The sequence below is a fragment of the Microcaecilia unicolor genome, chromosome 2 (assembly GCF_901765095.1).
Source record: "Microcaecilia unicolor chromosome 2, aMicUni1.1, whole genome shotgun sequence".
Classification (NCBI taxonomy): Eukaryota; Metazoa; Chordata; class Amphibia; order Gymnophiona; family Siphonopidae; genus Microcaecilia; species Microcaecilia unicolor.
In genome coordinates, this window is record NC_044032.1 from 529457749 (window position 1) to 529529837 (window position 72089).

Here is a 72089-nt window from a genome sequence, read left to right on the forward strand (position 1 = left end):
AACAAGAAGGCTTAGCAACAAAGAATGATAGACAGGACACTGTTTTTTTTTTTTTTTTTAAATGATAGAGTCATAATTGTTCAAAAAATGTTCTGGAATAACATTTAAATAGAGATGTGAAAATTTACATTATGATTTTATAATAAGAAAGTAGCTGTTTATATTTCTATGTACTGTGTCTCTCTTCTCTACATACATTATTAATACTGATTTGCATTACACTCAAAATATATGCAGTATTATACCAACCAGTATAGATATCTCAATACAGGGAAGTAATGAATTATATGAATTATCAACACAAGCACTGCAGTCATGGTTGGGGCTGTTTTTTATGCTGGCCAACAGGATGATTTTTTTTTTTAAGTTGGCCATGGTGTTAAAAAAAAATCAGTGTATTCAGTGCTACTATTGGGGCAATTCTATGAAGTAGTTGTTAACATTTACATGTGCATTGCACAAAAAACATGTAGAATACTTGCCCATATACTGTATATGCTAGAATGCCACCTAAGTGCTATTCTGAAAGCATTAGCTTAACTTCCATAGGGGCTCTTTTACTAAGCTGCGGTCAAGCTATCATGAGATAAATTGACACTACCTCTGGGGTAGTGTGGGCACCCTGCGGTAGTTTCAAAGTTAGTGCACGTTGTTTTTCGTGATATAAAATAATTTGCTATTTTCTACTTAAGCATCGCCATGCTGGGACAGACCAAGGGTCCATCGAGCCCAGCACCCTGTCACCGACAGCGGCCAAAAGAACAAGCAATTTGTCCCGCCCATCCTAGAAATACTGTATTCCCTTGTCCATTCAATAACATTCTATGGCTTTTTCCTCCAGGAAGCCGTCCAACCCTTTTTTGAAGTCCGTTAAGTTAACCACCTTAACCACCTTTTCCGGCAGCGAATTCTAGAGTTTAACTATGTGTTGAGTGAAGAAACATTTCTTCCAATTCGTTTTAAATTTACCACACTGCAGCTTCATCGCATGCCCCCTTGTCCTAGTATTTTTGGAAAGCATAAACAGATGCTCCACATCTACCCGTTCCATTCCACTCATTATCTTTTAGACCTCTATCATATCTCCCCTCAGCCGCCTTTTCTCCAAGCTGAAGAGCCCTATCCTGATAGGGAAGACGTCCCATCTCCTGTGTCATCTTTGTCGCCCTTCTCTGCACCTTTTCCAATTCCACTATGTCTTTTTTGAGGTGCGGCGACCAGAATTGAACACAATACTCAAGGTGCGGTTCCACCATGGAGCGATACTATGGGGGAGGGGAGGGGAGAGTTTCTGGCAGTAATTGGCAGTGAGGCCACATTACTGCACGCTGTCTGATTACTGCAGGAGTAGTGTGTGAGCCCTTACTGCTAAGTAAATAGGTGGGGTTAAGGGTTCAGGCTGTAAATAGCCACATGCTACTTTTAATATTAGCACATGGCCATTTTCCACCCCATTTAAAAAAAAGGCCTTTTTACTTGCCGTAGTTAAAAAAAGGATTTACTCAGTTCCCTACTTCTTTACTAAGTCATCTCATAGTAACATAACATAGTAAGTAATGGCAGGTAAAGACCTGAACGGCCCATCCAGTCTGCCCAAAAGTCACACTCATTATCAATTCATGATTAAATCAACAATGAATGTGATATTATGTACTTTATCACGTCTTTCTTTGGCATTTCTGGGACATAGAGATGGCCGGCGATCTCTGAAAAGTGGCGAAATCGGTATAATCGAAAACGGCTTTTTTGACACCATCGCCCCTTTCCCGTTGCCAAGGCGGTGAAAGTTCAAGGGGGCGTGTCGGCAGTGTAGCGAAGGTGGGACCTGGGCGGGCATGGGCGTGGCTACCAGATGGCCGGCTTTCGCGGATAATGGAAAAAAAGCGGTGTTAATCAGTATTTCGCCGGGTTTACTTGGTCCTTTTATTTTCATGACCAAACCTCAAAAAGGTGCCCCATCTCACCAGATGACCACCGGAGGGAATGGGGGATGACCTCCCCGTACTCCTCCAGTGGTTACCAACCCCCTCCCACCCTAAAAAATAAAATAAAAACCTTTTTTTGCCAGCCTCAAATGTCATACCCAGCTCCCTGACAGCAGTATGCAAGACCCTAGAGCAGTTTTTAATGGGTGCAGTGCACTTCAGGCAGGCAGACCCAGGTCTATCCCCCTCTACCTGTTACACTTGTGGTGCTAAGTGTTGAGCACTCCAACCTCCCCCCCCCCAAAAAAAATGGTGTAGAGTTGTGGGGAGTGGGTTTGGGGGGATTTGGGGGGCTCAGCACCCAAGGTAAGGGAGCTATGCACCTGGGAGCTATTTGTGTATTTTTAAAAAAATTTTAGAAGTGCCCCCTAGGGTGCCCGGTTGGTGTCCTGGCATGTGAGGGGGTCCAGTGCACTACAAATGCTGTCTCCTCCCATGACCAAATGCCTTGGATTTCGCCGGGTTTGAGATGGCTGGCATTTTTTTCCATTATCACTGAAAAACAAAACCGGCGATCTCAAACCCGGCAAACTCTGGCATTTGGCCGCGCCAAACCGTATTATCGAAAGAAAAGATGGCCGGCCATCTTTTTCGATAATATGGTTCCGGCCAGCAGTTGCGTCACTGCCAAATAGATCTCCGGCAATCTATTTTGCTGGCGCCATTCGATTATGCCCCTCCACATTACCCATATTCTAATGTAATTACTAATTGTATCTTTTACTCTGGTATGGCGATAGCCATGGAGGAACAATACAAACCACATTGAGCCTGCAAATAGGTGGGAAAATGTGGCATACAAATGCAACAAATAAATAAATAAACTTCCTTTTTAGCCTCATAATAGATATTTCTATCTCTCTCTCTCTTTCTAGACTGAGAACCTCAAGAGGAATGCCCAGCATTTGTGATTGTATGAAGCAGACTAGCTAGAACAGGTGTGCTTGAATCTGGAGCAGCACCAAAGTGAATACACCAAAGTCATTGTTGTGAGGTGTTATATGTATTAGCCTATCTGCATATTTTACTGTACATCTGGGAGTCCCATCTCTGTGAAAAGTGATTTCTCTGAGTTGGAATGACACTTTCAAAACTGTCAGAAAGGGGAATGGAGAAGAATACAGGAATCTATGTTATCAATAGAAATCAAACAAAATAAAACATGGAAAAGAAAATAAGATGATACCTTTTTTATTGGACATAACTTAATACATTTCTTGATTAGCTTTCGAAGGTTGCCCTTCTTCTTCAGATCGGAAATAAGCAAATGAGGTAGCAGATAGTATATATGAGAGAAACATCAAAGCATTACTTTGACTGTCTGACAGATTGGGAGGGTGGGGATATGCATGGGGACATCAAAGCATTTCATTTACCAGGACAGCACCCCAATATGCCAACCTTTTTATGGCTGAGCTGGAAGAGACATTTCTGAATACATACCAGACCAAACCTCTAAAATACTACCGGTACATCGATGACATTTTTATGATTTGGACAGAGGGGGAAGAAACTCTGAAACAATTTTACTATTCCTTCAATACATACCATCCTACAATCAGATTCAAAATTGACTACACCCCAGAAAAAGTCATTTTTTTGGACACCACAGTCTCAATCAGTGATGGCTGTATACAAGCATCTATATGCAAGAAATCCACAGACAGATGCAGCTACCGCCACAACTCCAGCTTCCACCCTTCACATACAAAAAGATCCATTATTTACAGCCAAGCTACAAGATATCACCGTATCTGCTCAGACCCAGAAGATAGAGACAGACACTTTGAAACCCTGACTGCATCCTTCAAACAGAAAGGCTACAACCCCAAAATAATCTCCAAGAATATTGCCTCTTCTCTCAAAACACCCAGGGAAAATCTGCTACAGTACAAAGAAAAAAAGGCCAATGACAGAATTCCCCTTGTAGTGACATACAACCCAGAGCTGGAGAAACTGAGGAAAATCATAAGAGACCTACAGCCACTACTTCAGGAAGATGAATTACTGAAAGAGATATTCCCATCCCCACCAGTGCTGGCCTTCCGACAGCCACCAAATTTAAAACACAAGCTGATCAGAAGTAAACTTCCAACACAGAGGGAAAAAGAAAAGGGCACGTTCCCGTGTAACACAGTCAGCTGCAAACTATGCCAAAACATTTCACAAGACCCCACAGTCATTTACAAAGGAAAAATATTCAACATAAAGGAGTATTTTACATGCTCATCTTCCAATGTGGTATATATCATTCAGTGTAAGAAATGTAACAAAGGATGCTATATTGGAGAAACAGGCCAGATGCTTAAGACAAGATTCAATCTACACAGACATCACATGAAAATAGCCGGTGCCAGTCAGGCCCCCACCCCTGTGGGCCAACACTTCACAAGACCAGAACACTGCACCAGTGATTTCACAGTAAGAATACTGAAAGGTAATTTTAAAACAATACAGGAACGTAAGACCTTTGAAATAAGAATGATTGAATATTTTGACACCCAACAGACAGGACTTAATAAGGATCTGGGTTTTCTAACTCATTATAAAACATAAAGCTGTATTTCTCTGTTTAATTCTCTGTTTATTACCCTCCTCTCACCTACCAACACCCATTCTGTTAGAATACCAATAAAATGCTTTGATGTTTCCATGCATATCCCCACCCTCCCACTCTGTCAGACAGTCAAAGTAATGCTTTGATGTTTCTCTCATATATACTATCTGCTACCTCATTTGCTTATTTCCGATCTGAGGAAGAAGGGCAACCTTCGAAAGCTAATCAAGAAATGTATTAAGTTATGTCCAATAAAAAAGGTATCATCTTATTTTCTTTTCCATGTTTTATTTTGTTTGATTTCTATTGATAACCTTTAAGAGTGGACTAACACGGCTACCACACCTCTCTACTTAGAATCCATGTGAAAGGAATGTTTATCAGTCACCATGGTAGAAGCTCTGGCTGCTTGTACAGTGTTCTTAAACTCTCCAAGAAATTTACTTTAATTATTGTTTCTGTGGGTGATTTTATGGTATGATTTTGGTGTGGGTGGAATTTATTTTTTAGACTATCTTTCTGATGAGCTCCATTCTTGTAACCTTGTCTTGATAGATGAGCATCAAATAGTCTTTTTCACAGATTTTGTGATTTTGGTATGATAAATTCTCTTTTGAACCTTTATGAAGGAATGAATGCTAAAACTCAGTTCTGCAGATTTACTCTGTAGGGTGGTTCATGGGTTACCCAATTATTTAAACATTTGATTATAATTGCCAATTCATTGCGCTAAAGAACCAAAACATCCACTTACTGTTTCACACTTTGAATTAGTCCTATTTAGGCCAATATTCAGCTGATACAGTCACAATTTTAAGTTAAGCAGCAACCTTTATGTGTACCTTAATATTTGTATTTAATACCACCATTCATAGAGGTAGCTGTGCTGAAGATATCTATTCAGTGGTGACTGCGTAAACACTATCCATTTAGTTTAGGACTTCTATTCAGCTGTATTCTCATATCATTCCTTTCTTTTTTCTATCAAGTATACCTACCTGAGGCAAAGTGCTGCAGAGCTTTCTCCAGTCCCAAAACTTTATCCCCCATGCAAAGAGTTCCTCACCTTTTGGTAGTCTTTGGGAGCAACCTTAACACCACTCTGGCACCTGAGTCCAAGGTCCCAGTAATAGTTATTAGTTGCTAATACACATATCTATGTATAGAGAGGGAACAGATCTGCTGATGGGGCAACTGGAGAGAGAGAGAGAGAGAGAGAGAGAGAGACTGGCCAATGGAAGGTAAAATAGAGAATACACATAGAGCACAGTGTGGCACTGCAATTCTGTCTTCAACTTTACATCAGGCTGTGTGCATATTTGTATGATTTACAGACAATGGCACATCTATGGTTTTTAATTTAAAACAAAAAGATTAATATCAGCATATTCTTTGTCACATACACCATTTATTTCTCATGCATCCAGTGGCCTTGAGTAAGGCCAACTCCTTTTAGACTAGTGATGTTTTCTCTATTTTTTCAGTTTCTTTCCAGGAGCAATAGAAAGATCTGAAAATTTGGATTCAAAGAAACCTCCAGGGCAGGGACCCCCAATATCTTTTCAACTCTGTGGAGCTTTCCAGTGACCAGACCAACCAAATTTCTAGTATTTGAATCATTATAGATATGTTCTTCAGGCCAAAATGTGAGTTGGAGAGTACAGAGTAAAGCTAAACTTAACCCTTACATTTTTCTGTATCAAAAGCAAAGGAAGGTAGAATCTTGGATCCCTCCTTGGGTTCTATGATGAATCTTCACTGAAGGAAATGTTTTAATTGTCTTGGAAGATGTACTTGAAAATCTGCAGATGTACCCTTACCTCACCACTCTTGCCACCTGGACCTGCCTCTTGCAGTTTTTGCTTCTGCCCTAATATTACTAGTTGGTGTTGCCAGATCTCCCTGTTTCCCTGTCATCAATCCCTATGCCCTTCTCTTATCTTTCTTGCTCCTGTCCCCATTGGACTTTTCCCTTGCTTACTTCTAAAACCACCTCCTCCTCCCACTCCTTCTCACTCTCCCTCTCCACTTCAAATGTGTGGGGTTTTTTTTTTGCTATCATGATCAACTCAGTCTTTCTCTTCTCCTCACAACTCAGCCTCTTAACCACATTCTCAGCAATCATACTCTTAGATCATCCTTGCATCCAGACTGTCTTGCACTTCTGCCATGCTTCATTCTCTACCTTTTTACCCACTGTCACTTCTTTCTTGCAAATACTAACATAGATTTTGAGAACACTTAAGACAGTAGGCAAGACATTCACCCACACAAAGACAAAAATAGCAAGAAGGGACATTGTAGAGGTTACAATAAGGTTCATAGAAGACTCAGGGTTAACACTCCTGTTCCCAAGATTTGAATTGTTGTTGTTGTTGTTGTTCTTAAATCTGAATACTGCAGGTTCTTCTAGTCTGTGCATTATGCTTTTAAATATATGACCTATAAAAGACAAGATCACTTTCAGGCTTATTTTTGAAAGCGATCGCCGGCCATTTTCCGACATAAATCGGGAGATGGCCGGCGATCTCTCAAAAGCGGCAAAATCGGTATAATCGAAAGGGGCTTTTTTTACACCATCGCCGCTTTCCTGTTGCCGCACCGGCAAAAGTTCAAGGGGGTGTGTTGGCGGTATAGCGAAGGCGGGACATGGGCGAGCATGGGCGTGGCTACCAGATGGCCGGCTTTCGTGGATAATGGAAAAAAAAAAGCGGCGTTAATCAGTATTTCGCCTGGTTTACTTGGTCCTTTTATTTTCATGACCAAGCCTCAACAAGTTGCCCCAACTCACCAGATGACCACCGGAGGGAATGGGGGATGCCCTCCCCATATTCCTCCAGTGGTCAACAAACCCCCTCCCATACTAAAAAAATAAAAATAAAAACCTTTTTTGCCAGCCTGTATGCCAGTCTCAAATGTCATACCCAGCTCCCTGACAGCAGTGTGCAAGTCCCTGCAGCAGTTTTTAATGGGTGCAGTGCACTTCAGGCAGGCAGACCCAGGTCCACCCCCCCCCCACCTCTTACACTTGTGGTGCTAAGTGATGAGCCCTCGAAACCCCCCCAAACCCCACTATACCCACATGTAGGTGCCCCCCTTCACCCATGAGGGTTATGGTAGTGGTGTAGAGTTGTGGGGAGTGGGTTTGGGGGGGATTTGGGGGGCTCAGCACCCAAGGTAAGGAAGCTATGCACCTGGGAGCTATTTGTGTATTTTTAAAAATTTTTTAGAAGTGCCCCCTAGGGTGCCCGGTTGGTGTCCTGGCATGTCAGGGGGACCAGTGCACTACAAATGCTGGCTCCTCCCATGACCAAATGCCTTGGATTTTGCCGGGTTTGAGATGCCAGCATTTTCAATTATCGCTGAAAAACAAAGCCGGCGATCTGAAACCCAGCGAACTCTGGCATTTAGCCAGGCTAAACCATAATATCGAAAAAAAAAAGCTGACGGCCATCTTTTTCGATAATACGGCTCCGGCCAGCTGTTGCGCCGCCGCCAAAATAGATCGCTGTGGCGACGTTCGATTATGCCCCTCTTTGTGGCAGATGGGAATATTTTTATGCTATGTTTAGCAGAAATTTGGTGTTGTGGTGGAGATGTGGTTATTTTATCAGATTTGCCTTCCTAGTTTTGTGATTTATCACCAGCCTAGGCCACAAAAGCAGAGAAGGAGTGCAGAGTATCAGTGTGGAAATCAATCACTGTAGACAGGTGTCTGATTCAGAATATCTATTGTACAAACATGGGTATCTGTGCCAGGATGGCCTTAATTTATAAGAAGAAATGGTTGTTAAGTGATGTGCGTTTGTCCAGCCTTTAGAGTGAGAGTCATTTTTGGGTCTTTATTCAAAGTAAACCCTCTCTGACATTTTGTTAATTTATTTGACTCCATGTCTGGGGTTGGTTTGTCTTTATTTGATCCTGGAGGTTATTTCTTTGGTAACAATGGAATCAGAGCCTGTTTTTATTTTGTGGGATTTTAATATACATTGGGATGTTACTGATAGTAGGCAAGCAAGCAGTGAAGCATAAAAATGAATGTTCAGATTTGTCTTAGTTTATTGAAGGGTTGATGCATCTGGTTGCAAGTACGCTTGATCTTTTATTCTTCTTTCTGCTGTGAAAGCTGAGTGATTGATAATATTAGGGTTACTCCCTATTCATGGATGAATCTATTCATCAATATTTAAAAACTTCCTACCCTGCGCTTTTCTTGGAAGAAACATCTGATTCACAGTTTTTCCAAGGTCTCCATCCAAAATGTGTTAGAATGTTCTAATTTTCCATATGACCGAGAATGTAACTGCTGTTCAGATGACAAATCTCTGGTAAATGTGAGCAAAGTGACCTTGCTTTCCATTGGCAGTCTGGAGGTGTCACCAACAGAGTGTGTTTATCCACCTCTACAGCTTCAGTTGTGTGAATCTGGAGGAGGAGTGGGAGAAGGGAAGCTGTGCAGTTAGTGAATTCAGTTCATGTCTGTTCATCACTGCCCTCTCAAGTATTTGAGTTTCTGACTGAGTTGATTTGGACAATGCAGTGAAGGACAGATGGTCTTTTCCTCCCATCCCTAGTGGAGAGGCTGTGAAGTTTGTGCCAGAGATGAATTCTTCTAAATGTTTTCTAGATCCTGGCCTTCTGTTAATGATAGCTTGAAAGTATTTAGCTAAATCTGTTTGGATGATCTTGAATTTCATTGTCACACAAGCATCTTCCTTTACTACCGTAGTCAAACAGTCATTGATTCAGCGATTCAGCTGTTGTTGAAAATTTCTCTTGATTTTTCTGTGACTGAGATTTTTCAGCCAGTTTCAAATTCATCCTTTTTGACTAAAGCCATTGAATATGCTGTGCTCACAAAGCTTATGAAGTTTATGCTGGCCAATCAGGTCCTTGTCCATTGCCAAAATGGATTCAGAGTAGATTATCATACTGAAACCTTTCTGGTAGACCTGATAGATGATTGCTGAGGACCTTAGATTCCAAGGTGCCCTCAATTCTAATGTTATTGGATTACTCTCTGGCCTTCAGCCTTATTGATCACTGTATAGTATAGTCTCACTTATCCAACGTTCTGAATTATCCGACATACCTTGGCGACATCACAGCATTGTCACTGAGATGCATGCGGGTTTCTCTTTCTCTTTCCTGGTATCACAATTAGTTAAAAGACAGCAGAACTAGGTAAGATTCTTGGCTACATTAAGTTTTAAACTCTTTTCTACTGCTTCCTTTGTTGAAACATGCATTCAATATACTTCTATTTTATCCCTCATCCACGTTTTCAGTATTATCCGACTTTTTAATTATCCAACAACCCGTTCGTCCCAATTACATTGGATAATCGAGACTATACAGTATTTTGCTACAGAGGCTGCTTGACCTTGGCATCTCTGACTCAGTGTTTAATTAGTTTTCTTATTTTGTCCATCAGGCTTCAGCAGGTTTCCCTGAGGATCTCTTACTTGTCTGAATTTTAATTAGATGGTGGAGTCCTCTCCTTTGTTTTGTTTTATAACTTTCAAAACTCGTGACAGAAGTTATTTGCTAATTGAGCATCAGATTTCTGTTATAATCTGATAATGTACAGCTTTATATTCTGGTGACTCCTTCGAGTGAACTTTCAAGTTTCAAATTCTCAAAGAATATTAACAGCATAGAACAAAGATTACATCAAATGCACACAAACCAAAACATGACACAGGGTGCCTAGGCTAGAATGGCAAGAATGCACCTACGTAAGCACTATTGTATAAAGATATATAGGAGCCTATCAGGCTTATTTTCGAAAGAGAAAGGCGCCCATCTTCCGACACAAATTGGGAGATGAGCGTCCTTCTCTCAGGGCCACCCAAATCGGCATAATCGAAAGCCGATTTTGGGTGCCCTCAATTGCTTTCCATCGCGGGGATGACCAAAGTTCACGGGGGCATGTCGGCAGCGTAGCGAAGGCGGGACTGGGGCGTGCTTAAGAGATGGGCATCCTCAGCCGATAATAGAAAAAAGAAGGGTGTCCCTGACGAGCACTTGGCCGACTTTACTTGGTCCATTTTTTCTGCGACCAAGCCTCAAAAAGGTGCCCGAACTGACCAGATGACCACCAGAGGGAATCAGGGGTGACCTCCCCTTACTCCCCCAGTGGTCATCAACCCCCTACCCTAAAAAAAACTTAAAAATGTTTTTTCCCAGCCTCTATATGAGCCTCAAATGTCATACCCAGCTCCATCACAGCAGTATGCAAATCCCCGGAGCAGTTTTAGTGGGTGCAGTGCACTTCAGGCAGGTGGACCCAGGCCCATCTCCCCCCACCTGTTACACTTGTGGTGGTAAATGTGAGCCCTTCAAAACCCACCAGAAACCCACTATACCCACATGTAGGTGCCCCCCTTCACCCCTTAGGGCTATGGTAGTGGTGTGCAGTTGTGGGGAGTGGGTTTTAGGGGGGTTTGGGGTGCTCAGCACACATGGTAAGGGAGCTATGCACCTGGGAGCAATTTGTGAAGTCCTTTGCAGTCCCCCCTAGGTTGTCTGGTTGGTGTCCTAGCATGTCAGGGGTACCAGTGCACTACGAATGCTGGCTCCTCCCATGACCAAATGCCTTGAATTTGGTCGTTTCTGAGATGGGCGTCCTCGGTTTCCATTATCGGCGAAAACTGGGGATGACCATCTCTAAGGTTGACCTAAATGTTGAGATTTGGGCATCCCCGACTGTATTATCGAAACGAAAGATGACCACCCATCTTGTTTCGATAATAGGGGTTTCCCCGCCCCTTTACGGGGCCGTGCTGCGAGGACAGCCCCAGGAAAACCTGGCCGACCTGTTCGATTATGCCCCTCCACATGTCTTTATAAAATACTAGCATATATGTAAAAAATCATGCTATGCCCGGTGAGCACCCTAACTACATCTACTGGCAAAGTACGCATCTTTTTGACACAACACATACATTTATGATAATGATATTTTATAAAAGACTTGTATGTGCATATGTGGCCACATGTGCAGGAGAAAGGCTATAAAATTACCCCATAATGGTTACTTTGAAAGACCTTTCCAGATTCCAAGTTCTCAGATCCATAATCATATTGAATGTGCAAAAAAAAAGCATTTATTCAAGATATAGCTGATGATCAATATAAGGCACTGCAAATTATGTGTTATAGTAAGGGAAAATATACAGCACTTTCTCCCCTTGCTGTTCCTAATAGTGCATCAGTGTCTGTATCTAGCTGGTGACTGGCAGCCTTCATTTCTGTCAGCCCATAAGAGTGAATGGTTCATGTTTTTTTTTTTTTTTTTTGCCATCTGGAGACCTAGGGTGCCTGGGCTGCACTTCTGATCTGCTGTTTTTTTCCTGCGTGCTTCCTGCACCTGCTCTAGTGCACAAGGTACTCAGACCTTCTGGCACCAGATCCTGCCAAAGGGAGAGGCCTTGCTTCTGCCAGTGTTGTGTGGATTGACTTGCTCCTGGATCGTGCTGCGTGTTAATGACATCTAAGCCGCTGGAACATCTTGCTTCTCTGCTTCCTGGTCAGTGTGGGACTATCTACAGAACACTCTCCCTGGTACATTGCCAGACTCTGCCCACTTATGACATCAGCGAGTGCCATAGAGCGAATAAGGAGAGAAGCCCTGCATTGGAGGCTTCAGCACTGACAAAGGAGCACTCCTTTGTGTGCTCCTTTGTGCAGACCTCGGGAGGACAGAGGGAGAATTTTGAGGGTTTGTTTGGTGATGTTTGATAATATATCTGCTAGAAACAGTTTCTTAGTTTTGTTTGTGAATCATTCATTATGTGTTGCCATAGAGGGGCATAATCGAACGTGAACGCCCATCTCCATGGGCGTCTATCTCCGAGAATGGGTACGTGAAGGGGCGGGACAAACCATATTTTTGAAAAAAAATGGGCGTTCATCTTTTTTCTGATAATACGGTTTGTGCCAGTCAAATGAATCGGATTTGTGCGGATTTGAGCTGGGCGGTATCGTTTTTCAGCAATAATGGAAACCGAAGGCGCCCAGCTCAAAAATGAACAAATCCAAGGCATTGGGTTGTGGGAAGGGCCAGGATTCGTAGTGCACTGGTCCCCCTCACATGCCAGGACACCAACCGGGCACCCTAGGGGGTACTTGTAACAATTTAAAAAAGTTAATTACCTTTGAAGTCCATAGCGCCCTTCCCTTGGGTGCTGAGACCCCCAAATCCACCCCAAAACCCACTCCCCACAACTCTACAACATTACCATAGCACTTATGGCTCAAGGGGGGCACCTACATGTGGGTACAGTGGGTTTTGGGGGCGGTTTGGAGGGCTCCCATTTACCACCACAAGTGTAACAGGTAGGGGGGTTGGGCCTGGGTCCACCTGGGTGAAGTCAACTGCACCCACTAACAACTGCTCCAGGGACCTGCATACTGCTGTGATGGATCTGGGTATGACATTTGAGGCTGGCATACAGGCTGGAAAAAAAGTTTTTAAAGTTGTTTTTTTTTGGGTGGGAGGGGGTTAGTGACCACTGAGGGAGTCAGGGGTGGTCATCCCCGATTCCCTCCAGTGGTCATCTGGTCATTTAGGGCACTTTTTTGGGACTTGTTTTTGAAAAAAAGGGTCCAAAAACATTGACCCAAATTCACGCGTAAAATACATTTCTTTTTTCGATTATCGGCCGAGGATGCCCATCTCTCCTCGGCCAATAAGCACACCCCAGTCCCGCCTTCATCATGCCTCCGACACACCCCCGTCAACTTTGGCCGTTTCCACGACAGATTGCAGTTGAAGATGCCCAAAATCGGCTTTCGATTATACCGTTTTGGGTGCCCAATGGAGAAAGACACCCATCTCCCAATTTGGGTCGAAATATGGGCGTCTTTCTCTTTCGAAAATAAGCTGGATAGTATCCCAGTAATAATGGGGAAGGAACACTTTGAAGATTTGAGTAGTCAGTCATGTCAATTTTCAAGAGAGAAATACCTTAAAGAAATTCCAATGTTAGACTTAATGTTAGTATTTCATATTTGAATCTTAAGATAGGACTGGTGAATGCAAGACCAGTATGGAACAAGATTTCATTGATTTTTGATTTCTTAGGGGATGTTTCCTTAGGTATCTTGTATATCACAGAATCAGGGATTTAAAGTGAGGATGTGCTTTTAATTAATCAGCTTTTCTCATTTAATTATGTAGCTTTTTCACAACCTGGAAGTAATAAAGAGGGTGTGTGGTGCTGGTCATTTGTAAAGATGTTTTTGAGTTTTCATAGATTGGGCTGTGAGCAAATTGTTGGTACTGAAATAAATGTGTTAACTTCACATTTGTTAAGTGCGGTTTTATTTTATATAGCTCCTGGAGGTTTTTTTTTTATTTACATTATTCTCCTTTTATTGAATTTTTAATGGATTTGAAATTGCCATCTTTTAAAATGTTGGTACTAGGTGATTTTAATTGGCAAGCAGATAGTTTCTTACAAGACAATGTGATGTTTGGTTTTCTTTCCACTTTGAATGCTATGGCGTGGATGCAAACAGTTGATGGCCCAACTCATATTGGTGGGCATTGGTTAGATTTAATTTTTGTTTGTAAAACAATGCCCTTAAATCAATTTTGTCTTGATGATCTATGGACAGTTCTGTGGCTGATGTTGCTTTTGTTCATTGAGATTAGAAAATGAAAAAGGAAGAATATTGGATTGAGGCATGCCTTTAGTTATCATGATCATTATGAAATTTCTGATTTGAAAGCTGCCTTGATTGATCTTTACCTGGAAATGATGTGTTAGTTTCAGAAGATGCAGAAGGGCTGCTTGCTTGTTGAAATAGATCCCTTATAGATGCTTTGAATTTAGTTGCTCTATGTAAAGGAAAGAAGCTTAGTAGATCTTATAAGGTTCCTTGGTTTACAGAGGAATTATGATTATAAAAATAAGATTTATGAAGGAAAGAAAGAAATTGGAGAAAAGTACCTTCTAGAGTGACACAAGGAAATTATAATATTGCATTAAATATTTATCGGAAGAGGGTGCAGTGGGTTTCTGGTTAGTTTTGGAGGGCTCACATAATCCACCAGAAGTATAACAGGTAGGGGGAGGTATAAGTTTGGGTTCATCTGTCTACAGTGCACTGCACCCACCACTCCAGGGACCTGTATGTTGCTCTAATGAACCTGAGTATAACATCTGAGGCTGGCAAGAGGCTGGTATTGTAGAAAAAAGAAAGTGAGGACAATCCGTGGAGGATAACAAAAGAAGTCTTCATTATACTAAATGATGACCCGACACGGCCGTGTTTTGGCCCTGCTTCAGGGGTCTTGATCAATCTACATAAAAATAGACATGAATATTGTGTATAATTTGAAAATTCATAAAAGCAATTAAGAGAAACATACGATAAAAAGAAGCGATGAAATAAAACATTACATTGAAATTGTAAACAAGTAAAATGCATGATGTGACATATACTACATATGGATATTGTTGAATATATAAAATGTTATGTCTATATAAAATACAATTATTTTGTACAACAAATTTTTTTATACATTGATGTGTTTCTATAAAACAGATCAAAAGGTATGTACAAATATTTAATGAATAAAACATAGTTACAAAAATAATTAGTTAATTAATAAATCATTAGCTGATTGAGTATATATACCATTACATGAAATAATGTGAATAAACAATTAAACATAAATAAAATATTAAAACTACTAAAACAAATTATATAAACTAAAACAAAACCTTAAGGCAAAATATTTAATAAATAAAATTTACCTCTAGTGTTGCAGTGTAAAATACTACACTGAAGAAAATATGTTTGTTATTCAAATACTCTGTTTTTCTATATATAAATAAATAATTACATCTCATTATATGAAAAAACAAAGAGTAATAGAATTATGTTAAAACCTGGTAGTAAGAATGCATGTTTATCAAAAAACAAAAAGAATTTTTTTAAAAGGTATTCATGAAAAATGCAAAGATACTATTTTCTGCCCTGGTTGAACAGTAATTGTAACGCACTGAGTAAATAAAAAATAATAAATAAACAAGAATATGTATATGTATTCACACTATTTGTGCAATATATATTAGTGACTGTGTTGTAAAACCAATGATCTATATAATAGCATTAAAAATGTTAAATAAACATGATGTTTCTAAAACCATATGGATGCTGTTCTATAATAGGTGGAATGGGTATTGACGTCATATTTTATTTTAAGGCGCCAAACAAAACTGATGAAGTTGTCAAAAAAGTGAAAAAATGAAAGCCGTCCATGCCATAAGAAAAACAAACAATAAAGCTTACAGTGATTACTGCAACTGAGAAATTTTTGTATTCTTAAAGCTTAAGACATTACGAGTATCGGTAACTAGTAGTCACTATATTATGAATGAATATTGGTGTCATGTTATTTAAATAAAACGCTAAAAAGATTTTTTAAGAAAAGCATAAAATGAAGACTAATGCTATAGCATGAGAGTCTTGCGAGAAAATAGAAAGATATGTTTGTTGACTATGAAGAACCAAATAGATGTAAGCTGTTAAAAATGATTGAAAACTGTTAAAAGCTGTTGAAAATAAATGAGATGCTTACCTCCTTTCTTTTAGAAAAATGCAGAATGTCAAAATAACATATAATAACTTGAAAATCAAAATAATTTTTTAATACAGCCTTATAAATAAATCTATATCTCAATGATAGATCTTGAAAGGTATCACCTGGATGAACAGGACATCCGTAGAGCAGAGTGATAATGGGTCAAATGGGTGAGAAGAATTCAAAGGAAAACATTATAGTCTATCTCTGCATTGAGACCATTGGGATATAGACTATTAAAAGAAATATGAATCTTTGTTCTTCTCTTAATAAAGTTAATTCAATGTTACCTTTGCGCCATTTCTGAAAAAACTGTCTAAGGACAAAAAAATTGGAGATCATCAATAGAATGATCGTGTGATATCCAATGTTCTGTAAGTGGTGTATACAAAATTCCTCATTTGATGCAGCTCCTATGTTCTATTATGTGGGTTTTCACTAGAGGTTTGGTTTTTCCAATGTACATTTTCTTGCAGGGGCAAATGATAACGTAAATGACATAGCTGGAATTGCAATCTGATTGATGATGTAAAATGTACTTCTTTCCAGTCTGTGACTCTTTGAAGTCCGTAATGTTTATGGAATGCTTACATACAGAGTATTTTCCACATGGATGATGCCCACTAGGACCGGTGTGGTCTATTTTAATGTTCGGTAATGTGGAAGGAGCCAGAATTTCTTTAAGATTTTTCTTCCTGGTTTGTGCAAACACTACTTTTTTCTCTTTAAAACACGGATGAATTGCTAGAATAGGCTAAAATATTTTTATGTTTTTTTTTATTTGATGTGCTAAATGTGAGAACTTCAAAACGCATATGAGATCAGGTGATATTTTGTTTATTGTAGGTTGTAGCAGAGTCTCTCGTTCAGCTAGTAATGCTTTGTGGTATCCTTCTTTGATAATTCTTTCCGGATATTCTGTCTGAGAATCTCTTGCGCATATTTGCTGCCTTAACTTAGAAATCTCCAAGATCTGTACACATTCTTCTTAATCGTAAAAACTGTGAGAAAGGAAGATGTTGCTTTAAAGTGCGTTGATAAAAACTTTTAAAGTGTAAGTATGTGTTTTTATCGGTAGGTTTTCGATATATTGTGGTGGTGAATGAATAAGGAGTTTTTTGTATTTGAATATCCAAAAAAGGTATGGTTTCTTGATGATAATGCATTTGAAATTTTAAGTTTTGGTTCCTAGAGTTGAGCCAAATATGAAACTCCTCAAGCCTTTGTGTGGAGCCTTTCCATATAATGAAGATGTTGTCTATGTACCACTTATAGAATCTGGCTTCTTGTGCAAAAGGGTGATCCTTGAGGAAGACATCTTCAAAATGTGCCACATAAAGATTTGCTAGGTCCGGAGCCATGGAGGTCTATACAATAATGAGCAGAATGGAATGGATGGATATGAATCGCTTGTTTACTCTCCAAAAATTCTAGGACTAGGGGGGTACGCAAGGAAATCTGAGAAAATATGCCTTCACTCAACGTATAACTAAACTCTGAAATTTGTTGTCAGAGAATGTCGTAAAAGCAGTTATCTTAGAGGGGTTTCAAAAAGGTTTGGATAACTTCCTAAAAGAAAAGTCCATAAGCCATTATTAAATGGACTTGGGGGAAAATCCACTGCTTATTTCTAGGATATGCAGCACACAATCTATTTTACTGTTTTGAGATCTTGCCAGGTACTTGTAGCCTGGATTGACCGCTATTGGAAACAGAATACTGGGCTTGATAGACCTTCTTTCTGTCCCAGTATGGCAGCACTTATGTTCTTATGATCAATGCCTCTGTTTTGGGAACATAATGACTGGTGTTCTGCAAGGATCATGTTTGTCTGCTGTATTATTTAATATCTTCTTGCTACCACTATTTCAGTTGTTAAATTGTTTGAATGTTCATTTTTGAGTCTATTGGGACAATATTCAGTTTTTGGTGTTTATAAGTGATTCAGTTACAACTACCTTTAGTAAGCTACAATTATATCTTCAGACTATACAGACTTGGAAAAAAGTGAATCACTTAAAATTGAATATTATAAAAACTCAGATGTTGTTGTTGACCAGTTTCCTAAGTAATGATATATCTGATGTATTTGTTTTTTATTTAGACTCAATTCTGATAGTTGGTAAAATTCAGAATTTGGGTGTAATGATGGACTTATTATCTTTAAAATGGTATATTCAGAAAATTATTACAGATGTAGTTTTTAAATTATGTTTATTGAGAAGGCTGAAAGATCTACTGACCTTTAATAATTTTAGAAAGGTCATTCAAAGTATCATTACACCATGTTTCGATTATTGCAATGGATTGTTGCTGTGAGTAAATAAAAATTAGGTATGGACATTGCAGGTTGCAGAGAATGCCATCACAAAGATTCTTACTGGTAAGAGTCATTATGATCACATCTCTCCTGTGTTGAAGGAGCTACATTGGATCCCAGTTGCTCATAGGATAAAGTTTATTTATTTATTTGTTACATTTGTATCCTACATTTTCCCACCTATTTGCAGGCTCAATGTGGCTTACATAGTACCGTAAAGGCGTTCACCAATTCCGGTGTAAACAGTTATACGGTGATGTTATGGTAGAATCAGTTTTAAGTAGAACAGCATATTAGGGAATCATATAGATCATATACATTATGTCCATTACGTTCTTTGGTTTCGTAGTGTTGCAGGGTTCAGGTATTTAAACAGGGTCAGTAGGGTATGCCTTTTTGAACAGGTAAGATTTTAGTGATTTCCGGATGTTTAGGTGGTTATACGTTGTTTTCACGGCTTTTTGGTAGTGTGTTCCATAGTTGTGTGCTTATGTAGGAAAAGCTGGATGCATAAGTTGATTTGTATTTGAGTCCTTTGCAGTTTGGGTAGTGCAGGTTTAGGTACCTTCGTGATGATTTTTAAGTATTTCTAGTTGGTAGGTCAATCAGATCTGTCATGTATCCCAGGGCCTCGCCGTAGATAATCTTATGAACCAGGGTGCAGATTTTGAATGCAACAAGTTCTTTGATTGGGAGCCAGTGCAATTTTTCACAGAGGGGCTTATCACTTTCGAATCACATTTTTCCAAATATAAGTCTGACTGCCGTGTTTTCAGCGGTCTGAAGTTTCTTTATGAGTTGTTCTTTGCATCCTGCATAAATTCCATTGCAGTAATCTAGGTGGCTTAGTACCATTGATTGTATAAGGTTCTGGAATGTTTACCTCAGGAAGAATGGTTTCACGCGTTTGAGTTTCCACGTTGAGTGGAACATTTTCTTAGTTGTGGATTTCATGTGGCTCTCTAGTGTAAGGTTACGGTCGATTGTAACGCTGAGGAGTTTCAGGCTGTCTGAGATGGGGAGGGTGTGGTCTGGGGTGTTTATATTTATGGGGTTGTTCACATTGTATTGGGATGAGAGGATAAGGCACTGTGTTTTTTCAGTATTGTGTTTTAGTTGAAATGCATTAGCCCATGAGTCCATGATGTTCAAGCCGAGCTTAATTTTGTTAGTGATTTCTGTTGGATCATGTTTGTAGGGAATGTATATTGTGACATCGTCCGCATAGATGAAAGGGTTAAGACCTTGGTCAGATAAGGACTTGGCTAGTGGGGTCATCATTAGGTTGAAGAGGATCGGTGATAATGGTGATCCTTGAGGTACTCCGCATTCTGCTTTCCACGGTGATGATATGTTTGAATTTGATTTCACTTGATATGTTCTAGAGGTTAGGAAACCCTTGATCCAGCTAAGTATATTTCCTCCAATCCCAAAGTAGTCTAGGAGTCTTAGTAGTATATTATGGTTTACCATGTCGAATGCACTGGACATGTTGAATTGGAGGAGAAGTATGTCCTGGGGTAGCGTGTTACGTACGTAGGTTTGTAATTTTTTCATTGAAATATTTAGCAAGTTTGTCTGCAGATGGAATGTCTGTATTGGTTGTGGTGACCGCCGTAGTATCTAATGGTATGTTCACAAGTTGATATAGTTTCTTTGTGTCTTTCTGATCAGGCCCTATTTAAATTTTATAGTATGTCCTTTTGGAATGTCTTATTGCATATTTGTATTGTCTTTGTATCTGTTTCCATGCCTTGAGTGTGTGTTCATCTTTTATCTTTTTCCATGCTCGTTCGAGTTTTCTGAATTGTGTTTTTAATGTTTACAGTTCATCGTTGAACCATGGTATAGAGTTATGCCTACGTGAGGTTCTTGTTCATAAGGGTGCTATTTCGTCTAGTATACTTCTGCATCTTTTATCCCATTCTATGAGATAGTGTGTGGAGTCCGTTTTAGCTGTCCATTTGTTATTGTAGATCTGTAGCCAGAATGTTTTCAGGTCTATTTGGCCTCTGGTACTGTAGGTTGTGTGTTCTTGTGTGCGGTTCGAGCCCTTCTTCCGCCATTTTAGGAATAGGTTTAGTTTGTAGTGATCGGTCCATGGTGTTTCTGTCCATTTGATATCTGTTATTATTAGGTTCTGGTCTGTTGACAATTTGTGTGAGATGAGGTCGAGTGTATGCCCTTTGACATGGGTTGCTTGCATTTGTGGCCATCTGAGATTCCATGAGTGGAGGAATTCCTTACATTCTCGTGCGTTTGTAGAGTTTGGGTCTTCTAGGTGAAGGTTGATGTCTCCTAATATTAGTATATTAGCGTTGGTTGCACATGTGTTCGAAATGAAATCAGTGAAGATTGTCTGGCCTTCGTTCCAGTTACCTGGTGGTCTGTAAAACAAAACACAATTCAGGTGCTTCAGGCTCTTTGCTTGTTGTTTGAAGTTTTTAATAGGCAGGTTTCACCATTGTTGGTATCTAAGTTATATGTTTACCAACCTAGATGATCCTTTAGATCTGAAAATAAATTATTTGAAATTCCTTTTTATCAATTGGCTAAATTGGAGGAGTATAGGAATATGATTTTTTATAGCAGGTCCTGTGTTTTGGAGTACAATCTCGCTAAGACTAAGAGAAATTCAGAGCTTAAGTGATTTAAAACAAGAATTGAAAACATTTTTATTTGTGGAGGCTTATAAAAGAGCCTACTTCTTGATACGCTGTCTTCATTTGGATTCCAGGGCTCTGTTCTTTCCTGGTTCTCCTCCTACCTCTCGCTTTGCACCTCTTCCACTTCTATCCCTCTACCTATTGGTGTACCTCAGGGTTCTGTTCTTGGTCCTCTCCTGTTCTCCATCTACACTTCTTCCCTTGGCTCTCTGATATCATCCCATGGCTTTCAATAGCATCTCTATGCTGATGGCTCCCAAATTTACCTCTCTACCGCTGAAATCTCTACCAGCATCCAGACCAAGGTTTCAGCCTGCCTATCTGATATTGCTGCCTGGATGTCTCAATGTCATCTAAAACTTAACATGGCCAAAATCGAGCTTCTCATCTTTCCCCCTAAACCTACCTCTCCTCTCCCCCCTTTCTGTGGATGGCACTTTCATTCTCATTGTCTCATCAGCTCGTAACCTTGGGGTCATCTTTGACTCCTCTATTTCCTTCTCTGCTCATATTCAACAGATTGCCAAAACCTGTCGTTTCTTTTTCTATAACATTAGCAAAATCTGTCCCTTTATCTCTGAGCACTCTACCAGAACCCTTATCCACACTCTTATCACCTCTCGTCTTGATTATTGTAACCTGATTCTCACCGGCCCCTCTTAGCCATCTCTCTCCTCTTCAATCAGTCCAAAAACTCTGCTGCACGACTCATTTTCTGCCAAAGTCGATATGCTCACATTAGCCCCCTCATTAAGTCACTTCAATGGCTCCCTATCCATTTCTGTATTCAGTTCAAGCTTCTCTTATTGACCTATAAGTGTATTCACTCTGCCGCTCCCCAATACCTCTCCACTCTCATCTCTCCCTACGCCCTCCTCGGGTACTCCATTCTGTAGATAAATCTCTCTTATCTGTCCCCTTCTCCTCTACTGCTAATTCTAGACTCCATTCCTTTTGTCTTGCTGCACCTCACGCTTGGAATAGACTTCCCGAGCCTGTACGTCTAGCCCCGTCTTTGGCCGTTTTCAAGTCCAAACTTAAAGCCCACCTCTTTACCACTGCTTTTGACTCCTAACCACTACTCACTTGCCCTGTCCTTTTTCCTCACTTATTTATCCCCTTACCCTTAATTGTTCTGTCTGTTTACCTGTCTTCTAGATTGTAAGCTCTTTGAGTAGGGACTGTCTTTTTTGTGTATGGTGTACAGTGCTGCGTATGCCTTGTAGCACTATAGAAATGATAAATAGTAGTAGTAGTAGTAGTACAAATTGCACAGATTTCTAAACCAGTCAATATTTTATTGTACTTGAACAAGTAACTGTATACAGTATGTTTGAGAATGTATGTGTTTGTTGTCTTTTGATTATTTAAAATGTATACTGTAAATTTTAGAATGTATTATATATGTGGAGTTGTGAACCACCTAGAACTTTTATGATAAGTGCAGTACATACGTTTTTAAATAAATTAAAAATATAATAAAAATTAGAGCAGTTTCTGGTAGGTTCTGGGAGGGAACCTAGAAGCAGGGGAGGAGTTGGAGCTTCTGAAGAGGTGTTGCTAATGGCAGTAATATATTCCCCCAAAGAAGATTTAAACTGTGAATTTGCTGCCAAAATCTGTCTTTGGAACCTCTCCCACCACTGACCATACCTGTCAAGCAAGAGTCCCCATTTCTGCCAATGCCTACAGCTGACCTCCGATGAGAGAGAGAGAACCAGCTTGTCTATATCCAGCCAGTTACACACTAATGGCATTTGTAAAAAGAGCAAGGATTCAGATACTGGGGCAAGTGACAGATCCAAAGAGGTTGCTGGCTTGCTATAGTGAGGAGGTGTGGAGATCCTTCTCACCTCGTAGAGTCTTGTTGGGAAGGAGTAAGGAGATTCTTGGGATGTTTAACCTTACCACCCAGGCAGCCCATACATCACTTTTATGCGACACTACATGTGTGGCACAGTGGAGGAAATTTAAGAAAAGAAAAAAAACATCTTTAACTGTATCAGGCTAAAGCAACAAAGGTATTTAACTACATTGTGTGACCATCAACTTGCATAAATGTAACTTCTTACTGAACTGTGCACCAACTATCTGAATATCCTCAGCCTAACCTGAGTAGCCTTGACTTTAAAAAATGTAAGTAGGAGGAATGAATATCCAATGTATATAATTTGGCATTAGGCATGACTCTTTGTTTTCACTATTCCTCTGCTTCATCAGTAGATAGTATAGTAAAGTTCCAGTTTTAAGTTACTTCATGGTGTGGTCTGGATTTCTTATGTGGATGGAAAGTCTGATACCTTGCTTGCCCATCTCCCCAGCCTTAGGTTGACCCTGGTCCCACCAAATAAATAACTTATGTACCCCTTCTCCCACCATCTGGGCTGTTTCTAGGCAGGCACCTAGACCATATCTACAACCAAGGGGTTACATATACGGTTATCCAGATACAAAGCTTTACTGCCACAAATGGTGAAACAACATAGACAACGCTCACATTTTTCTGAAATAGCAGCCATTGTGAAACGCATCTTCAATGTAATAGCATCTCTCAGTTCTGTTTGTGGAGGCCACTAGCATCCAGTGATGTGCTGGTAAATGTTTAACAATGGGCGCTCTCTCTAAACCCCCCCCCCCCCCAAAAAAAAAAAACATAGATATGTACGTAACTGTAAAGATAAGGGGAGAAGGGCGTAGGGAAATTATTGAGTTAATCATTTTAACATATACTAAACAAGTGTAGATTATAAGAAAATAAATGACTTCTGACCTTGCGTGTTACAAGAACTGAATGTTCTTAGATGTGCTTTTTGGCTAGCTTGTAAAAACCTCCTAATGGTCTAAAACTGTAACATGTTCATCCAAGCTTAAAAGATGTGCTTCATGTACAGCTGCATGTAGATGAGAGGCTAAAAAGGTATATAAGAAACGGGAAGGTATGGGGAGGGCAGACAACTTCATGAGGGTATGCTGGATTTGTCTCCTTGCAAGAAATAAAACTGCTTTAAGCCTGACTTGGTCTCGTGGTGTTCGCGAGTATCATTGGTAAAATTCTTTTTAACAGCTTGGTCTTTTGAGCCGGAAACTAATAACCTTTTCCTGTTGTCAGTGAGGGTTATCCTTTTATAGATCATGTAGGTGAATACAAAATTGCCCTGACTTATACAGTATACACATAAAAGTTGGCACTCAGAAAATATGTGAGTCAATATTTAGCAGGTGCAACATATATATCTACATGCCTTCCCTATAACCCTCTAAGATAATAAAGTGAACTAATATTATACAAACTAAAAATAAAATAAAATTCAGTGTGTGAAGGTGATTTGTGTCACATCTAGATACTGCAGAATGAATGAAGCAGTCAGAAGTATAATAGTTAAAGCTGTGTAGGAGAGAATTGCAAGCCCAGATCATGACATCTAAGTGGTAATAATATTGGAAAGCATAATGATTTAGAGTCAAGTGAAAATTATTTTAAAAAAGATTTATTGCCCATAAAGGTAATCATAGCTCCCACAAACTAATTCAGTCTCACAGAATAATATGGATTAGGACACACACAAGAAAAGTTTTTTTTGAAAGGTGGCTGGTAGGTACCAGCACTACAAGACAGTAGCATGAAGACTCTAAGCTACTGAGAAACTTCCTGAGAATGCACAGGAAAATTATTAGTCTTTAGAAACCTGCACCTTTTAAAACTGTTACATAAGAACATAACATAAGAACATAAAAGTAGCCATACTGGGTCAGACCAATGGTCCATCTAGCCCTGTATCCTGTTTTCCAAACAGTTACCATGCTGGCAGAAACCCAAATCGTGGTAACACTCCATATTACAAATCCCAGGACAAGCAGTTGCTTCCCATGTCTGTCTCAATAGCAGACTATGGACTTTTCCTCCAGGAATTTGTCCAAACCTTTTTTAAACTCAGATACACTAACCACACATCCTCCAGCAAAGAGTTCCAGAGCTTAGCTATTCGTTGAATGAAAAAATATTTCTTCCCATTTGTTTTAAAAGTATTTCCATGTAACTTCCTCAAGTGTCCCCTGGTCTTTGTACTTTTGGAACGAGTAAAAAATTGATTTACTTCTACTCAGTCTACACCACTCAGGATTTTATAGACTTCAATCATATCTCCTCTCATCTGTCTCTTTTCCAAGCTGAAGAGCCCTAACCGCTTTAGCCTTTTCTCATACGAGAGGAGTTCCATCCCCTTTATCATTTTGCTTACTCTTCTTTGAACCTTTTCTGTTGATCTTCTCTGGCAGCAAACAGGAGCAACTGAGTACACTACTCAACGAGCCCCATAGCCTTCCCTCTTGCTTATTCCCACCTCTGCAGAAACAGGAAGTCGCGTTACTGGGAAGGCTATGCAACTGGTGTGAGCAGTGTCACTGGCTGCTCATGCTTGCTGCTGGCAAAGAACAATTTTTTTTTTTTAGGGTATGCGGGCGGGGGGATCAAATCTAAGTATCTGATTTAAAACAAATTGATTTGAATCAATTTGCCAAAAATGAATTAGCAAATCGATTCGAATCGCAAATTGGTCAGCACCAGTATGGTACAGGAGCATAGGAGGATTGCTCCTGCACCAGCTGATCTGGTGCAACAACTGTCTCGCAATTAAAAAAAATAATAATAACAACCAGCTCCAGCATCCTTTCCCTAGGAGGTTCCTATAGTGTTGGGGCCAGGGACAGCCTTTGCTTCATTGAGCTGGGTAGACAATCAAAGCTATTGAGGGGAAGCAGGGAGGGGAGTGTTTATTGTTTCAAAACTTGACTGAGGCTGCAAAAGCAGTGGGAGCAGGAGATATGAATGTGATTGGAGAGTAGACTACAGTTTGAAGTGCAGGAAGGATCAAGACCAGCAAGTTTTGAAAGCTATGCAGTCAGACCAACAGAATACTGAAGCTCAATGAAATTTTTGCCTAGACAGTAAAACCAGTGAGCCCAACATTCAAAGTAAAGCTGAGTTCTTAAACTTAGGAACCTAAGTTAGGCCCTTAAAGTTTTCTCCTATTTTGAGCCATACTTAGATACCTAGGTTTTAGCTAAAAATTTCAATTAAATTTAGGATCCTAAAAGTCATGATCCTAAATTTAGGACCACATTTTATTTTCCTTGATTTAGGAGCTTAATTTAGGTGATTAGGGAATAATTCTCAATAGATTACCTAAAGTTAGGTGACAGGATGATGCCTAAGCTCAAATTCTATAACGGCAGTTATGCGGGCAACTACAATTATAGAATACTAATGTAAGCCCACAGTTATGCACCTAACTTTATGCTCGACCACTATGCTAGCTCAATGGCTGGGACTGTATATATGGCACCTTAATTTCTGCTTGGAAATTGAAGTGTAGTCTATAAAGATGTGTGTAACTTAATTGGTAAACTAGCTAATCAGTGCTGTTTATTGGATGTTAAGCAATTATCAGCACTAATTGGTATTAAGATTTACGCATACAACTCACTAAACACATTCTGTAATGTGGCATGCCTAAATTCTAAGTCGCATAGTTGAAGGGGGCATGGTCTTTGGCGGGGTGTGGGCATTTCTAAAATCTAAAATACACCCCCTCTGCACCTAATTTAGGTGTCAGGTATTTTTCCAAGTAAAGCATGGCATAAATGGGCGCTACTACATTTGGTCTCATGGAGAGGTGCTTGGCGTTTTTTTATATACCATGCAGAAATTTAAGCCTATTCTATAAAATTTAGGTGTATGTTACAGAATACGCTTAGGTGTATTTTTTTTCCACACGGAATTTTCAGGCACTATATATAGAATCTAATCCTTACTGATAGTATTCTATAAGTAGTGCATGCAAGTGCTAGGACGCCCCAACCCACCTATGGCCTTCCAAGATTCACGCCCGCCATTGCAATTACATGCTATGTCTTTTGCTTGTGCAGCTTGCCTAGACAGTAAAACCAGTGAGCCCAACATTCAAAATAAAGCTGAGCTCTTAAACCTAGGAACTCAAGGGCCCTTTTTACCAAGCTGTGGCAAAAGGGGGCCTGTGCTAGTTGCACTGATGCCATGCACTTGTATGCCAAGATGCCGTTATAGAATACTAGTCAAACCTGGAGTGTCTAAATTTAGGCATGGCCATTTATGGCAGGTGTAAATGGGTGTGCCTAAGTACACTATGCACTGTCAAAAAACTAGTGTGCATAAGTACATTATGCACTGTCAAAAAACTAAAAACTCAAAAGTTTTGGAGTTCTTGAAGACCAGGTTTATAGACAACTGTTTATTGCACATGCTAACATGCAATATGGAGGTGAGAAGGCATGTATTTTTTGCACATTTTATAAAGTCAATAGGTGCTTTTGTTTCTTTATAAAATCCTACATTAGTTTATTTGATGACATGCCTCACCCAAAAAGCTTGAGGTGAATTATAACAAAAATAATTTGCCATCCCTAAATCTTAAGACTGCCAACTTCTTACCAAATTCTCAGTATTAATCTAAGACCCCCCAAAAAGCCTCCTTAAAAAAACAGTCTAGGCATGAATCTTGCCTAGATTGAAAGTGTGAATATTAGCAGTTGTAAATATTAACATGTATAATGTGTATACATGCATACTTTATAAAATAACCCAAGGATTTTATATATTGCGCCAAGCTTTCTGTTCTGAAGTCCAAGCATATTCTGTAACAACGTGCATAACTTAATTGGCTTAACAAGCCAATCAGTGTTTTTAACAGCAACAAGCACTAATTGGAAATAACTAGAATTTTCACACATAATTCACTAAACATATTCTGTAACACACAGCACCTAAATTCTAATGTGTGGAGTCAAAAGGGGGTGTGCTTATAGGCAGGGAAATGGGCATTTCATGGGCATTCCAAAATTTACGCCACTGTTATAGAATATGTCCCTCTGCACCTAAATATATGCACCATTATTTATGCCACATTTCCCTTGGTGTAAATAGATGTGCATAGTTCTAGGCACTGGGATATCAACTAATTGAATTCCATATACCGCGCCTAAATCTAGGCACCACTTTTAGAATACGCTTAGGTGGAAATTTATTTCACGTGGATTTTTCAGGCACCATATATAGAATCTAGCCCTAAGTGCATAAATTGTGACTCCACTCAAACTCCTCTCCTGTACACACCTACTTTAAAGTTGCATACAACTGTGCATGTATTTTCATTATTTGTACTTTTAAGCATTAAGTAATTTTATTAAAGTTTATACATGCAAAACTGCATTTGAAGCCCATCAATGGTGTATGAAATTACTTCCTTCTTGGCATATATTCCTAAATGATAATACAAATGTATGAGTTTTTCTTTCAATACGTTGGTGTTTGAATCTATAATAATAATAATCTATAATAACCCTTCTCCTCCACCGTTAACTCCAGACTCCGTTCCTTATATCTTGCTGCACCATATGCCTGGAATAGACTTCCTGAGCCGGTACGTCAAGCTCCATCTCTAGCTGTCTTCAAATCTAAGCTAAAAGCCCACCTTTTTGATGCTGCTTTTAACTCCTAACCCTTATTCACTTGTTCAGAACTCTTATTTTATCATCCTCACTTTAATATTCCCTTATCGCTTGTTTGTCCTGTTTGTCTGTCCTAATTAGATTGTAAGCTCTGTCGGGCAGGGACTGTCTCTTCATGTTCAAGTGTACAGCACTGTGTACATCTAGTAGCGCTATTGAAATGATAAGTAGTAGTAGTAATATACAGGAGCTATCTTTAAAAAAAGACTTCCATGTTTCTGTATCAAATGATTAACCTACACATTCTTGTTAAAACTACACCATCTAATAAAATATTAGTCAACAGTAAAATTCTGTGTTGTTGTTATACATGCCAATGTTTGTCTGATTTTAATTTTAAGTTATTTTTGGTGGCATACTAATTAGTATTGCCATGACAACCCTTCTATTTCCTTCTGTTGTCTAACAAAAACTGTTATATAGTCAGGCTATCAGCATATGATGACGTCATCCTTTCTGACTTCCATCACCCCAGAAACTAAACAGTTCTAGAAATTGTAACCTTGTAATTATCATTTCTATTAATATCTGGTGCAAGGAGTCATCGAGTAGCAGTGAGTGGTGTCATACTTCTATTTATTTGGAAACTGAGGCAGAACCTGGGTTAAACAAGCTAGGACACAGGATAAAAGCTAAAGAGCAGACGCAGCCTGTGACAGGTGCTGAAATTCTGCCCAATTATGGGGCCCTTTTACAGAGCGGCAGTAAGCCCAACGTGGGTTTACTGCTCGCTCTTTCGGGTCTACCATTGGCCCAACACAGCCGCTGGCAGTAGTCCCGCCTTGAGCTTGCAACATTTCAGGAGAAAAAGAAAACCCCCAGAAATGACTTGCACGGTGATAATCTGGTGGTAATCGGGCATCGTTGCGCGCCACACATTTACTGCTGGGTTAGCGTGGGAGCCCTTACTTCCACCTCACTGGGTGGCAGTAAGGGCTCCCTGCTGCATGGCCATGTGGTAAGAGTTCTCTTACCTCATGGCCATGTGTTTCTGGGGACTTTTTTGCCCGCTGCACTAAAATGGCCCCCGCCACTAGCACAGGGTCCTTTTTCCCGCAGCTTGGTAAAAAGACCCCTAAATTATTCATCTTTTCCAAGGGGAGTCCTTGTGTCACAGGGCCCCCAGGAAACTGCCCTGCTTGCCTTTCTTCCCCACTACAGCTAGCCCCGAACTGAGCTTCCAGGAACAGGTAAACCGTTTGAGCAGCAAAGAGAATTATAATATGTTGACAAAGAGCTTTATAGATTTATCTTTGTGTGCATAAGGGCAGTTTTCAAGTTCACCACCAAGATGCAAAGTTTGGGGTTCATTGTACACATGGAGGGCTTACATACCTATTTTCCCTTGAGAATTGCCTATGGCTCTAATAGAACTGTGGACATTATACCTGCTCTTTGGGTGGGTGGCATTTCAAAGGAAAATAATATTCAAAGCTGTAATATTATTCAATATTAAATAATATTAAAAATGTAATAATATTCAAAAATAGAAACAAACGTTTTCCAGAGGAGGGAAAGTGGTAGAACTAGAAGACATGAATTTAGATTGCAGGGGAGCTGACTCAGGAATAATGTCAGGAAGTACTTTTTCGCAGAGAGTGTCATAGATATCTGAAATGACATCTTGTGGGAGATGGTAGACATGAAAACCGTAACAGAAATCAAAAGTGTATGGATAAACACAAAGTAATCCTGTATGGAAGATATGGAATGAAAGCTGCTTAGTGTTGATTTGATGGCAAAACACCAGTAATTGAGAAGCAAAGCCAGTGCTGGGCAGACTTCTATGGTTTATGCCCAGATCATGGCTGGAGATGTTTGGATAAGCTAGAGTGGGCTTCAATGACAGCTTCAGTAGTTGGAGAACAAAGCTAGTGCTAGGCAGACTTCTATGGTCTGTGCCCTGAAAATGACATGGACAAATCAAGATCAATTATCTATATGTAGTATCAAACCATACCTTATTCTATGAATTTATCTTGTTGGGCAGACTGGATAGACTGATCAGGTCTCTATCTGCTGTTATCTCTTATAGGGCCCTTTTACTATGCTGCGTAAGTGCCTAAGCATGCCCAACACGTGCCAAAATGGAGTTACCATACAGCTACCACATGGCCCTTGCGATAATTTCATTTTTGGCGCGCATCCGCTACGCATGCCCAAAAAATATTTTTTATTTTCTGGCGTACGTCAGCTGCACATGCCAAGTGGCATTTGGCATGTGTAGGTCATTACCACTAGGTCAATGGCTGGCGATAAGGTCTCAGACCCAAAATGGACATGCGGCAATTTTTATTTTGCCACACGTCCATTTTTGGCAAAAATTTAAAAGAGGCATTTTTTGCAGATTGCATGTCCCCAAAACACACATCTACACTACTGCAGGCCATTTTTCAGTGCACCTTAGTAAAAGGACCCCTATGTTACTATCCAGCTTATAATTGAAAAAGAAAAACGCCTATATTGCGACCCAAATCGGGAGATAGACGTTTATCTCAGAAAAACGAATAAAGCGGTATAATCGAAAGCCGAATTTGGACGTTTTCAACTGCACTCCGTCGCGGATGCGGACAAAGTTGATGGGGGCGTGTCGAAGGCGTGGTGAAGGCGGAACTGGGGCGTGGTTATCTGGCCTTTCGCCGATAATGGAAGAAAAATATGCGTTTTTAGCGAGAATTTAGGGCACTTTTCCTGGACCCTGTTTTTCCACGAATAAGGCCCCAAAAAGTGCCCTAAATAACCAGATGACCACTGGAGGGAATCGGGGATGACCTCCCCTGACTCCCCCAGTGGTCACAAACCCCCTCCCATCACAAAATATGCCGTTTCACAACTTTTTATTTTCACCCTCAAATGTCATACCCAGTGGCGTAGCCAGACAGCCAGTTTTGGGTGGGCCTGAGCCCAAAGTGGGTGGGCACAAAAATTTCTCTGCTCCGCCCTACCTCCACCTCAAAATATAAATACTTTAGCTAATGAGGATCCTCAAGCTCAGTCAGCTGAAGACTTTCTCTGAAGGTGGCCAGAACTCTCTTTTACCAAGCTTGGCAGGCAGCAGCAATGACCCTAAGCCACTGATGCCAGCACCCCACACATGCTTAGCTGTCGATGGCTCAAGGATGTTGTTGCCAGAGCTTGGTAGAAGGGAGTTCTGGCTGCCTTTGGAGGAAGTCCTTAGCTGGGGATGCCTGGGAATACTCACCAGCTATACAGCAAAGGGTTAGGACTGTTGTAAGACCTACTTGGCCCAGGTCAGAAAATAAAGGAGGGCTCCCCTCCCCGATTCCCTCTCCTCTTTGCCTCCCTTCCAATTTTCCACCTGCCATTACTATCACACCAACAAAACCTCACCAAACACAGAACAAGGGATCACAAATTAGAAATAAAAATATTTAGACAAAAATTGAAAAGGAACCCCAAGAAGTTAAACATAGCATTACTGCAACACTGGAGACACAAAACATGCATTTCCTTTTCTGCAGAACACAATACAAAGACATTTCCTATGTACATTTCCAAAAGCTAACATATTCCATTTAAAACATTTGAAATAAAATGCTTTGTTTCTACCTTTGTTGTCTGGACATTTTATTTTTCCATCTTGCTGGTTCCAATTTCTCTTTTCTGCTTTCCTCTCTGTCGTCTGCTAATTCTTCTTCAAGCGGCTGTAGTCCATTTGTCTTTTCTCCTCTCTCTTGTCTGTTCCCTCAATATTCCTGCCTCTGACATGTTGGCCATTCCTTTGTAGCTCTTTTTCTGCCTCTCTCTTACCCTTCTTTGTCTCCTTTTTACTTTTCAACTACCTATCAAATTTCCATCTTCTTCTTTCACCCACTAGCTCTCCCATTCCCCATCTTACTCCTCCCCATCCCTACTTTCTCTTTTATCTTTAATCTACTCCCCATTACCATATTTCTACCCTCTGTAATCACTATCTCGCATTCATTTCCTTGCCACCCCCTCCTCCCCCTCTTGCCCTCTCCCACAGGGTTCCACCATTCCCATCATCTTCTCCCTCCACCCTTCTAACCAGCATCTGATCCCCTCCCCACCATGGTAGCCTTATATTTTCCTGCCCCTTCTCTCTTCATTCCTGTTAAATAGTAATAGTAGTAGTCCTCTCCCCCATGGCCCAGCATTTCCCCCCTCACCACCTACTGTGTACCTCTCATCCACCCCCATGTCTATCTCCCCCTCTCATTTCCACTGTCCAACATCTCTCTCCCCTTCCCATACAGTATATCTACCTTCCTCCCCTCTACCAGCATGTCTAACATTTCTCCCTTCCCTCCACCCCTATGCCCACCATTTTGCCCTCCTCTCCACCCCTATGTTTAACATATTTCCCCCTCTCGCCACCTATCCCCTCTCTATGCAGCATGTCTCCCTCTCCTCCACCTCATATGCAGCCAAGACTTCTCCCTTCCTGACCCCTCCACCCCTTTAGTGGATCTCTCCCTTCTTCCCCATGCAGCTTCTCCCCCACCCACCATGTCTCATCATTCCATCTTCCCTCCTCCCTGTGCAGCATCTTTCCTTCCATCTTCTTCCCTCCCCCCCCCCGTGCAGCTGCTGTCCCCGTCTTCCCTCCCCCATTCCAACATCTTTTCCCCATCATCCCTTGCCCCGTGGCGTGCCACAACTTTCACCCCCATCTTCCCTCACCCTCGCAGGCCCGCCCAGCAGCGATTCCGATCGCAGGCAGCTTCTTCGGCTCGTACACGCTGCCTGCCAGCTGCCGCTCAAATCTCCTTGCAGCTACTAGCAGCGCTAACCCGGAAGCCTCTCCTTTGAGCTTCCGGGTTAGCGCTGCTAGTAGCTGCAAGGAGATTTGAGCGGCAGCCGGCAGGCAGCGTGTACGAGCCGAAGGAGCTGCCTGCGATCGAAATCGCTGCTGGGCGGGCCTGCGAGGGTGAGGGTGAGGGAAGATGGGGATGAAAGTTGCGGCATGTCACGGGGGAATGGATGATGATGGGGACCGGAGCCTCCGAAATCGCTGTGCTGCTGGGCGGGCCTGACCCCAAATTGGGTGGGCCCAGGCCCACCCGTGGCTACGCCCCTGGTCATACCCACCTCCCTGGCAGCAGTATGCAGGTCACTGGAGCAGTTATTAGGGGGTGCAGTGGACTTCAGGCAGGTGGACCCAGGCCCATCCCCCCACCTGTTACACTTGTGCTGGTAAATGGGAGCCCTCCAAACCGCCCCCCAAACCCACTGTACCCACATGTAGGTGCCCCCCTTCACCCCTTAGGGCTATAGTAATGGTGTAGACTTGTGGGCAGTGGGTTTTGAGGGGGATTTGGGGGGCTCAACACACAAGGGAAGGGTGCTATGCACCTGGGAGCTCTTTTACCTTTTTTTTTTTTTTGTAAAAGTGCCCCCTAGGGTGCCCGGTTGGTGTCCTGGCATGTGAGGGGGACCAGTGCACTACAACTCCTGGCCCCTCCCACGAACAAATGCCTAGGATTTATTCGTTTTTGAGCTGGGCGCTTTCATTTTCCATTATCACTGAAAAACAAAAACGCCCAGCTCACAAATTGTCGAATAAAACATGGACGTCTATTTTTTTCGAAAATACGGTTCGGTCCGCCCCTTCACGGACCCGTTCTCGGAGATAAACCCCCATGGAGATAGACGTTTTCGTTCAATTATGCCCCTCCACGTAAAAATTCAGTCTACAGGCATTACTCCATCCTGAACTAAAAAATCTATAGAATGCCTTCTTGCAATTTGGCTAAAAGTGTGCATATGACAGAGGATCACACATACCTTTAGATGAATAAAAGAAGGCAATTTTTAGGCAGCATTTGCCTTTAGAAATGGCTTTTGTTCTCTATGAAAGTGGACATAATAGTGGTGAATGTTTTATTTACATTATTTTTTTTCTCATACTCACTTAACATTAAGGATATACACTAGACATTAGAGTCAGAATTGCCTTTAGTGGTTATAAAAATAACGGCATTCAAATGTGCTTAGGAAATTTCTCAAAAGGAGATCTGGGATATTACTTATATAAACTGAGATATTAAAATGTAGACTACAGTGGCAAAAAAAGGCCATATTACCTGTCCAATCTGCCCATCCGCACCTAATGGACACTTCTATAAATTAGGTACTCATAAGTGCGTGTTATACATGTAAATGTTTAGAACAATGACATATATGTGGGCACATATACATGTAAATGCTTACATTCTGCCTAGGTGCTATTCTGCATATAACTGCGTAGTTTACATGGCAAGTCTATACAAGTCTTACAATCTTGACTGTGAAGTTTGAGTCACCAAGATGGATCTGGCATAACAACAGGGGGTATATCCTTGATAATGCACAGATACAGCAGCGATTTTATATTTTTTAAATTTTTTATCCAGATGATTTCCTGATGTTAGACAACACATTCGGTTTACAATAACAGCCTTTACATATTCATGTGCTTCTGTGATGTCATTTTTGACATTGGGCTTAGCAGCATTTTTGTAATTATTTTTATTGTACCCTGGTCCCCTTTCATTAGTAGTATGGGTGCAATTTGTTTTTTAGTTTTATTTTTTTTTTGTTTGTTTTATAGTGAGCCAATTTTTTCTACTATATGCTTTCAATATTATCTTTACTTTTCATATTTCCATTTTTCATTCGTTGGGACCATTCTTTAGAGCAATATACTTTTGCTAAGGGGGATTGTGCTATTTGCAGTGGATGTGCGGTATAGTATTCATTCGGCAAACTTTTGACCTTTGACTCCTGCACTGCTTTAAATAATGGTGCATCCTTGCCCGTCTTTTTCCAGCAATATTGAAAAGTGTGGTTACACGCTGTCATTCACTGTAGTGCAGTAAACTATTTGCTCCCATGGCTCTATTTTTTACTTTTTTGGCTTCGGGCAGTTGACTGATACCACTTGCTGCATGGTGAGCTCACTGTTTTCTCCTTTGTGTTGTTGTCTTTTAAGTTTTTTTCTGATGTCTGTATGCTGGGGGTTTTTTTTGCCTGCAATTGTGCCTTAGGGCCCTGTTTACTAAGGTGCGCTGGTGTTTTCAGCACGTGCACAAAATTAGCATGCGCTAACTATGTAGGCGCCCATAGAAATATGCTTGTCGCCTACAGAGTTAGTGTGCAGTAATGGATAGCACGCACTAAAAGCACTAAGTTGCCTCTAGCGCACCTTAGTAAACAGGGCCCTTAGGCTTTTGTCCATTCAGTAAGCGTTTTTTATCTCAGGTTTTGCTTGTTAAACCCTTGTTTTATTTTTCACTTTTTATTTTTTTTAAATTCTTTATGGTCTTATACTTAGTGGTTTTTTTCTGTTTTGTAGTTATATTTGGTTTCAATTTGGGTATATACTCATTTACTGTGAATGAAGATATTCTTATAGGTATGTGTCCAATATATATGGTATTTATTCTATATGTTAATACTATCTTTGTTATTAGTCTTTCATATTCATTGTTCATACTTTATATTATATCTGCTATTATTAATACAATTTTGTTAATATTTATTTTTTATGTTTTGTATTTGCTATTATTGGTGTTTGCTATATCCCTGTTCTTATTATTTAAAGTATTCACTGCATGGTTTGACCTGTATTTGTCATGACATCCTGGTTCTTACTTTTTATTACTTTATATACATTTTTATATATGTGATTATAATTTTTGTTTATTTATTGTTTTAGAGCCCATGACACAGCCCTTTTGGGCGAAACACAGCCTGTGTTGGGCACTTTTAACTGAGGTATTTACCCTATTAATAAAGTTTGATTCAACTGCTCTGATTATCTCCAAAATGTTTAGAACAATGACATAAATGTGGGCATGTGTGCACATGTACATGTAAATACTAATATTCTGCCTAGGTGCTATTCTGCGTATAACTGCTTAGTTTACATGGCAAGTCTGTATATGTCTTACAACCTTGACTGTGAAGTTTGAGTCACCAAGATGGATCTGGCTTAACAATAGGGGGTATGTCCTTGATAATGCACAGTTGTGAAACATGATTCATGTCGGATGAATTACCCTTCACCTGACAAAGATAAGTGCACACTTACCCCCCTGTTTACCAAGCCATGCTAGCAGCTGCCGTGCGCTAATGCTGACACAGCCCATTCACTTTGGCGAAAACCGATGCCGGCCATCTCTGACATTTGGCTGGCCCCAACCGTACTATTGAAATGAAAGATGGCTGGCCTTCTCTTTCGATAATACAGATCTGGACCGCTGTTTGCAGTGCCGGCCATATAGATGGCCGGCACCATTCGATTATGCCCCTCAATGTAACAAAGCAAAAACGTCCAGCACTAAAACTTGGACGTTTTGAGCAGGACCTGTTTTTATTACGAATAAGGCACAAAAAGGTGCCCCAGTTCACCACTGAAGGGAATCAGGGATGACCTCCCCTTACTCCCCCAATGGTCAGTAACCCTCTCCCACCCCCCAAACGTATGGTGAAGATCATTACTTGTCAGCCTCTATGCCAGCCTCAGATGTCATATTCAGGTCCATGACAGCAGTATGCAGGTCCCTGGAGTATTTTAGTGCACTTGAGACAGGTGGACCCAGGCCCATCCCCCCACTACCTGTTACACTTGTACAGGAAACTGTGAGCCCTCCAAAACCCACCAGAAACCCACTGTACCCACATATAGGTGCCCCCTTCACCCGTAGTGGTGTATAGTTGGGGGTAGTGGGTTTCGGCGGGCTCAGCACACAAGGTAAGGGAGCTGTGTACCTGGGAACATTTTCTGAAGTCCACTGCAGTGCCCCCTAGGGTGCCCGATTGCCGTCCTGCCATGTCAGGAGGACCAGTCTACTAAAAATGCTGGCTCTTCCCATGTCCAAATGGCTTGACTTTGGATGTTTTAAATTTGGACATCTTTGTTTCGAAAATGGACGAAAATCAAAGATGTCCATGATATTTTCTAACACAAAAGATGGACATCCATCTTTTTCGAAAATGACCTTCTCCCCGCCTCAAATTTGGACATCTTTGTAAAACGTCCAAATTCCGACTTAGATGTTTGTTTCAAAAATGCTCCTCTATGTGGTGGGGAGCACTTACTGCCACCCATTGAGGTGGCGATAAGGGCTTCCGTGCTAACCTGGCAGTATCCCTGTAGCCCAAATTCATGGATTTATATTTTGTATTATTAAATCTTTGCTGCAAAACTCTAGGCCATTCTCAAGGTTCTCTTGATCTCTTATTATCTTTTCTATATCTCCCAGAATGTCTACCCTGTTGCAGTCAAACCATTCCTGACAGCTGTTCCACAGTGTCACTTATAAAAATATTGAAAAGGACTGGACCAAGGACTGTGCGCTGGCACACCACTTGTAATGCCCTTTTCCTTGAAGTGAACTCCATTTATTATGACTCTTTGTTGTGTGGCATTCAAATCACTTTTGAGTAAAATCAGTCACTTTTGGGCCCAGATGAAAGGCATTCGGTTTATTTGTAAGTCACCTATGTAAAAACCTGTGAAAGGTTTTGCTGAAATCCAATTGCAACACATCTAGCCTTTTCCCGTTATCCTAGTTTGTGATCGTCCAGTCAAAGAAATTAATCATCTTTGTTTGACAAGATCTGCCTCTAGTAAAACCTATAATCCCTTAGAGTCTATAAACCACATTATCTTCTGTTTTAGTATGGATTTAATTAGTTTATTCATCTCAAAGATCATTCTAACCATTGGTTATAAACTTTATGAAGTTTGCTTGTTTGGAGCTAAGTCTAGCTGTTAGAGAATAGATCCCTTTCTCCCCTTCGTCATTCTACTGATTTCGTATAGGGGATTTGATAAGAATACTGAAAGTGATTGTATGTACAGTATCAACAAAATACTAATGTCATACATATAGCATTTTTGAAATGAGGCTTTTTCAGCCTTCAAAGCCCTATTCCCTAGATTGGCACTGATGTTTGAGCACCGATTCAAGGTGTGCACCCAAAATCAATTAGTGCAAATAATTGGGTGCTAATTGACACCAATTTGAATTTTTATAGCAATGTGTGCCCAAATCCCATTTTTATTATTATTTTTTTTCTGGATGCTTATATTTAGATGCAAGTAACTGACACAATCAAGCTCATTTTCGAAAGAGAAGGACGCTCATCTTTTGACATAAATCGGAAGATAGATGTCCTTCTCCCAAGGTTGACCAAATCGGTATAATCGAAAGCCGATTTTGGATGTCCCCAACTGCTTTCCATTGCAGGGATGGCCAAAGTTCATGGGGCCATGTCGGAGGCGTAGCAAAGGTGGGATGGGCATGCCTAACACTTGGACGTCCTTCACCCATAATCGAAAAAAATGACGTCCCTGATGAGCACTTGGATGACTTTACCTGGTCGTGTTTTTCTTACTACCAAGGCACAAAAAGGTGCCCAAAATGACCAGATGACCACCGAAGGGAATCAGGGATGACATCCCATTACTCCCCCAGTGATCACTAACCCCCTCCCACCCTCAAAAAACATCTTTCAAAATATGTCCTGCCAGCCTCTATGCCAGCCTCAGATTCATACTCAGGTCTATCACAGCAGTATGCAGGTCCCTGGAGCAGTTTTAGTGGGTACTGCAGTGCACTTCAGGCAGGCGGACCCAGACCCATCCCCCCTACCTGTTACATTTGTGGAGGAAACAGTGAGCCCTCGAAAACCTACCACAAACCCACTGTACCCACATCGAGGTGCCCCCTTCACCCATAAGTGTTATTGTAGTGGTGTACAGTTGGGGGTAGTGGGTTTTCGGGGGGGGGGGGATTTGGGGAGCTCAGCACACAAGGCAAGGGAGCTATGTTCCTGGGAGCAATTTATGAAGTCCACTGCAGTGCCCCCTAGGGTGCCTGGTTGGTATCCTGGCATGTTAGGGGGACCAGTGCACTAGAAATGCTGGCTCCTCCCATGACCAAATGGCTTGCATTTGGTCTTTTCTGAGATGGTCGTCCTTGGTTTCCTTTATCGCCAAAAATCAGAAACGACCAAGTTTAGGGATGACCAAATCTAGGGACGACCAAATTTAAGGATTTGGACGTCCCTGACAGTATTATCAAAACAAAAGATGGACGTCCATCTTGTTTCGAAAATATGGGTTTCCCTGCCCCTGGATGGGGGCGTTTTGCGAGAACGTCCCTTTCAAAAATGCCCCTCTCTGTGTGCTTTGTTTTTTTTTTTAATTATGACCGCTTTAAATTTAGATGCAGAATAAGAATGCCAATGTGTGCTTTACGTTCGGGTCTGCTGTTTCTCACAACCAGCACTCAAGGGCTTGCACGGGATTCTTTCTGTTTTGAAAATCAATCCATACTGGCAGATTTTGCAGAAGAAATCATAAGAGAAGCATGAGAATCATGGGAAATCCTCTCTTTCAATACCCTAATGCCCGCTTTGTCCTGGCATTATTTTTTACAGTGGTAATGCATCTTTGTTTCGGGCGCTCTTTCCTGATCATTGGAGAGGAATACAAAATGACCCCATTTAAATGAGCTTGACTACATTTGCTTGCTATCTGCATTAAGGCCTGGCATGCTTGTTGTTTGCTACGCTAGACCCTTCTGATCATTCTGTGCTGGTAAATGTGGGCGCTAATGGCCTCTAGTGCCCGCATTTACTTTTGGTCATCGGCACCTTAGTGCACAGCTCAAAAGAGGGCATGGCCATGGGATGTGCAGGGGTGGGTCAAGGGTGTTCCTAAAATTTGCTTGCAGTATTATAGTATACCACTGATGTGTGTCCACATTGGGCATTTGGAATTACACCTGCTTTTTGCAGGCATAAATCCTAGCACCCAAATTTGGGCACCAAAATGGGCATTCGATTTTATTCTATAATGAGCGCTTCACTTTGAGTGCCAATTTTATTCGGTGATGATTTTTGAGCACCATTTACTGAATATACCCTATGTGGATATGAAAGTTTGAGCTATTGTGATACAAGACTTACTATTGAATATTTTGGATTATTGTAATGTGTTATATATAGGTTTGACTGTTAAGCATCTTCATAGATTTCAATTAATCCATAATGTGGCTGCCAGACTTTTATTATCCGTTACCCATTAGTGCACATCCATTGTTATGCCATTTTCACTGGCTTCTGATTAAAGAACAATATTTAAATGACCTATTATTTTATTTAAGAACTTAAGCATTGCCATACTGGGACAGATCAAAGGACTATCAAACCCAGTATCCTGTTTCCAACAGTGGCCAAGCCAGGTCACAAGTAAATGGCAAGATCCAAGAATAACAAAACAGATTTTTTTTGTTGCTTATCGTAGAATATGCAATGGAGTGAAGAAATATTTTCTCAAATTCATTTTAAATTTACTACTTAGTAGCTTCTTTGTGTGCCTCCTAGTCCTAGTATTTTTGGAAAAAGTAAACAAGCGATTCACATTTACCTATTCCACTCCACTCAGTACTTTATAAACCTCCCCTCAGCCATGTCTTCTCCAAGCTGAAGAGCCCTATTCGCTTTAGCCTTTCCTCATTGGGAAGTTATCCCATCCCATTTATCATTTTCATCGCACTTTTCTTTACCTTTTCTAATTCCACTGTATGTGTTTTTAGATGCAGTGACCTGAACTGCACACAGTATTAGAGGTGCGGTTGTACCATGGAGCAACACAAATCCATTATAGCATTCTTTGTTTTGTTTTCCATTCCTTTCCTTTCCTAATAATTTCTAACATTCTATTTGCTTTCTTAGCTGCCACTGCACATTGAGCAGAGGGTTTTAACATATTATCAACGATCACACCTAGATCCTTTTCCTTGGCGATAACTCATAATGTGGAACTTTGCATCACGTAACTATGGTTTGGGTTCCTCTTTCCTACATGCATCACTTTGCAGTTGCTCATATTAAAAGTCATTTGCCATTTGGAAATCCAGTCTCCCAGTCTCGTAAGGTCTTCTTGCAATTTTTCACAATCCTCTTCGAATAACTTTGTGTCATCAGCACCCTCCTGGGGTGATGACCATGGTCTCCTAGATGGTCTGTCCCCAGCACTGCTCAGACCAGACTGAACCTAGGCAAGTGCTCTGTACTAGTCAACCCTCCACCCCATGCACTAGGTTCCACTTGTCTCTAGGCGAGTCTCCCACCCACAAATTATTCCCTGGTGATTTCTAGGATGCTGGGGCCACCCTCTCAGGGGTCCTACGATTCATAAAAAGAACCCACAGACCCAACACATAAATCAACAGGATTCTTAGTCAGTCCAGGACAACAGAACCAATAAACTAACAGGTTTATTGTTACAGTAAAACAGTGAATGTTTGAAAAATCAGGTGAAAAAGTACAGCAAGCAATAACAGATAACCAAAACAAGGATCAACATGAAAACTATTTAACACTTGTTACTACCTGGGTAGCACCTGAGGAGATTCAGGAAATTAACTGCTCACAAATCTGAACAGAGTCTCAGAACAGAGATGTGTCTTCTCTGTTCTCCCTAGCTGAGACTAAAGAAAGTCCAGTATCTCCTAGCTAGATTTGAAGTCCAGGACCAATCGGAGCCCAGAGCACCAACTTTGAAAGTATCTGGCCAATGGTACTACAAGTTCCCTTTACACATGGCTAAATTGAAAAAGAAAGTAATCTTCTCTGCAACAGGTTTAAAACAATCACCATCTGCTGGTCGATTAGGAGAAATACACAACATAAAATTATTTATTACAATTGATGGCTTGAAAACCCACTGTTTCATCACAGGAATGTAATAAAAAGTTTTGAATCTACATATCAGAAAATAACAAATCGTGGTACTGGTTTGTTTTTGTGATTTATCACCTTATATATAGGAGGTATTCCTACTATTATGCACATTAGGATAGTGGCATTGGGAATGTCTTTCTTGCTTAAAAATCTAAGGAGACATTTAATGTTTCAAGGTAAGGAATATGTTTTCAATGACCCGCTAAATGTGGAGCATTTGATCCAGCAACAAGAAAAAATTAGATAATTTTCTAAAAGAAAAGTCTATAAGCCATTATTAAGATTGACTTGGGAAAATGCACTACTTTTTTTCTAGGATAACCAGCGTAAAATCTGTTTTACTCTTTTGGCATATTTCCAGATACTTATGACCTGGATTGGCTACTGTTGGAAACAGGATATTGGGGCTTGATGGACCTTTGGGGGAATAGAACTGTACAAACACAGACAAGAAGACAGACAAAGATAAGGAAACAATAGGAGAAATAGGAGGGAGCGATTACAGAGTATGTCAATGAGAAGATGAAGATGTGAAATGCATGAGGGAAGATAAGACAATTCTGTGATTAAATGGCAAGCCTAGCTGGAACAAAATGAAACCCAAAAGAGGAGGCTGTCAGTTGTGTAGTTCAGTGTAAAATGCCATGGAAACATAATATCCTTTAAGTGATGCTTTAAATTTGTTGATCGATGGGGGTAAGGAGTTCCAGAAAGAAGGAGGTGAGGCACTGAAGCATGATTTCCAGGTGGTATCAAGATGGACATGACAAAAGGATGGATCAGACAATAGCTTTTTTTTTTGAGAGGAGGGGAATAGGGTATGAGATGGTTAGCTGAGAATACTGAAGAACTAGGAACGGAATCTAACATAATACTAAGAACTTATAGGGGTCATGGATTTGATATACTGATGTTCTTTGGTGACAGCACATAAATATTAATTTTGCGACCTTACGCCTCTACCAAAATATGGGTCTGAGAAGTTTGCTTCCCATGGCAACCAGAAAATACCTTGAATAAGCAGCATTGATGTTCACATATGAGAAAAGCAGACCCAGGAGCTGCAAACATGGCGACTGAGCAGATGGACTCTGAGGAAGATGAACTCTTGGTAAGTACAGCGAACGAAGGAGAAGTCACTAAGCAGCATGTGGCTCACTGGTTTAGAGCGTTAAAGTTGGAGATGAAAACAGCTTGTTGAGATGTAGATTTTTTCCCCCTTTTATAGCAATTGGAAAAATCTAAGGGACCCTTTTACAAAGCGGCAATAAGCACTAATGGATGCTTACCTCACACTAAAAAGCACCACTGCGGAACGTACTCAGGCATCCAGTAGCAGTTTTGAAATCGGTTTTATTTTATTTTTTTAGTGTGGGGGCATGTTTGGAGGCAGAGAGTAGGCATGCCCTGCGCTAATTGGGTAATGCAGGTATTTCACCACGTACTACTTGATTAGCACGGGGTTAGCACGGGAGCTCTTACAGCCCAGTAAATAGGTGGCGGTTAGGGCTCACGCAGTAATGACCATGCACTAATTGGGAAATTAGCCCGTGACCATTAATGGAAAAAAAAGAAATTGCAGTTATTTTACAGCCACGCTACAAGTGGCCTCAGCGCACAGGAAACCCACATGCTAAAAGAAGCACAGGTCACTTTTTAGTGCAGCTCAATAAAAAGGCCCTTAAATCTTTGAGCAAATGTTGCTCTATTTCAACATTGCACAAGCAAACTGACTTGGAAATTATTTGCATTTTTCAAAATTGTACTTTTGCTCTGACCTTGAATCTGGCCATGCACTTCACTAAAAAACCGTAATAACGAATATTCTTTCCCACAGCAGACACTTGTGTTCATATCTCTTATTCACCTTTCTTCGTAGCCATCAGTTTACCCTTCCCTGAATGCCAGAAGATGTCCCCATATATCAGTACAGGAGACAAATACAGCTTTCAGTGCTCAAAGTGACCATTAATTTCCAGGAATTAAACACACATCTATTTTTTTATCAGGTGCTTAATGTCTGGCTTTTTTTCAAAAGCTGTTTACTTATTGGCAAGGCAGACACACAGTAAGCAGAATGTAATCATTAGCACAGTGTAGTAGGTAATTTAACAAAACATATTTGAAAAGATGAAAACACATTGATCGGGAAGGGGGGTGCTCTGTATGTTTATGAAAGCTTTGTGATTCACATTTTTAAATCTAATATACTTTTCTCTCCTTTAACTTTCAGCACATTGATTTCTCTGTAGTGTTTTTTTTTAATAATCTTTGACTGTCCCAATATGTCATAAAACATCTACAGAAATCAATGTGCTGATAGTTTAAAAAAGATTAAGGAGCAGATGTACGAAGGAGTTTCTCCTATTTTGGGTTCGTTTCATTAAGGTTTGCTTTTTTTTTCTTTTTTTCCATTTTGTATCTATGGGAAAAATGCTTAGTGCATTCAACCCTAAAAAGTTCAAACAAATCTATTAGTAAACATGTAAAAGAATCACAGGGTCTTGTGGCTGAATGTTTGGCTCAAAAGAAATGAGTCTTGCTTTGTCTTCTATAATCAGGGATAGGATGAGTCAATATGGAACTCATTTTCCCCTCTACACATTCAAGGATATTCCTTGTAAAATTGTTCAGATTTGATGGGCAGGGAAATATACGTTTCAGGGACTGGTTACTGTCACATAATAAGAACTTCCTTAAAACTATGTCAGCAGTTTTCAAAATCATCTGCATGGGTGCAAGGCTATTTGCTAATGTGAATCAATTGACAATTATCTACCCTATATCCCCACCATTCTATATAGCGGTCGTATTCTGGATTTGCACACTCAAATTAATTACTTAACAAACCAATCAGCGCCGATAATTGTCACTTAACAAGCAATTATTGACAGTATTGGCATTAATTAGAATTTATACGCACAACTTGCTAAGCATATTCTGTAAAGTGGTACATGTAAATTCTAATGCACAATGCCAACAGGGGGCATTTGCCATGGGTGTGGAATGGGTGGACCATGGGCATTCTGAAAATCTGCACGCACAGTTATAGAATACACCTGCTCTGCATCTAACTTAGTTACCAATATTTACACCAAGTTTTACTTGATGTAAATGGATGCTGCTAGAGTTAGGCACAGGCCTGGCCACTAGGAATCAAACATATAAATGGCAAGTGACCGTACTCACTCGCAAATGCGCAGTAGAGACTTCCCTCTCTGTCCCGCCCCCTCGTCAATACGTGATGACGGGGGCGGGAGAGAGAGGGAAACTGCGAGAAGCTGCCAACGTCGCTACCGCTCCCCCCGAGGTCACTGCCACCACTCCCCCCCCCCGAGGTCGCCACCGCCCCCCCTCCACCCAGCCCGAGCACTCTCTTCGGTATTGAACTTACATCGGCGAAACACAGCACGCAGAACAGCTGAGCTCCCGTCGCCCTTTCTTCCCTGCCTGTGTCCCGCCCTCGCCAACGTTACGTCACACAAGGGTGGGACACAGGCAGAGAAGGAAGGCCGACGGGAGCTCAGCTGATCTGCGTGCTGCCTGCGTTTCGCTGATGTGAGTTCAATACCGAAGAGAGGGCCCCGGCCGGGTGCAGGGGTAGCGGCAATCTCGGGGGGGGGGAGGGGCAGAGGGGAGGGGGCCTTGCCAAAACCCCATACTAGCCCATTTTAACGGGCTCAACGGCTAGTATTCTATAAATCACACAGTTTACAGAATACGCCTAGGTGGAAATATTTTGGTGCCATATATTTCAGGCACCATATATTATAGATTCTGGTCCTGTATGGGTTCAGGCTGAGCATCTCATGGTTTTCTATGGTTACTGCAGCACTAAGGAATGTAAAAGATACTGTTGCTTCAAAAGGGTATTCTAACATTTAAGTAGTAGTTTGTACCTTATGTTGAATTCATTTCATTAAAGGGACAATTTTGAAACCCCACAGGGAGCTGCTGTCCTGAGGACCTGAAAGCTGATTTTGAAAAGGTTTTTCTTTGAAAATGGCCAGCTGCACCACATGTCAGTACCTATGGGGTTTGCATTTATTTTCAACAACTATGAAGTCTGCACCTGAAACCACCAGCAGATGTTTAAAACTGAAATTCCAGCACACTGTTGGCCACATCTACCCTCTCCCACTCCCAGGCCTGCTTCTTTTTGCCACAGGTGAAAGCAACGATATGGGAATTAACACAAGTACATTTACTTTTGAAGGGACAACTTTCAGTGGCCCTTTTGTTCAGGTAACAGCTTTATAGAATACTAGAGGAACTGGGTATATACCCACACGTGGACTCAGGTGCGAGCACTTCTGCCAGCCATACAGCTGCCATAAGTGTGTGTATCTAAGTGCTAGTGATATGCACATAACATGTGGAGGAACATTTTCAATATGACGCCCAAGTCGAATTGTAGACGTTTTGCTAAAAACATCTACAAATCTCATCCTGAACATAGCAATTTTTGGACCAGAAAAAGTCTATTTTTTGGTTTCGAAAATCACAATTTTCCAGATCATTTGTTCTCAGTATGTATATCTTTAGGTACCATTAAAAAAAAGGTCTTAGAGAAAAATGCACAAAAACAAGTCATAAACTGAACACCCAGCAGAGCACAAGGGCAGCCTAGTAGTCAGTGCAGTGGACATCACGTAAAGGGACTAAGGTACAAATCCCACCTTAACACTCTTATTTTGCATTGTGAGCCCCCCAGGAACACCTAAAAACCTGCTGTACATAACTGTACAACCCTGCAAAAGCCCTCAGGTCTGCAGGTGTCACTTATCTAGAGGTACAGTTGGTATTTTGTACTAGCAAGAGTGGGATAAGGATCTGGGTCCTTTTCTCTACAGTCCACTGCACTGACTATTAGCCTGTTCCGAATGGCCATAATATTGAAGCTATCACAGAACCTGTTCTGTACTGTTACTGTCAAATCTTTGGGTGGTGGAAGGGGGGTCAATGACCATGGGGGATTAAAGGGGGGGGGGGGGGGTCATACCGTAATCCCTCCAATGATCAGCCAGTCAGTTAGTTGTGTTTGAAACAGATCCAGATAAAAACTTCCCACTTTGGGCCCCAGATAGTTTTATTTTGTTCTATTATCTCTGAAAAATGTCCAAACTTTGGGTCTGCCCAAAACACCCCCCCCCCCCCCCCCGCAACATGACCCCTAGCAATTTAGATGAACTGCAGAGGAAAACATCTCAAATCTATCTATCTGCTACTTTGTGCTGCTTTTGGGACATTTTTCTCTTTTGAAAATGAGCTCCATAGTATGCTATAAGTGACATGCATGTGCATGCTATCCTGTAAAATAAGTACATAGGCCCATATCCAGCATGCATATGCATATATGCTACTATTTTGGACATGTGTACATATAACTGGTGTGTAAATGTTAAAACCTACTTTATGAAAATACCTCCATGGAGGGTAATTTTATTACAGGCTGCCTAACTTGTGGGGTTGATATGCATATAAATTAGACCTGTTTTATAAGGGAAATTTATGCCCACAAGTGACTTTATAAAATGATCCCCCACACCAGGAGAGTATTCAGTTTCAGATTACTTTATTTGATTAACCGCTTAGGGAAAACCGTCAAAAGCAGAGTACAGAATATTTTATTGTCTGAAAGGAACTCCATCAATATAAAGGAAAGAAAAGGTAAAACAACAGTACTGCTGAGATCTCATTCTCCCAGACTCTGGTGCACAATTCCTTCTCTACTGCTAACACTATAATACCTTAGATATGACCAGGTTAAATATCCACATTAACCTCCGGATTCTGTATAGTGTGCCTAAAGATCTGTACCAAAATCCTAGTGGATTGTATAATAACGCGTGTAACTTAGTGTTGATAACAGTACTCAACAGCAATAATGAGCACTAATTGGCAATAATTAGAATTTACGTGCACAACTTGCTAACCGCATTCTGTAATGCAGCGCACCTAACTTCTAATGTGCATAGGCTAAAAGGGGCATGGTTAAAGGCAGGGAAATGGGTGTTTCATGGGTGTTCCAAAATTTATGAATGTAATTATAGAATATGGTCCAGTGCACCTAAATCTATGTGTTGGGATTTACACCACATTTTTGTTGGTGTACATGGAGGCACATAGTTTTAGGTGCTGAGATATATATATATATATATATATATTTGTTACATTTGTACCCCATGCTTTCCCACTCATGGCAGGCTCAATGTGGCTTACATGGGGCAATGGAGGGTTAAGTGACTTGCCCAGAGTTACAAGGAGCTGCCTGTGCCTGAAGTGGGAATTGATCTCAGTTCCTCAGGACCAAAGTCCACCACCCTAACCACTAGGCTACTCCTCCACTCTATATACCATGCCTAAATCTAGGTGCTGCTTATAGAATACGCTTAGTTGGCATTGATTTCTGCACCAATTTTTCAGGCACCGAATCTCTCCTCAAAAGAACTGGTAACTGGTTCCAGAGCGTAGGGCCTACCAGAGTAGACATGGAGTTCTGAAGGGATCTCACAGAAACTTGGCAAAGAGATGGCACCACTAATTGGCACTGTTGAGCCGATCACAAAGCCTGAACAGGAATATAGGGTATCAAAAACTGAGACAAAAACAAAGGGGAGCCCACCTCACAAATTATGAATCAGTAGCAATAACTTAAAGTTCGCTTGAAAAGTAATCGGCAGCCAATGCTCAGCATGTAATAAAGGGGTAACGTATCAAATTTCTGTGCCCAAACATGAGCATCACTGCGATATGCTGGATTAACTGAAGTCACACACATTTACACTTCATCTTGGGCATGCACAAATGTCCCAGCAATATAACATTTGCACATAGGTCCAAACTCCACTACTTCATATGCCTGTGCTCATTATGGATAACATCTACTTTTATAGGATTCTAATGTAACTTGGTATATGTTAGATAGAAACACCTATGCCAGCTATAGAGCTAGCTTAAGTGTTCACACCTAAATGCCAGAGATACAAGTATAGCTTAAAGCATTATGAATGTTATGCACCTGTTAAGCTCCCTATGGAGTAAAATCCAGAGAAAACGAAAGAGTAGGGAAGGGATGTAGGCCAACCAAATCAATGATGCAGTCCAGAGGTAGGTTGCAATAATTGCAACCCATCTCTGGACCAGATATTTGCTGTCTGAGAAAACAAAATAGAGAGGGGGTGATCCAAGAATTGATCCAAAAATAGCAAATGTGAATCCGATTTTATTTATTTGCAAAGAAATATTTTGATAATTACTTTTCTAACATATTATTCTCTCCCAGTCTTATGAGCAGCCTATTAGCACTTTGGAGTTAGGCAAAGTTGTACGGTGACTGTAGGATGTAGGTGCTCAGACAGGATATTCAATGCCGGCTCATATCTGGCAACTGGCATTGAATATCCGGTTTCACTTTTGACCGTTGCAACATAATCTGCTAAGCCGATATTTAATGCTGGGTTAAGTGTTTAGGGGAAGATTCTGTATATGGCACCTAAAAAATTGGTGCTGAAATCAGTGCAGACAAACCTGCTTATAATCGAAAGACAAAAACGCCTATATTAGGACCTAAATCGGGAGATAGACGTTTATCTCACAAAAATGAGTAAATCAATATAATGTAAATGAATGTTTCAGTGCGTCCGTGTCGCTCATACGTTCACGTAAAAACGTCCAAATAAGAGGCGTGTCGGGGGCGTGTTAGGGGCGGTGATACGACGTGGACGTGTACAACGTATAACGAATAGCGAAATGGCTCTGGTTGAGCGGGAAGATGGGCGTAATATGATGGACTCGAAATAAAAGCGACCAGAGAAAGGGGGAAATCGTCTTTAGACCCATTAGCGATTGTGCGTAGTTGGAGAGTGGCGACATTGTTGGTGGAAGAGCTGAAGTGGTGGTTGCAGAGAGAAAGCCAAGCGTGTTGAGTACCTGTGACGTTCGTCTGTGTGCCCTGCCTCTTTTTGTGTCTTACCCTTTGACCGTTCCTTACTCCTACTCCTTTGCTCCATCGCCCCCTTCCCCTCCCCCTATCCCTCCCCATTCACTCTTCCCACGTGTATACTCTATTCCCTGACCTCCGTTTGTCTGTGTTCCTTTACTGTTTGGCGAGTGAGTGGCCAGAGGGCGTGGTGGCTGGAAGTGACAGATCTGTGTGTGTTGGTGTTTGACTACTAGTCCTAATACTTGCACTGGTGGTGGGGATATGGATGCACTTAATGCACTTGTGGCATGCATGCTACACGAAGAGGCCACCCACCGCAGGAGGTATTCATGGCCCCGAGTGTTTAGGCCCCGCACCACCTTCCTACAACTCACTGATCAGCAGTGTCTAACAAGGTTCAGGTTTGATAGGGCCACCATTCGTCAGCTTTGTGAGCAGCTGAAACCCCTCCTTCAGCCCCAGACACGTAGGAATAACCCCATCCCTGCCCACCTCAAAATCACTTCCTCTCTCTCTGTCCTAGTCACTGGCAGTTTTCAATCCGTATTAGCTGCTAACACAGGCCTCACCCAGGCTTCTATTTCACACTGTCTCACCCAGTTCCTGGATGCCTTTATAACTCACACCTCACACTACATCACTTTCCCCACCACCCCCCAGGCCCTGCACAACAACATGGCCGCCTTCTATGCTCTTGCTAGATTCCCCTCGATCATCGGTGTGATAGACTGCACACACGTAGCCCTCAGACCCCCCCCCCCCCCCCCGGGCACACAAAGCCACCTACAGAAATAGGAAGGTATTTCATTCTATGAACATGCAAGTTGTATGTGATGCCCAGGGGGAGATATTAGACGTGTGTGTCAGGTACCCGGGCTCCACCCACGATGCCTACATCCTACAGCACTCGGGCATCTTCCGTAGGTTCGAGCGAGGGGAGTTCATTGGTGGATGGCTACTAGGTAAGTGCAACATGCATGTACCCATACTATACCTCCTCCACTGGGCAACCCTCCGCCCTGGCTTCTTCCACCTCACTCCACAACCCACTATCCAAATCCCCCCGCCCCCCCTGTACCTGCTCCAAGCAATACACACTCATCTATCTCATTCTGCTTTTCTCCAAAGGTGACCGAGGCTACCCGCAGAGGACATGGCTCATGACCCCCCTGATCCACCCACAACCAGGGGCAGAAGAAACCTACAACAGGAGACATCGCAGCACCCGGGGGATCATTGAGCGCACCTTTGGTTTCTTGAAAAACCGGTTCCGCTGTCTGGACCGGTCTGGAGGAGAGCTGCTCTACAGTCCAGAAAAGGTGGCCAAGATCTTTGTGGCGTGCTGCATGTTACACAATTTGGCCCAGCGCAGAGGACAGCCTCTCCCAGAGGAGCCACAGCCACCACCAGAAGAGGCCCCAGATGAGCTGGAAGAGGAGCCCTCTCCACCCCCAGCCCAAAGAGCAGAGCTCAATGCCTACCAGCTTGGCGTAAGAGCAAGACAAAGACTCATTGAAACAAGTTTTAGGTGAAAGTAAGTGTACATTTATTTATTTACATTAAGTGCATGTGTTACTGTGTTCAACCCCACCACCACCACCATCACCACCCCCCTCTCACACCCACCCCACTCCCACCAACCCTCACCCTACAGCATGTCCCATCATTTTCCCCTTCCCTTCCCCCGTCCCCTCCTACCCCTCCCACGCCCTTCCTTTGCAGCTGGTGCTGCACGGGAAGTCTGTTCACCCTCTTCTGAGCTGCTGCTCCCAGTGTCCTCCTCCCTATCCCCATGGCAGCCTGCGGCTTCGGCTGCGCCGTGGAAATCCAGCCACCTTGTTGGTTCTAGTCTGGCCACAGGACCCAGAATGGGAGCAGATTTGGTGGGTGCTGCAGGAGTGGGTGCGGAGGCCGATGATCGCAACGCCCACCTCTTAGCTGGTGGTTGGTGGTCAGTGGAGGAGGAAGTTGATGGCAGGGGCTGCTCCAGCAGCACGGGGGCTGGAGTAAGTGCTGTGCCCTGAGGGCGCAGGTGTTGGATGCTCTGCTCCAGCCGTTTGAGTTGCTGGAGCACCTCCTGGTGGCCTTCGCGTTGCGCCTGGAGGAGTTCCTGGTGGGCTCGCTGCTGTGCCTCCAGTGCTTGGCGCTGCAGCTCTAGTTTCTGCTGCCGGTACTCCTCCAAGCACATGTTGTGGCGTAGTAATTCCGTGGCCAGCCGCAGGAGTTGCCTCTTTTGGCCGGACGGCCTCTGGCGAGGAGCTGGCCCCTCCTCCTCCTCCTCACCAAAGTCCTCCGGTGCTGGAGGTGCGGCCTCTGCTGGTGGTGCTGGTGGAGGATGTGCCTGTGCTGCAGGTGGTGGAGGCAGAGGCTGGACAGCTGGTGCAGGTGGTGGAGGCTGGACTGCTGGTGCTGCAGGGGGTGGAGGCAGAGGCTAGACTGCTGGTGCAGGTGGTGGAGGCTGGACTGCTGGTGCTGCAGGGGGTGGAGGCAGAGGCTGGACTGCTGGTGCTTCAGGCTGTGGAGGTTGAAGCTGGACTGCTGGTGTAGGGTGTTGGCCTTGCAGGCCACTAGGGCCAGCCTCCTCTGAGTCATCACCTGTATAGCACAAGAGTGAGGAATAGTGTTGGTGCAAATAACCCACTTTTGTCTTTCAGCATTCATATACATTGGCATGTCCCCCAACCTGATGACCCAGCAAAGAGATGGTGAGGAGGAATGGAATTGACACGGGTGTGAAAGAGAGAGCCCCACAGGCAGCTAGGTAGAGGTGGTGGATGATCAGCCAAGAGAAGGACACCACTCACAACATTGTGGACAAGCTGTTTGTTGTATAATTGTTAAATTGAACAACATTGCAGCATGTGTTGTGTTACTACTGACTTGCTAGACTGCATAGAACTGCTTTATGACCCCCATTACAGGCTCCTTCAGTTGAATGCATGTGGCCCACACTCAGTAGAGCACAGAGGTCACAGAAGGAACTAGGCACAGTTTGTTAATGGGAAAATAGGAGGGAGTAGTAGGGAAGGAAGACCCCCAAAGTTGTGCCACAGTAGTAACCTACACACACCCATAGGAGCCAACTGGAAAATATTATTGGGGGTGCTAAGCCCAGTGCACAAAACTCCTCCCTGCACAGCTACATGATCTTTCCTCAATATTGGGGGTGCTCACACACCCACAGAACCCACCCAGTCTGCTTCTATAACACACATGAACACTACCACTACTCAAATAGAGCTTACAATTCAATTAAGATGCGCACACAGGACAAGTAAGAGGAAACCCAATGACAATGGTAGGGATAGGGAGTAAGGGTACAGAGCTAGTGTGTAGGGGTTACCAGGTCACAACAGCATCATAAAGGTGGCCTGTTAATGTACATAAAGACAGCCAGAGACACTCCCCCCACCTCCCTCCTCCTGCCCCCCACTCCTCACCTCCCTCCCCCTGGCCCCAACTTCTATAACTCAAGTGTAGTGCAGCACAACAGATACCCCAACTGCATAATGAAACACCTACCTGAGTCCTCAGCCTGGGCCGAGGTGTCGAGGGAGCCAATCCCGTGGATGCCCTCCTGGGGTAGGAGGGAGTGCACATCAACTCCATGGGGGTGAGGTTGGCTGTGTCATGGCCTGGGGGATTGGCCCCCGCCTTCCTCCTGACATCCCTCCTCAGCTTCCGCCACTTTCTCTTGCAATCCTCCACGTCTCTCCCAGAATGGTACACAGCATTCAGGCTGTCCCATACTGCCTCCCATTCGCGCTGCTTTGTGGTTGCAGCCAGCCTCTGCCCTGTGGGAGCAAACAGACTCTGGTGCCGCTGTTGTATCTCCTGCACCAGGAGCTCCACCTCACCTTCTGAAAAATTACCCTTCCGGGTCGGGGGCATACGCGGTGGCATTGTACCAATGGGGTTATCGAAAATACGGAGTGGGCGTTTATATAGTCACCAAGAACGCCCATTGAGACGGGGGGAATAGGCGTTTCTGATATGGGCGTTTGTTTTTCAATTATATACATAATTCCTAAGCGTGCCCAGCTGAGATAGCGATTAGGAGCACATGATTTCGATTATGAGTAGATAAGTATGGGCGTCTCCACCTGCCTTCCCTTTCTTCATTGCCATTTAACCTGCCATTTCCTGCACTGAGACCTTGCCGGTTGTTCGTAATAATCATTTACAGGGTTTTACCCTCACTTATATTAAGGTTTGTGTTTAGCAATGTATGCTTGGGTACACCTGTGTATTTAGGGGGGGGGGGGATTATTGTTGGCCCTCAGCCACCACGCCTTCCATTTCCTCTCTTCCACATCCCCTGATGCTCCTTTCCTTTCTCCCATTCTCTCTGCCTGGTTGTAGCAGGCAGTGTGTGGGGGCCACGAATTTGCTACACTCGCCCCAAATCAAGCACCCCTCGGTAAGGGTCATTTCAATCAGGGAGATGTGCAGCTAATGTTCCAGAAGATAAAAGGCACACTACACAGTCTTGAAACAGACGTTCATGGTAAGCTCTCATTTGTCTGCCACCTCTTCTCTTTGTGCTCATAGTCAAGGAGTGTGCATTCACTGTATGTAGTCTGGAGTCAGATGTTAGGTAGCTCTCTTTTCACCAGGTTCCTGTGCACTGTACTGTGGGGTTGGCAGGTCCTCAGTGGTGTGGCCCAGCTGTTGGAACTGCTGTATTGGTTCCAGGTAGGTTCCATCTTCCTTGTTTATGTGGTGTACCCCAGTCCCCATTTATGAAGTGGCCACCCATTCTCAAGGTCCATAGGCGGGGGAGGGGAGAATGTTTTATGCAATGGATGTGTTTAGGACATTATGGAACACCTTCCTAAATTCCTCCATAGGTAGTAGGGAACATGAACATTTTTTTTAATCGGTAGCCTGGACAAAATGCTCAAGGTGGCTACAGGTACTGCCACTGAGGCCTAAGACGTGGTGGTGAGGGAGAGGGCTGTATGTACAGGTCCCAACCCAAAGTACCTGCAGGTGGCTAAAGCCTGGTGGCTGCTGTTGCCTAGTGGTTAGAGCACCAGCCTTATAATCATAAGGTTGCTGGTTCAAATCCCACCTAAGGCAAGTCACTTCAGGGACAAACTTTGACACAAACCCAGAATACCTGAATGTAACACACCTTGATCTACTACTGGAGAAAGTGTGATCACAGCTGCAAATAATGAGCACCATTTTCATTTGTGCCCTTCTCTAACACAAGTATTACATTGCAACTGTGATGAAGTAACCATCCATCTATTGGGTTTCCCCTTTTCTCCTCAGCATTATATACCATAGCTGATGTATTGAATGTGAAAATATGAGCCAGCTGTTTGTAGGTCCTTCTTGGGCCCCCCCCCCCCCACCAATGTGGCTTGTGGGTAAGGATATGTGTCAAACTAAATCATGAAAAGAAGTAATCTCCCGAATTCAGTAATAAATAGACATTATCAAAACATAATAGGGAGATAATCATATATGGCGTCGGTGCTTATTTAGAGGAAAAAGCCTCTAGAAGCCTCCAGTAAATACTATCACTTTAGTATTTTACTATGGAGAGCTGGACTTCATCATCATTGGCTTCCAAAAAACCTCTAATAATGCGTTATATTCTTTAGTTACAAGAACTAGCACCAATACTTCTCAAATTAGCTACTTAGCTTTAAGCAGAGTCAATCGTTCGTGATTGCTGTTAAGCTTATCGAACCCCGACCTACGATGGCCGTCGTTTCGAAAGACCTGTTTCAGGCTACGGTGGTTCGCTATATCTAAAACATCAATGGAAAGATTAATCTTAACATTTCTTCATTTAAGCATTCTTTAGAATTTAATATTATTAACATACCTCTGCTATAGTGTGCGCTAGAACTGCATAGTGAAGACCCAAGATGGCTACTCCTTTTAAACACTACGTCAGACGCCTTTAGTTCTCATGACCAACCAGCTTAGAGTTTTAGGGGACGTGTCTCATTCATCATGATTTATTTAAAGAGATATTGTTCTTTAAAGGCTCAGTTTCAGGTATATCAAAAAAGATATTTTTAGATAAGGTTTTAAAACTATAATTTCTAGATGGTATTCTCAAAAAGGATCATTTAGAAAAGATGGCTATATTCTATTTTTATTTATTTTTTAGAAAAAATGACTCCACTCTATTTTACCGTTCAGTCCTTTAGGTGTTAGAGAACTTAAACGGAATATCCAACGCTGTTCATTTTGTAAAAGTATAAATCTTTTATTTCTACCTATCTTATTCCCCAATTCTGTAATTTGTTGTAACACAAAACATTTTAGTTGTTCAAACGTGTGTCCTTTCTGGGTACAATGGTTAACTAGAGGTGAATTGATCTTCTTAGTCGTTATTGTACTTCTGTGTTCTATTAGACGAACTCGAAGGGAGCGTATTGTCTGACCTACATAGATTTTATCGCATGGGCAGACTAGACAATATACAACAAAGTCAGATTTGCAATCCGTGTTAACTTTTAAGGTATATTCTTTGGCTGTCTGTGGGTGCACAAAACTTTTGATTTCTAGCATAATGGGACACATATCGCAATTGTTGCATCTTTTATGTCCATTCCAAATTTCTATCTCATTATTGCGTGCTGGCAGCACTGATGGACAAAGTAATTCTTTTAAGTTTTTTGAGCGACTATATGCAAAGCGTAATTTCATATCGGAGAAAACTGGTAGAGTACCTAGAATGTTCCAATGATTCTTTATAATCTTAGTAACTCTATTAGCTCCGTTAGTGTGCCTCAGAATGCAGGTCATATAATCTGTATCTTCTATATCTGATTGTATATTTACTTTCGGTTGAAGAAGATAATCTCTATGATTATATTTCGCTCTCTTATAAGCTTGTTGTATTGTCTTTTTCGGATATCCTCTATCTTGTAAACGTTGTCCTAGAATTTTAGCTTTTTCCTGAAAGTCTTTATTGTCTGAGCAAATTCTGCGATATCTCAACATCTGGGAGAAGGGTAAGCTGTTTTTTAATGATTTTGGGTGACAGCTCTTATATTGTAGTAGACTATTTACGTCTGTTTTCTTTCGAAAAATTGTAGTCTGAAAAGTTGAATTGTCTTTAAAGACATTGACGTCTAAAAAATCAATTTTGTCTTTGTCACTTTGGTATGTAAATTTTATGTTGGGGTGACATTGATTTAAATATAAAACAAATTGTTTCAGTTGGATTTCGTCTGCTTGCCACAATAAAAATATATCATCGATCAATCTAACCCATAGTCCCACATGTTCCCAGAAAGCGCTCGAATAAACGAATTTCTCTTCAAAACAGGACATGAATAAATTCGCTACTGAAGGTGCTAGAGTAGCACCCATAGCTACTCCAGACACTTGTTGGAAAATCTTTCCTTCAAATTGAAAATAGTTTTTTTTCATCGCTAGCGTTGCTAGTTTAACAATAAAAGTAGTCAGTTGGCTCCCATGTATCTCTAATAGAGATAATTCTATAACTTCCAGGGCCTCATCTTGAGGAATCGAGGTATAAAGAGATGTGACATCTAGTGTGACTAGTGTCATATTCTGCAAAGTGGTATCCCATGCCTTCAGAAGCTGCATAAAGTGAGTAGAGTCTCTAATATAGGACTTCTGCAACGGTACCAGGGGCCGTAAAAATGTATCTATATAAATGGATAAAGGTTCTAAGACCGAATTTCTACTAGATACTATAGGCCTCCCCGGTGGATTATCTAGAGTTTTATGGATTTTCGGTAATATATAGAAAGAAGGTACCGTTGATGTTTCTTGATTTAGATATTGAAATTCTTTCTGTGTGATCAGGCTTTCTGCGTAAGCCGCTCCTGTCAATTGAAATATACAGGTCTTTATATCTGTAGTCGGATCAGAAGCTAAAGGTATGTATTCTTGTCCGTTATTTAGTTGACGATACACTTCTTTCTCATAATTTTCCCGATCCATACAGACCACTGCCCCTCCTTTATCTGCTCTACGGATCACTAGTTCTTTATTGTCTCGAAGTTTATTTAGAGCTTCTTGTTCTAACTTAGACAGGTTATGCCATTTATACATTTCTGCACTCTCCATCTGTTCTAAAGCTTTCATTGTCACTTGTTTGAATATAGTAATAGTGGGATCAGGAGGGCTTGGAGGTAACCAGGTAGATTTCATTTTGACCCTGGAGATATCTTTAATGTTGTTGGTTTGATCTTCAAAAAATAGTCTTAAATGAAGCTTTCGCAAAATCTCTCGAGATCTATTCTGACTTGAAAAGGGTCATGATGTTGTGAGGGGACAAAAGACAATCCTTTAGAGAGTAAAGATATTTCATTTTGAGACAGAACTAGTTTAGAGAGATTGATAACTATTGTCTCTTCACTACATTCTGTTGAATATGCTTCTATTCTCCTCTTCGAAAACCTTGTCTCCTTCTCTGATTTCTGCCCCCTCTTCCTCGGCCTCTCCTTCCTCTGGTATCTCCTAAAAAAGGTTGTTCATCTGGTCCTGAAGAACTTCTATCTGTTTGATCACTCTCCTCACCTTGAAACGGAGAAGTATTTTGTTTATTTTCTTGTTTTAACCATAAATAGACATTATCTTTCTCATAATCTCCTTCATCACGTTTTAATTTCTTAATTTTAGTTTCTTGTAAGGATCGGCGGAACGCATCGATCTTAATTTGTAATTCTTCATGTTGTTTCGAAAATGTATCTAAGGTACTTTGACTCTTCAATGTGTCAATAGATTTAGAAATCTCTTCTTTAATAGTGGTGGCTACCGATGTTGTTTTATCTATAATCAATACCATGAGGTCTAGTGAGCATTTGTTTAGAATTCCTGCCCACTGAGTTTGAAATTCTTTGTCATCATTAAACATCTTGGGAGGTTTTTGTATTCTAAGCCCTCTAGGTATGATTTCTTTCTTACAATATTCGATCAACGTGGCTCCATGCAATTCTGCCCTTGTTAATCGTTTATGTAATTCTGTTATAGCCGTCCATGAGATCGACAATAATGCTGCTGGATCGATCTGTAGAAGAGAAGTGCCTTTCAATGTATCTGAAATATGTTCTGAAGAGAATGTATGTCCCGTTTTCCAAGACTGGGTGGCCATCCTTAATTCTTCTTATAATCTATTAATGTTAGGTATCAAACTAAATCATGAAAAGAAGTAATCTCCCGAATTCAGTAATAAATAGACATTATCAAAACATAATAGGGAGATAATCATATATGGCGTCGGTAAGGATATGTGACCATCAGACAGCAAACACTGTGTATGTGCTACCTGGGGTTATGTGGAAGTGTCTACTTGGCAGATCACACGTGGTACACTATTAATCTCTTATTGATGGCACTCTGTGTTGTGGGTCAGTATGGTGGAGGGGAGGGAGGGAGGGAGGGAGAGATGCTGGCTGGCCATTTGTATTCATGAACACAAATATCCATCCAGGCTCCCCGGCCCAACCCTCCTGCACATATGGCCATGCAGGTTGGAATGAACAGGTGGCCTTCTGTATGGCCAACATTCTCAGACATACATCACCTTCTCATTCACACAGCACATTTAATGCTATGCATATTGCTGCCTCTTTCCTTTCAACTCAACAGCACCATTTGCTGATATGTAATGCACAAGGGAGACAAACACACACACACACACCCTGATAGTTATAGTGTAAGAAAAACATTTATTTCCCCCCACCCCACCCCTACAAAATAACCCCCAACAATGCCCTCCTCCCCCCCACAACTCCCCACAACCCCACCAATTCCCTCCCCCACACACAGAACCCCAACATTTCCCTCCCCCCACACACACAACCCCAACATTTCCCTCCCCCCACACACACAACCCCAACAATTCCCTCCCCCCACATACACAACCTCAACATTTCCCTCCCCCCACACACACAACCCCAACAATTCCCTCCCCCACCCACTCCCCACACCCCCAACAGTCCCCCCCCCCAATTTAAATCAAGGGCGGGCACGCCCTCTGACTAAGGCCCTCTGTAGCAGGGCAATGAGCAGGCCCAGCAGTACCCTTAGTGGGCCCTGGAGCTGCTCATTGCCCTGCCGTAGGGCTCTCACCTCCTGCAGCAGCTGGTGCTGGCCAACTACTAGCTGCTGCTGGCCATCTACCAGCTGCTGCAGGAGGCGCATCATGGCCCCTGTGCCTAGGGCTGCTGGAGGTGGGGCATGGGCTGGAGCAGGCCCAGGGCTTGGAGCAGGCCCAGGGGATAGAGCAGACCCAGGGGACGGAGCAGACCCAGGGGAAGGCGGTGGGGCAGGTGATGGTGCTGCTGCTGCCGCAGGGGATGTGGATGGCTGAGGGGAGGGAGATGGCTCTGCTGCTGGTACAGGTGGGGAGGGGGCCTCCATATAGTCCTCATCTATGATGAAGACCCCCTCCTCCGAGCCCGATGACTCCTCCTCCTGCGCCTCCTGTGCAGGCGCCGGCGCCTCCTCCTCCTCCTCATGGCTTTCCTGCTCCTCCTCCTCCTGCTCCTCCTCCTCCTCCTGGAGATGGTGGCCCTCCTCATCTGCCCGCTCGGCTTGTTGCTGGTGGAGCCCTGTGTATGTAAAAGGAGTGTGATTGAGATCAGCGCATACAACATGGCTTGCATAGTGCAGTAGCTGGGTGACGTGAGGCAGGGGATGGGGCAGGGTGTGGTAAGGCGTAGCCTATGCCCATGGGGAATGAGCTGCATCAGATGACATGACAAAGACCCTGGAACCTCCTCTGACACACACCACACAGGACATGTTGCCATACCAAATTCATTGCTGACCAGCATGTTTGCATTGTGAGATGCAACGAGGGGTTGATGGGCAGTTGTTGTAGGATTTATTGGGGGGGGGGGCAGTGGGAAGGGTGTTGAGCACAAAACATTTATGTGAGTTAGGCCATGACATGCAGTAAAAGTAGGGCCTCAGGCAGGTCTACCAGGACACACTAATCAGCCACCACAGAAAGGGGAATAGTAAAGTGAGGCATATCATCTCATTCATCTCGGGGGGATGGTCGGAAGTTGCAGCCACACTCATGGGAGAACCCCTGCAACCTGCATCCTTGATCTGGGACAGATATGTTATTACTTACTAGTTGGCTATTAGGCACATGGGAATTGATATTGTACAACACATTTGCATTATTCAAGAAATGTATTTACTAATCTGTACAGGTGTCCTGTTTTTGAATACTTACGGCGAGCCCTGAGGTGCCTTCACACCGCCCGGATGAGGTCGGGCCTCTCCCGCCTCACACGGCGGAACCGCCTCCTGAGGGACTCCAGGTCCCGGTGGACTCCAAACCGTCTGTAAGATATAAGTTTGTAGAGCAGGGGTCGGGGGGGATGGTCCTTTTTGTCCTCTGCACACATTCATTTGCTATTCAAATACCAGAGAGAGAGGGTCAACGGTGTTGGGGGGGGGGGGGGGGGGGGACCACCTCCATTGGTACTGAATCATAGGAGCCACCTTTTTACCATTTTGGGGGGTGGAACCCCCAGTGGAGATTACCCCTCCCTCCATACATACAAGGCATTTATTTTATATTGGGGGTGGTCAAGCACCCATAGCAGCCACCGAGTTGGTTCCTATGCAGATGATGCCAGAGAGGTGGGCAAGAGGCCAGACAGTACCGTTTGTATACATTATAATGTATGCTTGTTAAACTACTTTATATGTGTTATCATGACCATGTTATAAAGTATGGTATACGTTTCATTGGTCTCATGTTTCCACTATTCGATGCGTTGTAAGCCACATAGAGGCTGCAAAGAGGAGTTGGAAAATGTGGCCTTCACATAACTAACGAAATTGTCACATAACACTAACATAATTGTCACATAACTAACGAAATACATTCTTGTAGGGATGTGGGAATGGTCGTCGTTTCAATAACATACAATTTATTAGTGATTGTGCATGTTCCTATATTACTCATGATCCTTGCATGGACACTCCAGTTACTGGTGGTAACATTGATGACGGAGCTGTTATATGTGTAAGTACAGGAGGGGAGGGGGGTTGGCCCATAACCTTACCTTTCCAGCCTGTCCCTGATGCGGGACCAGGCTCGCATGGCCTGGAGCCTGGGGGGGCAGGTGGTGGTGCTGCACAAAGAGCCTGTGCCGGTGCCTTAGGCACAGGCGCACCAGCAACAGGCTCTCCTCCTGCCCGAAGTTCGGCTCCCGTCGCTGCGCCATTTTTCCACGTGTTGGAAAAGAAGTGCCTTATATAGACGACCTTGCGTGAGGGACGTCGTTTCATGCACAGCTCCATATATGGATGACCATTCCATATATGACCCCTATCAGCACGTGGACGCCCTCGTAAGCATAGACGTCTTTGACGTGCACATGCCTGCACGTGTGTGGAACGTGCCTTATATAGATGAGTATGACGCACCCCACCTGACCCTTTTCACATATACACAATATGCATATAGCTGCATGTTCAGTAGGTGTACAGTGCATGCAGATCCGGACATGCAGATGGGCACATATGATGAAAGTATGGGTGGAGCAGCATGATATGTAGTTGACACATATACACGTTCCTCATATTTTCCCGTACCTGGATGGCCTGAACAACATGTACTGTACTTGCGGTACACCTATGTACATTATTTTACACACTTTGTGATTTGGTCGTTTGCACCTGCAATAATCGACCGTGTTAGGGCGCCCAATTTAGTCACGCTTATGCACTCGTCATTTGATTGTTTTCTTACAGGGATAATCGATTATCGAAAAAACGCCCACACTATTTTCCGATTATACATGTCTATTTTTGGACGTTTTCGTAAGAACGTACTAATTCATACTTGGACGATCTTTATGCCCCTCTAAGTGAATTCTATAATCGGCGCCTAGATTTAGGCGCTGATTATAGACTATGTTATAGACTATGTTTAGTTGATATTTCAGCGCCTAAATCTATGCACATTTATTTACACCAATGGAAATGTGGCATAAATCCCAGCACGCAGATTTAGGCACATTGAGCCATATTCTATAACTAGGCATGTAAATTTCAGAATGCCCATGAAATGCCCATTTCCCTGCACAAAACCACAACCCCTTTTGCCTGCACATGATAGAAGTTTAGCGCACATCATTACAGAATACACTTAGCAAGTTGTGCGCCTAAATGCTAATCAGTTCCAATTAGTGCTCATTATTGTTTAAGTGCTATTATCAGTGCTCATTAGCTTGTTAAGCTACATGCCTTGTTATAGAATCTGCACCAATTTCAGTACGGATCTCTAGGTGCACTATATAGAATCCAAGGGTTAGAGGTTAAAAGGTAGGCCTGCTATTTATGTGACCCATTTTAACTGCTAAACGTGGAGGGGCATAATCGAACGCGAACGCCCATCTCCATGGGCGTGTCCGAGAACGGGTACGTGAAGGGGTGGGACAGTCCGTATTTTCAAAAAAAATGGGCGTCCATCTTTCGTTTCAAAAATACGGTTTGTACGGACCAAAATGCCATGGATTTAATCGTTTGTGAGCTGGGCGTTTGTTTTTTTAGCGATAATGGAAAATAAAAACGCCCAGCTCAGAAACGTCTTAATCCAAGCCATTTGGTCATGGGAGGGGCCAGGATTCGTAGTACACTCGCCCCCCCTGACATGCCAGGACACCAACTGGACACCCTAGAGGTCAGTGCAGTGGACTTCAGAAAATGCTCCCACATGCATAGCTTCCTTACCACGGGTGCTGAGCCCCCAACCCCCTCCCCCAAAACCCACTACCCACAAATTTACAACACTACCATAGCTCTTAGGGGTGAATGGGGCACCTACATGTGGGTACAGTGGGTTTTGGAGGCTTCCCATTTACCAGCACAAGTGTTACAGGTAGGGGGGATGGGCCTGGGTCCGCCTGCCTGAATTGCACTGCGGTACCCACTAAAAGTGCTCCAGGGACCTGCATACACTCAGGCCTCTAGGACTTGTTGCTGCTGTATAACCTTGGCACACTAGTTGACACCTGAAGACTAATCTCTTTGAAAAAGTCCTTTATTTGAATAAGCACATTTACTCACAGTTAACTGCAGATCAGAGGTTGTGCCCCACTGGCAAAGAGTCTTCCTAGTACTGAGATTAGCAGTAGGTCAGAGCTGGCAGACTGCTGTACAATGCTTTCTTTCAGCAACATTCAAGGGAAGAACTAAGTTCTGTAACATGGCTAACACATGAAAGGGATCTAAAACTGTGTTACAAAAATGGCCACTGTTCTGTCCTCCGACAGCCTCGCACTAGTTTATAACGTGATCCTAAAATGTGTGTAATGCCTTTACTGTTATTCTCAGTCCCAAGGACTATCATTGCTGCAGTTTCCCCACTGGAAAAATACATGAGCAATGCACTGTGGGTAATGTAGTTCACAGGCAGTGCAACCACACTTGTTTGGCTGTGTAAGAACTGCTATCACTGGTTGTGAGGCTGCTCAGACCTTCTCTCTCTCCCTCTCTCTCTGCCAAGCTTCGCTCTTTTGTCTTCCTGCTCAGTCTTACTATTCTGTCCACAGAGGTCAGCCAGGTATGACCTTTCCCTCCTATCTCTAGGACTACCCCTTGCTATCCGATAGCAGGCTCTGTCCCCATTGGTCTCTATCTGCTCCTCCCTGTGTGAAGCCCCACCACTTCCTTGTCCTTTCAGCCACGAGGGGCTTCTTCCTCCATTACAGCCAGGGACATGGAGTCAACACCATCTCGCTCCAGACAGCTCTGTCCGGCTCAAACTCCCTGTAACGAACCTGGATTTTTTACCCTGTAAATATCTTCTTCCAAATGAGATATTGCACATTGCAGTCACCCAGCTTTGGACTATTTCTACCTGTTCAACTACTTTCCCCTCCCCCTGCAATACAACTACCTCTCTTCAGATCTCCACCTCCCACAGCCTCCAGATTAAGAAGTCTCTGTATCCTGAACATCTATCTGTGAGTAAATTATCTGTGATTTATTCAATAAAAGAGACTTTATAAAATAATAGAGACTTCAGGTGATTGCTGCGCCAGGTTTATGCTCCATGATATTGGGGCTTCTTAGTACCAAGCCCCAAGAGTCATGACAGCCACTACCTCATGGACTACTGGAAACAAAATAGGGCACACTCTGACCCAGTAAGCAGGGTGAAAAGCACCATGGGAGTAGAGCCTAACAACTACCAACATCATGAGCATTTAACACAAGCTAGTGGAATCACGGAGCCCAATATCCTACACCCACCACAATGCATTGCTGATGTGACTCTGCAGTGCGCATAACAGAAAGGGTGTCAAACTCGCCCGAGAGCCACATCAGAACCAGGGAAAGGCTGTCAGAGGATAGAACACATTCTGCTGTCATGGAGGTGGGTACGGCATTTGAAGCTGGCATAGAGGCTGGAAAAAAAGTTTGTAAAGTGGTTTTTTTTTGGTGGGAGGGGGGTTAGTGACCACTGGGGGAGTTAGGGGAGGTGATCCCTGATTCCCTCCGGTGGTCATCTGGTCAGTTGGGGTACTTTTTTGGGATTTGTTTGTGAAAAAAAAGGGTCCAAATAAAGCGGACCAAATTCTCTTCCAAAACGCCCTTCTTGTTTCGATTATCAGCTAAAGACGCCCATCTCTCCTCGGCCGATAACCACGCCCCAGTCCCGCCTTCGCCTCGCCTCTGACACGCCCCCGTCAACTTTGTTCATTCCTGCGACGGAGTGCAGTTGAAGACAACCAAAATCAGCTTTCGATTATACCGATTTGGTCACACACGGGAGAAAGACGCCCATCTCCCGATTTGGGTCGAAATATGGGCGTCTTTCTCTTTCGAAAATAAGCTGGATAGCCAGTTTGTTGTTGAATAACTGTGCCTAACTGGCTATGTCCCACGATATAGCTGGTTAGCAGCTAACCACTAACAGCAAGTATTCAGTGGAGTGGAGGAAAAGCCTAATGGCTAGTGCGGTGGGCTTTGATCCTGGCAACCTGGGTAACTTAACCCTCCATTGCCTCACATACAAAAAACTTAGATTGTGAGTCCCCTCAGGACAGAGAAAGTATTTATTTATTTATTGCATTTGTATCCCACATTTTCCCACCTCTTTGCAGGCTCAATGTGGCTTACAATACACCTGTATATAATGTGTACAGTACTGCATACATCTAGTAGTGCTATAGAAATGATTATTAGTAGTAGTATCTTCTGCTAAATATCTGCAGTTAGGTGCTAAAACACTATTTAATGGGCCAGGAGCAAGTTCCTGGCTGGCTATAAAGTTTTGAATATCGGCCAGAGTAAAACAGATATTTGGTTGTGCAACATCCCTATTAACCACCGCTTTCGAGTCAAGATGCTTCAAGCAGATCATCTTGGACTCCTTTCCACTGAATTTAGGTCCTGCCCTTGTAGGAACTGGTGTGCTGCACTTGCCTTCCATTAATATTCTTCCTATCAGTACTCTCCTTAGATGTGTTCAGTCATCTTTTTTCCATGAGGGATAATCATACATAATCATGGATTACAGATGCTGAAGCAGAGGTTGAGAGAGCCAAGACTGATGACGGCGCTATAAAGGAGGAAAAGGCAATGAGAAAAGGCAATTACAACACAATAAAGAAAACGAGAATCCAGATGATCCTTAACACTGTATGTAATAAATGTTACAGGAAAAAGTATAGAAATTGAAAATAACACAACATGCTGTTTTGAAAAACTGTCTGTTCTACTACTGGAATGAAGGGGTGGTTACAGTCAAGTGGCCTTTGCATCTGAAACATGTGGCAAAACAGTGCCCTGTTCTCTGCAACATTATGACTAACACTGTTCAATGTTGCAATGGCTGGAATGCACAGAAAATGAAATGCAAATGGATGTGTTTAGAAACACTAGACTGCAGCACTGGATTTGTACAACCAAAATTACCGAAAGCATGAAAAGCAAATAAGCTTTTAGCACTTTAGTTAATTAAACCTGCTCATGCCAGAGACATTATTTCCAGTACCTTGGCACTGTAAAATGCTTTTCTCGCTCACTCTGAAATTCAGCTATCTTTTTAGTCCTGATGTTCCCCTCTAATTTTGTTCACATGATGCAAAGCTACTAGAACAGTTTTATTAATGATGGTGGCAGAGTGACTTTAATATTATTTCCCCCCACCTTGAGCTCATACATTATTGATTCTTTTCGGTGAAAATTCAAAGGCTCAACATGAGACAAAAACGTTGTTAACTAGTCCTGGTAATGACAACTTCTATGCTACTTACTATGTGCCAAAAGCTGCATTTGTGAAATGAAATTTGAAGACAGTGAAATATAACTCCTGTGCTAACGTTTGAAATATTGTTTTTCTTTAATAAGAGAAAACGTGTGAGCGTGTTTTTCTTCTCTCATGTCAGTAAAGAGATTTTGCATACTTTATTAGTAGTCATACACTGAATTATCTCCTTACTTCTTACAATCATTATGTACTGCCACAGTTGATTATTCACCAAACAAAAATCCAAAAGCTGTATTAGCTACACAAGCCTAATCTTATCCAGATAAGCAGAGCCTGATGTTTTACTTAAGATTGATAGCAGTATGAAGAATCAACCAGCATTTCCCATTATCATGCTCTCCACAATTAAAAAGATGACTTCCACATGGTTTATATGTCAATTTCTGTGTTTTCTGCCAAGATTTCAATCTGTGAAAGAATAGCAATATCCTTTTCTAGTGAATGAAAGTCCCCAGAATTATAATATGTAGCTGCATGAATTAAATTGTTGTCATGAATATTTAAGGCCCTAGTTCACCCAATGTTGAGAACTTAGAAAATACCCAGCGGAATTGCATACATTGAATTTTGCAAATAGAAGTATTCATATCCTATGTTTTAAAAAGTGCAAATCATCAGCCCCCACTCTTGACTCAGTACAATATGCATTCCCTTCATTGTCTTTTTAAAAAAATATGTAAAGACACTCTCATGATGTCACCAATATTTGAAAAGTGATACAGGCAACACAGTGAGTATGCTTTGACCGTGATGTAAGTCATCAGCATTGTAGCACTAGAAGGTTTGTCCCAACCAGTAGGGCAGTCCTACAGGTGCTATGGCAGTCATGACAAGGGCATCCACCATGTCTCTTCCAGCATAGGTGTCAGAAAGGGGGGGGGGGCAAGGGTGTCGTGGCACCCACAAAAATTTAGGAAGGCTGCCATTTTTCTTTCCTGGTTTTTACACTCAGAAGGTGGTAGGAAATTGTATGACATATAACTTTCTTCAGCCTTCTTAGTGCCTCGTGCAGTGTCTGTTCCTCCTGCTGCCTCCTCTGCTCACCTTATTATTATTATTATTAACATTTGTATAGCGCTAACAGATGCACGCAGCACTGAACACCTGACACAGAGAGACACTCCCTGCTCAATACAGCTTACAATCTAAAAAATATACAGACAGATAAGACAATTAAGGTTGAGGGAAGTACTGGGTGAGAAGGAACAAGGGGAGGTAATTAAGTAGTGGTTAGGAGCCAAAAGCAGTGGTGAAAAGGTGGGTTTTCAGCATAGACTTGAAAACAGGTAGAGATGGAGCTAGACGTATAAGGTGCCGCGAGGGAAAAGGAACGAAGCCTGGAGTTAGTAGTGGATGAGAAGGGGGACGACAAGAGAGATTTGTCCAGTGAGCGGAGTTCACGGGGAGGAATGTAGAGAGAGATGAGAGTGGAGAAGTAATGGGGGGGGGGGGGGAGGCCTGCAGAATGGATGCATTTAAAGGTCAGTAAAAGAAGTTTGAACTATATGCGGAAGCGGACAGGGAGCCAGTGAAGTGACTTGAGGAGTGGGCTAGTGTGGGTATAACGATTTTGGTGGAAAATAAGTCATGCTGCAGAATTTTGGACAGACTGGAGAGGAGAGAGATGGTTGAGAGGAAGACCATTGAGAAGTAAATTGCAATAATCCAAGTGAGAGGTGAAAAGGGTTTGGATAAGGGTTATGGTAGCGTATTCAGAAAGGAAGGAGCGGATTTTGCTAATGTTGTAGATAAAAAAATGACAGGTTTTAGCGATTTGTTGAATATGCGCAGAGAAGAAGAGAGAGGAATCAAAAATGACCCCAAGGTTACGAGCCGAGGAGACAGAAGCTGCCAAAATTGCCTGTCTCCGGCACTGCACAGACTGACAAAAGACCTTCTTCAGTAGCAGCTCATGCTGCTGTACTTTCAGCCATTACCACTTCTGCCAGACTGGCTGGGCCCTGTGAGATTTTGTGTCCAGCTTCTGTGCTACTGCAGGGCCACTGCTACCCTGCACAAAAATCCCCCTTCTCAGAAGCAGTGCAGGGGCGCTGCTCTCTTTGAGTTCTGCTACTGCGAGACTGCTGGGATTCACCTTCCTCTGGGCCAGCTCTGCCTGATTCAGGTTGGTTGGGCTGGGGGAGCTTAGGGTGGAGGCTGTAGAGGAGAGCATCAGGTGGGAGGGTTACGTAGGGGAGAGCATCAAGCAGGGGGGCTGTAGAAGAGAACATCAGGGGGCTATGTAGGGAAGAGCAACAGGGTGTGTGTGTGTGTGTGAAGGAGAGCATCAGGGGCCGGGGGGGGGGGGGGGACTATAGAAGACATCATGAGGTGCTGTACAGGAGAGCATTGGGATGGGGAGGGGTGTACAGGAAAGCATTGGTGGGGGGGGGCACGGTTATAGAATACATCATTCCATGCCTAACTTAGGCGCCAGTATTTACACTCCACCAGTGTTATAGAAAAAAAAAACGTGCTAATGGTAATGTTGCTGAATGTTTCTACAGGAAGTCATAGATTAGGTACAAAAATATCTAGATCTCAAATCTCAGCCAATTCACGTTAAAATCTGAGATAATTTGCTTAAAATTCAGATGAACCAAACTAGATAAATCCAAGCTGTCCCTGAAATTTTAGATTTTTGATGGACTCAGGATAGATCTCACTTGGAAAACTGAAATAAATGTGGAAATGTTCAGTCTGAAGGTGTAAAATCTAGAGGACATGAATGCTGGAAGTTGACATATGTGAGGCTATGGCTGAAATAATTTTGAGATATTTGTAATTTTGCATTTTTTGCATTATTTTATGTTTCTAGGCATGTCATTAAACATGTTTGACCTGTGTATATTGTTTTGTAATATTGATGTTAAGGGGATATTAAACATAAGATTAACATCAATTAATGCAATAAAATACAAAGTCTATAGTGCTAGTAACAGTCCTCTATTATGGCACTTGCCAAGTTATTCTGTGACCATTTAAATCCATTTTAGGTGTGTAATTACTTAAAATCCTTACCACCTAAAAGATGTTCAGTAATTTATGTTAAATGAGTTGGTAGTGTTCAGTGTATCAATGTCAACATGCAATTTGAGTTAATTGGCACTTTAGTTCAGGTACATCAGTAGACAGGCCAAGGACATGGAAACTAAATTCTCTTATCAAGAATTGGTCCCTTCAGAAAACAGCAGAAGTGCACTGGCAAAGCTACAAGTTTCTAATATAGTTAAATATTTCACATATAAGGATTTTAAAAGACCCAAACCTTCTCCAACAAATTCCAGACTTACCTAAATACCCAACAGAGGTATTCTTCCTTAAGAGAAACAATGACATTTTCAAAGGTTTTGCATTTAGTATCTAAGTCCAACAGTAAAAGGGGCGATTTTCAGAGCAACATGGGTACGTTCAAAATGCAGGGGCACTTTAACAACAGATTTTACACCAGCTTTCAAGGGGAAAATGTGGACATATTTTCTCTTGGAGAACTGGCTGTATAGATTTACACCTACTTTTTCTTTTCCAGATACGTCATCCTTTTGTATTGCTTGAAACTGTAAAGCACACAGTTTGCATTCCTCTACCATAGTGACCTCACCAGCAATGCCTCCACTCAATGCTGATATAATAATATGACAACTGGCGTAAAAGTATGCACTACTTTGCCAGTAATCATGTATGAGGTGGAGTTTGGGCGGAACATAGATAGAATTTGCATATACAGATATAGATTTAAAAATATGCTATTCTACAAGAATGCTTGAAAAATCTGGACATTTACCCCTGCTTGAGAGCAGACTGTGTCCATGCCTGCAAGATAGATGCAATTTCTGCTGCTTTTGTTAGTATTTTATAAAGACATATACCCCCTAATTCTATAAAAGTTGCCAAAAATTGCACATACAAATTTTGGTGTGCCCTCAATGTGTGCATTCAATTTGATTGAACAAGCTAATTAGTGCCAATAACTGGCTTTTTAACAAGCATTAATTGGCACTAATTAGATTTACTTGGCATTTATGTGTGTAAATTTAGGCACGGGATCTGAAAAAGGGAGTGCAGAAAAGGGAGGTTCATGGACATAATGGGGTGTTCCTAAAATGAAGACACGTTGTTACAGAATAATGGGGATATGCACCTACATTTGTACCATGTTTCAGTTTGTGCAAATTGCCACACCTAAAGTTAGGTGTGATTCCCTGGCATACGCACTATTCTATAAACCACACTTAAATTTAAGAGCAGCTTACAGAATAGCGCCTTTTTCAATGCTGATTTTTTTTGCACCATATATAGACTCTAGCCTATAGGTGTCAATGGGGCTCATGTTCAAAGCACTTAGGGTCACTTTTACAAAGGCACATTAGGCTCTCCGTGTGTGTGCAGTACCACCAGTTGACCAAATCTGAAATTACTGCCAGGCTACCGCATCCCTCTGGCGGTAATTTCAGATTTGGTGCATGCCCATAATACCTGAATGTAATACCTGAATG